General features: G+C 57.0%; 1 protein-coding gene and 1 long non-coding RNA gene across 2 annotated transcripts in view; both read left to right on the forward strand.

Moving 5' to 3' along the window:
- The first annotated feature begins 17424 nt into the window (after positions 1-17424).
- LOC119108103 (microtubule-associated serine/threonine-protein kinase 2-like) lies at positions 17425-50625 on the forward strand. The gene is given in 24 exon segments (XM_037231680.1): positions 17425-17512; positions 27820-27922; positions 28474-28540; positions 31351-31403; positions 31406-31431; positions 31744-31910; positions 37532-37554; positions 37988-38097; positions 40805-40909; positions 41367-41598; positions 41927-42039; positions 42393-42623; positions 43011-43316; positions 43841-44006; positions 44314-44438; positions 44883-44985; positions 45287-45390; positions 45943-46094; positions 46399-46572; positions 46954-47201; positions 47478-47692; positions 48085-48414; positions 49540-50136; positions 50551-50625. Coding segments are annotated over 24 exon segments (3855 nt in total). The 5' UTR covers positions 17425-17482.
- Positions 50626-70425: 19800 nt separating this feature from the next.
- Positions 70426-70900, forward strand: part of LOC119107714 (uncharacterized) — a 1833-nt gene continuing 1358 nt past the window's right edge. The window contains exon 1 of the long non-coding RNA XR_005095262.1: positions 70426-70601. This is a non-coding gene — a long non-coding RNA (uncharacterized LOC119107714). The remainder of the gene's footprint in view (positions 70602-70900) is intronic.

A 70900-nucleotide genomic window follows, 5' to 3' on the forward strand; every position in this document is an offset into this window, starting at 1 on the left:
ATATTTGCTGTCATGCAAGGGCTAGCAGGAAATCAGCATTTTCTTGTTTTGGTCAATGGCACTCATATACTAACCACACTTTGATCAGATGGGCCACCCAGCATCATGTCATGTAGTTTGTCTAGCCCAAGAAACATATCACCTACTCCCACACTAATGCATTTATGAGCAGCTTGCAACAATGAGGTGAGCTACAGATATGACTCCTGAATGCTACACAGTTAGTGGCAAAAATTGTGCAATTATGTTGTCTTTCCCCGTCCATTGCGCCACCAGTACCTGAGGGCAGCAGTCATTCGGGCTTGGCATGGACTGGCAAGTCAGAATGCAGCTATTTGTTGTCTTCACATACCAGGGTTGAAATACTGCTTTGATATCCTTGCAGTCAACAGCATTGGGCTGATATGGACTGATGGCTAGGTGGCAGAAACAGCTGTGCTTGCACAGTCCAGAGATCATTATATGTGAACCAGCCCGAGAGCTGTGTCATGACGAAAGCGATCTTAACTCAAAATTGATAAATCATTCATTATGACAGCAGTTGAATTACCTACCTCATGGCTTGCAAGGACACCCATCACAAAAAGCACTAAGGTAGCGTATCTACTCACCAATACAAAAACAGGCAATGATATGCATCACAGACATGTTCTCCCTGCAGCATGTGCCTTTGTGTTAGGTGTTACGTAATCGATGTACTTCCACATAAACTAAACAAACCTAATTTAGCAGAGTACTGATGACAGCTATTTTCACCCTGTGTTCACATTTGCTTTCTCCATGTTTTGAAACCATCATTGGGCAATTTTGGTCCTATCATTAAAAATAGTTCACTTTCCGACCTGACTGCAGTGATCTATATTTGTTGATCCTTTGTATCATGCAGGAATTATTGAGTTACCCATCTCACTCACATTAAACTGACAAGCAACCCGCAACCTAATTGCATCAAATTCAAATGTTTGAGCCCCTGCTTCCCTGCCAGTTGGTCTACCAGTGTGATGTAACTTTACATTTCCATGAGGAGCTAGTCATCCAATATTGATCACGTCCCTCCAGTCAATGGGTTGTCAACCAAATGTTACAGTCATACGAGGAACGTCTGCAAAAACAATTCAGGGGACTTTAGGTATTCACTTAATGAAAGAAACTTAGTGGTATTCCCTGCAAGCATTTCAAGAGCAATCCAAAAATTAAAGTGAGAACGAGTCAAAGCTATATAAAATGATTATGTTAGCTCCATATGGTTTTTGGAAGCATGGAGCCTGCCCCAGATGCAAATTGATCTAACCTTGAGATCAGAAAGATAACACCAAACACTGCTGACGCCTGCCGTCTGCATAGATCAAGCGCCTGACAAGCTTAAATTACGTGAACATTTCTGTGCTGCCTGCCACTTAAGGCCCCCAATAATTGGTGTTTGAAGTAGCATGGTGTCAACTTCACCTTCTAGCCTTTTTTCTTTTCCATCTTGGACTTGGATCGTCTTGAGCAGTAGCCGAAAGCCAAAAGTGGCAACATTAAACAGACCTGAGATGGCCTTGAATGCTCTTAGCAGCCTTGACCACCGATAACTCAAGCGTGGTCCCTTCTTGAACGGATGATCATGTCATGGGAAGGGATTTCCACCGGCGCATGATTCGAATTAGCGGAACGGCGTGTGAGTTTATACATGGGCCGGATAGTTCGGATCGAGGACGGGTCCCGGCGCAGTTCGAATCGCAGCTGACCATGTAAACAGGGTAAATGTAAAAATTGGACAGTTGAGAAAGTTTTCGCCGATTGAAGAACGGAGAAATAGTAAAAGCATAGGCAAAATCAGCTTTTTCCCTTCAAGCTGGTGTGCATGATTATATATATATATATATATATATATATATATATATATATATGTAACAGCTTTTTTGAATCTTTTTCTATTTTCCCGTAAGGTCAGGTCAAAACGTACCGGGAGCACGGAAAAATTGGGTTTAAGAGGGATACAAAACCTGCTCTGTCAGCGTTAGCTTGTACTTCTTGATTCGGAGTCTGACCCTTGGTTTATTGGGATGGCGAATGCTGGTAAGGAGTCGTTGGTTATTGTAGGAAATCAACGTCTAACGCAAGCACAGTGTCCATCCGTATTCAGCCCACATCGTGTAATGTGGAGGATCCAAACTTCGCTAGCAGAGATTCATTTGGATGCTGCCAACGCTATGCATATGCATGTAGTAGGGCGAGCTCTCACTGAAGCGCCGCGCCATTTCGCCAGGAGGATCCCATTAATGACGTCCCTTTGAGCTCCGGGTGGCGGACGCAAAACCAGCTATCCGCAACACGGAACATTTTGCCTTGCTAATCCGCTGCTTGAGCATTCAGGGAGCGCCAGAGAAATGCGAGTGGGCCGCAGGAAACGGGAAAACCGCCTGCTGACTAGGCGAGGAATCACATAACGTCGTTCCATTGGAGCGAGTGCCACTTCAGACGGTTCAAAAAACAATTAAGTTGTGCCGATTGTGCGGTGAGTCGTCGACTGCTTCAGCTTGGACTGTTGAGAAAAACGTCCGACTGCGACAGATCTCGCAGACCACTCTTTGTGTTGGAGTTGCCTTGTGGGATGAAGGAAAGCTCAAAAGGGCCTTAGAAAAAGATCGTTCAGAGCATAATGCCGCCTTCGGGAGTGCATGGTTAGGGTCCCAACCATCGACATCTGGGGGCGGAGGCCTCCAGGGTTACGTCGTCGTTCCTGCACACTCTCAGCACTTTGAGCACGGTTGACCGCGAGCCTCAGACGGGCACAGAATCCAGACAGCTGGTAAGGAAGAGGAGCGCTGTTCAGGCCGTTGGAGAGCTCGGGCGCGTGTTCGGACGGCCGCGGGCCTGATAACGCTGGCTCCAGCACATCCGCCCGAGTAAAAGGCCGGCTCACTACTGACCTTAGAGCCTACAGTGGAGAGGGCATGTGTTCCACTGGTAGAGCCGCATTATGATAGATGAGGAGAACGTTCGTAGCTTGACATGACAGAAGAAGGGAATCGTTCTCGAGCGGGCGCAGAATTGCTCCAATGTCGACTCTACCCTAAACGCCGCAAGTAAACACCACCGTGAACAGTCCAGTCCTTGTTAGCCTGGGAATGGTTTCCAGTGTTACAGCCAAAACGAGTGTGGCTATTGGCGCGTGGTATGCCCCGGATATGGTCATCATCTGAATTTGCGAGCATGTGTTTATCACCGGGTGACATTCCATGGTGTGCTGCGTCATGCCGTCCTATCTGCCTGATGGCCTGCTGTCATGTCTGCCTGGTGTCCTGTTGTCATGTCGGTCTGATGTCCTGATGTTATGTCTGCCTGGTGGCCTGCTGTCATGTCTGTCTGATGTCCTGCTGTCATGTCCGTCTGATATCTTGAAGTCATATCTGTCTGACATCCTGATGTCATGTCTGTCTGATGTCCTTATGGCATGTCTGTCTGATGTCCTGATGGCATGTCTGTCTGATGTCCTCCTGTCATGTCGGTCTGTTGTCTTGATGTTATGTCTGTCTGATGGCCTGCTTCCATGTCTGTCTGATCTCACGATGTACTGATGGCATGTCTGCCTGATGGTCTGCTGTCATGTCTGTCTGATGTCCTGCTGTCACGTCTGTCTGATATCTTGAAGTCATTTCTGTCTGATGTCCTGATGTCATGTCTGCCCGATGTCTTGATGGCTTGTCTGTCTGATGTCCTCCTGTCATGTCGGTCTGATGTCCTGATGTTATGCTTGTCTGATGGCCTGCTTCCATGTCTGTCTGATCTCATGATGTCCTGATAGCATGTTTCCCTTATAGTCTGCTGTCAAGTCTGTCTAATGGCCTTCTGTCATGTCTGTCTTATCTCATGATGTCCTGATGTCATGTCTGTCTGACTATCCTCATGCCATGCCTGTCCGATGTCCTGATGGCATGTCTGGCTAATGTCCTGATGCCATATTCGGCTGATGGCTTGCTGTCATGTCTGTCTGATGTCCTGCTGTCATGTCTGCCTGATGTCCTGCCGTCACGTGTTTGATGTCCTGCTGTGATGTGTGCTGTGTCGGCCTTGTTCGCTTTAAGGGCCACATTGTAACCGTTATTTGACGGCAAATGTGCGTATCAAGATCGGGTGATATTATGTAAGCTGGTGTCACGCCGTCATCTAGAACGGAAAAGATGTAGAGACAGTGAAGTGACAGTTCTCAGAAACATTGTAGTGCAGTGACGTGGCGTTGTCACTTCAGCGCCGCGTAGCGATGCCATTTACAGCATGAAATCCGATGTCACAACCCACTCGCGAACCGCTCTGCCAAACAGCCGACCTTGAAGCTATAGGTACTTGTTCAAGTTCAACCGTATCCAAATCGTGACGGATGCTACATTCTAGGGCATTGGGACCTACGGAAAGCCGTGAATTTCAGTCTCTTTTTATATGTGTTTACGACCAGGTCTCATTTGTTGGGGTGGATAGAGCAATCGGGTGGACCAGATGACTGCCCCCAGCTTATTGAGCTTCTCAAAACGTTCGGTTTGTCTGTGGTGCCATCGGCCTGTGTCCCGCATGGGACTTTTATGGATACCGCGACACAACGGGCAGAATCGCCGCCTGTATCTGCGGCCAGCTCCGCTGTAGCCGCGGTGGCAATCGCATCAGCGGGGCGGGCGCCCGGGGCCCGGATGGATCCTGCAACCACTTCCTCGGTGCCGGAGTGCCCGGTGCCCGCCGTGGTGCCGACCCCCGCGGCATCATCGGGCGCGCCGGCGGAGAGGGAGGGATGGACGGTCGTTCAGCGCGGCCGGGGCCTGCGGTCTTCGCCGGCCTCACCCCCCGGCGCGTGGCTGCCGACGTCTCCCGTGACCCCCGTTGCAAGCACTTCGGGACGAGCGCTTGAGACCCTAGAGCGCCACGAGGCAGACAGAGGAAGCAGACGCAGAGGAATCTGGCGCTTCATCTGGGGCGGCGCAATTCTTTTGAATCTCGTCTTTTTAGTGTGAGACTCCTTAACCTCTTTTAACACGTCCTTTTAAAGACGTTTTTACAGTGGAACTGTAGGGGAGTAGGGGATAAGGGATGCGCCCAACCTCCAGGCTGAGATTGGACTTAAGTGTCCCGCAGCTGTCGCTCTGCAAGAAATAAAGCTGGCGCCGAACTCCTTCGCGTTAAAAGGCCACGCAATTTTCCGCAAAGACATGTCCGCTGACACTGTTGCGCACGGTGGTGTCCTCTTGGCCGTTCATCACAGCGTGCCAGCCCGAAGGCTGGACTCAAAATAATCGCTTCAGGTTGTAGCAGCACGTGTTCATTGCAACAGTCACATCATCACAGTCTGCTCACTATACCTGCCACCTGGCGCCAGTTTTCCATCATTGGAGCTCAGGCACCAGATGGCTGAGCTTCCTTCGCCGGTCTTGGTGTTAGGAGACCTTAACGCCCATCACGCCGCCTGGGGCTGTGATGAATCAAGCACACGCGAGAGGTTGTGCGAAAGCTTTATTCACGATGTTTCCCTGTGCAATTTAAACACCGGACAGCCGACGCATTCTACTCTTCTTTCCGGACGGACGTCAACCCTTGATCTCAGCCTTTCTAGTCCGTAGCTTATGCCGCACCTGGAGTGGACAGTGGCCGACGATCCCCTGGGAAGTGACCATTTTCCGGTGTGGTTGAGATTCCGTAGTGCTGGGGTTCCAGGTACCAGGACCCAGCGTTGGATTTTAAAAAGGCCGATTGGAAGAACTTTGAAGCTCGATTGGAAGCGTCGGTTTCCACACATCTAGACAGCGTGCCTATCTCTGCAGAGGATTTTAGTGCCTTGCTTTTGAATTGTGCTGACGGGTGCATCCCCCGCACTTCATGTAGTCCACGTCGCACGCCCGTTCCGTGGTGGGCGAATGAGTGTCGTGACGCCATCCGTGCGCGCAAACGCGCTTTTCGAGCCGTCGACCGAAGAAGCAGCGCGGCCAATCTGATTGCGTTTAAGAAAGTAAGGGCGTTTGCGCGTCGAACGATCAGGGATGCGAAGCGCAATTTGTGGCGTAATTACGTCTGCACACTTACTCGTTTCACACCTATTGCCCAGGTCTGCCCACGGATCAAGCGAATTTCTGGCCAGTTCTGCTCTACCCCACTCCCCGTACTACATTAAATGGCCACGTCATACATCCAGTGGATGTTGCAAACGAGATTGGCCGAGCAATGTCGGAGCGCAGTCGTGGCGTCAGTATAGAACGGCAGTTTTTGGCCATATGCGGCACGAAGAGGCACACATAGACTTTTCCTCTACCGAACGCATGTCGTATAATGATCCCTTTACCATGGTCGAATTAAAGCATGCTGTAAGCATGCTGCAGTGCGTGTCAGAGGGTCCTGATGGTGTGTGTAACAACATGCTTAACCATCCTCCTGGTTGTATGTTGGAAGTTGTGCTGACAATCTTTAAGTCACTTTGGGTTAGCGGCGACTTTCCGGTCTTATGGCGACAGGCTATTGTCGTCCCACTTCTAAAACCGGGGAAGAGTGGTTTACATCCCCTACATTATCGACCCATCGAACTTACATCGTCACTCACGTGGAGAAAATGGCCAATGTCCGACTGACATCGTCCTTAGAGCAGCATGAAATTTTCACTAATGCACAGTGCGGTTTGTAGGAAGAATCGTAGTACGGTGGACCACCTTTTGACGCTCGATACTACGATTCGGCAAGGTTTTAAAGGGAAACGTCATGTAGGTGCTGTCTTTTTCGATCTTGAAGCCGCTTACGATACCACGTGGCGACGAGGTGTCCTCTTAAAACTCTTCAAGCATGGTGTACGTGGTCATATGGGCACCTTTCTGGAGTTTTTTTTTGGCTGAACGCTTCTTCCGCGTGCGTGTGGGTAATGAGGTGCCGGCACCTTTGGAACAAGTGAATGGTATGTCTCAGGGAAGCGCTTTAAGTGTGACGCTCTTTGCTATCATGATAAACGGCATTGTTCACGTCATACCGCAGTCAGTCGGCCGCGCTCTCTTCGTAGATGATTTTACCATATGTACCAGCGCATCAAGAACGCAGGTGATGGAGCGCCAGCTGCAGGTGGCTGTAGACCATCTGGAAAGGTGGAGCACCATAAATGGGTTTCGGTTTTCCTCGGCGAAAACGGTCGCCATGCACTTTTGTCGCCGTCGTTAATGTGGTGGCTTGACTCCGTCTTTACGACGAACCCATTCCCACCGAGCCGGTAACCAGATACCATGGGGTATATCTCGACAGTCCTCTCACATGTAACGCGCATTTCAAAACCCCACGAGACAAATGCTTTAAAGCTTTGAGCATTTTAAAATGTGTGGCACGTACATCATATGGTGCGGATAGGAAAACCCTCATGCTTTTATACTGTTCACTTATCCGTTCTAAGCTTGATTACGCATGTTTTGTATATGACAGCGCAAGTAAGTCAAGCAAGCGTCCTTTGGACACTATCCACCACACAGCGCTCCGCATCATTACAGGAGCGTTTCGAACGTCACCTGCCGCAAGCCTTCTTGTTGAGGCCCACGAGCCGCCGCTGTCGGCTAGGCGAGAAATGCTTGGCATGAGATATGCTCTAAAGCTACGGCAATTCCCCTCTCAGCCGACATATGGTGCAGTTTTCTCGCGTCGAACACTGGCTGTGTTTCATGGTGGTCCGGATCAACATTCCGCCCGTTTTTGCGCCAGGATAAGGGCTCTGCTTGATGCCAGTGGCATTCCTCGTTGCAGCGTGATGCGAGTGCGGCATATGCCACACCCTCCATGGCTTCTGATTTCGCCCAGAGTAGACACTTCGCTGGCTGAAACAAGGAAACATACCCTGACACCTGACCTGTTTCGTTCCATGGGGCTAGAACACTTGGCGTCGTACGAGGGGCACACAATAACTTATACGGACAGATCCAAAACTGCAGACGGTGTCGGCTGTGCATTTGTAAGTGGAGCCATCATTCGATCATTCACACTGTCAAGGTGCGCGTCGGTATTCACCTCCGAACTGGTGGCTATAATCAAGTCGCTTTGTTTTATTGAAGTTGGGAATGAGTCATCGCACCTCGTTTTAACAGGTTCTTTGAGCGGCCTCTTGGCCTTGAGAACTTTCAACCCATCGTGTCCCCTTTTACAAGACATTTTGATACGCCTCACTGCATTGGACTGAGTTGGAAAGAAGGTGACGCTGTGTTGGATTCCCAGTCATGTCGGGATCGTTGGAAATTGGCTCGCTGACGCAGCCGCAAAACGCGCATCACATGCACCATGTACGCACAGATTGCCTCTTCCAGCCCGAAATTTTTATCCAGCCATTGTACCTTTCTTGCAACACAAGTGGCAGATCTCTTGGAATAATGACACAAATAGCGAATTGAAACATATAAAACCCGAGTTGGGCTTGTGGTCTTCCATCTTCCGCGATTCGGGGCAAAAAGAAGTTGTGCTTTGCAGGCCGCGTATTGGCCATACGTACAAAACCTACCGCTGTTTGTTGTGTGGTACTGAGAGACCCCGATGCCCTCGCTGCCCTGTTTTTCTGACGGTGCACCACGTAATTAAGCTATGTCCGCATTTCGCCCGGGAGCGTTTGTTTTACTTTGGGCGAAACACTACCTCCCTTACGCTAAGTGGCATTCTTGGTAATCACTCACAACGTCTTGAAGGTGGACGACTGTTTTCATTCCTTTCAAAAATCGGATTTCGCTTTATATATTCACCTCGTAACTAAATGACAACGTTATGGGCGCAATATGACCTATGCTGTTGGCGCACCCAAAAACCCTAATTAACAACAACAACCTTTGTTAGAGGTGGGTGTTATCTTTTTTGAGCTGGACGGAAAATCCCGGGACGTACCGAAGTTCGGGGTGAGAGGAGTGGAAGGGGGCGAAGCGAGGCGGCGCTGTGTCACTTTTGTTTAAGGCACCTGTGTGACGTCCTTTTGAAACTGCGAAGCCAGTTTCGCCAGCTTCGTCTTGACGAGCGCGTAATTTATGTTTAAAATGGGGATCTCTGCTTAAGTTGATACCCAGTGAACAAGGGTCGTAGCTTGTCACTACATACCAATCATTTGGTCAACAAAATGAAATGTAGTTTCATCAATAAGTGGTCAAATTGCTTGTTGGACTTCTTAATTAGATTGTTTCGGTGTCAAAATGAGACCTTGCATTTTGTGTTGATGAAAATCCTTTGTTGAAGTGATAGTCTAGCGTCAGATATTTGACAATTACGATTCAACGAATCAAGCAGACTAAAGCATTGGCGATGATCTTGTCTTTGTGAGGATCCGAAGATCGTCATTACGGTGGCTTAAAGGTTGAGCTTTCGCTCACGTAAAATGTCTGACCTGTCATCGACTGCAGTGGACGCGCGGGCATGAGTTTCGAAGAGGATTTGCTACTGACCAATGCACCACGCGGCGCCATTGCTTTCGTCGATCACTGTTAATATTTTTACCGGCCTCTTAGGCCTGCAAATGACTAAAATGAGACTTTGACCGTCTGGGGCGCTTCGTTTATCCAGGTGTTGGATGAGCGAGGTTCACCTTTCTGGTTTGTGTCTTATTCAGTGAAAACTGACTCCGACCATACGGTACGCAGTGTTCTGCGGCAAACGGCAAGCTTGGCACCCTCCGTTTAATCGCGGCGTCGAGGAGCATGGAGTCCGAAGGGGCCGGTCGCCAGCCGCGCGCCAGACGTTTATTGAGCCCTGGAGAATGCGTCGAGTTTTCATTAAAGCGGCCGAAACTGCGATAAATTATGCGGCGAGCGTAGTCACATTTACGGAAATCTAAAGACATTTGAAACCGGTGCAGTATTGACTGAGCAGTGTCGTAAAATGCGGCCCTAGCGACTCCGCGAGCTATGGCACCGTAGGGGGAGGGGTTAACAAACAACCCCAAACTCGGCTGGCAGCGACACACTGCGAAATATTAAGGGGCACTAATGGCCAGCACTCTGCAATTCCGTGTCGAATGGCTCGCCGCTACCCTAACGAGCTCAGTATGTTATGCTCGGAAACATTCGTTGCAAAGTTATAGCTCACTAATAACCACGTGCTAATATTATACTCAAGCAAAGGACAGTATGTGCCAGGATACTGTTAGTGGTTCTAAATGGATCTCATGTCTTTAACGCGATGCCTCAGCCGGGGGGTGGTGCGAACACCGTTGTCTTCTGGGATGCACGTGATTTATCAGATTCGTTTTGACCAGTTGCAAATTCGTTCCTGTCAAAGTGGTCTGACCCCGACCCACATCCCCCGACTCATATCCCTAGCTCACATCCCTGACTCACTGTCCCGACTCACATCCTCGACTCACATTCCAGGCTCACATCCCCGACTCACTTTCCAGGTTCGCTTTCCCGAATTCCATCCCCCGACTCCCATCTCCCGACACACATCCCTGGACTCACACCTCTCGACTCACATCCCCCGACTCAGTTCCCCGACGAGCGCTGGCACAAACCAGTGACGGCCGGACTGCTGCACCCGTGCGTGTCGCATTAGCCGTGATTATCAGCCGCAAGGCTGTGTCATCAGCGTGTCTGCGTCGATTGGTCACTGGATTTCTTCGCGTCGCGAGGGTCCTCCACCGACTTGCAGCTGGCAGCTGTCATCTGTGGGCGGGGCGCTGCCAGGGGCAGCTGCGCTCGCTGTCTGGCGGGCCGTCTGTCCGGCCGGACACAGCGCCGCTCGGGGGGAGCTGGCCGCGCTATGTAGGGGTAGGGGCCGGGCTGACGGCCGGGAGCTGTGGCTGGAGGCGAGGGCGCCGGAGTTCTAAATATGTGAGTCGGATCAGAATCTGCCCACTGTTGTCAGTCGTTTGTTAGTAAAGTGTGGTCTCGTCCTGTTGAAGTTCACCAGTTAGGTTTAGCAATCGTGCCAAAACGCTCATCGGGATCCAAACGAGCGTAAGGCTGGCACCGCATCCGGTATGAGCGTTCGTGATCGTGTCCTTGGAGGTGTTGCTGCATGCGGTAATGAACTTTTGACGCCGGCGTCACAGATACGCTTCTCCCATAGGTCTCCAGCCCGACGTAAAAAAATCCAGGCACTTATTCGCCGGCGACGATTATGTTCTCGAAATTGCGATGGTATGGCCAACCAAAGTTTAGCTGGGGGAGGCGAAAGAAATGCGCCGAACCAAACTACTGCTCTCGATGCGGGGCGCTATTGCTCTCAGCGCAGGGTGCTTGTTGGAAATGGTGACGCGGCGGGATTCCCGCACAGGTGAATGATTTTGAGGAAAGCTGCGCGGAACGCCGAAGCGAGACGTTCCGATAGTTCATATTTAAAGTGACGATAATTTCGCTGACAGGTGGTATGGGCCCCACACCATACTCTGTCCCCATACCATGCGCTTACTATACCACTGCTGCCTTACTATGTCATACCATACCACTGCTGCCATACCATGTCATACCGTTCTCTCCAGCCGCGACTCTCCGGATGACTCGTGTCCCGCCGTCGCCCGTCCCGGCAGCGTCGAGTCATCTGAGAGTGAACGGGCCGCGGGCGGCAGGCACCGCCGGCCCGAGAGCCGTCCGTCGGTCGCCGGCCAAGCCTCAGACGGTCTCTGGCCGCGCGGGACGCCGTCGAGGCCGATCATCGACCGACCGGCGCGCCGGCGGCGACGGCGGTCGCCTCGCTCTCCGGCCTCCGCCCCCCCCCCCCCCTCCCCCCCCTCTCCCCCCGGCCAGCTGGGGACCTGTGACGTCAGCGGAAGCGCCGGATGCACAGCCATCAGCGCCCGCGGCGGATTTGGATGTGCAGCCCGCCGGTCAGCAGCTTCGAGAGCGGCGGGGAACATATTCGCTGGCCGGTCGGCGGCGTGTTTACGTCCTCGGGCGTGTTTTGCAGCGCTCTCTGGGCGGCGCTCGACGCACGCACGGGGTTATTAGAGCTGCGAGGGCGGAAAGCCTCCGGATGCGAGGAATCCACCCGACGCACGCGCCTCGACTGCTGAGGACTGTCGGTGCCGACCGCCCCCGCTTCTGCCGTGACGTGCCGGGGCTGGCAGGCACGAGTGCCGGGCACCGCCATGTGACCGGGTTCAAGTTATCGCCGCTGACAGCGACCGCCGCTGCTCATCAGCGCTGCTACAAAAAACGGAAAGGAATCCCCATGTGGACGGGCTGTCCGCGTGTAAACATCCTTTCAGCGTCCGCCCCAGGGGACGTTCCCGTGGTTTAAGACATTGTACTAGTTAAGGTTAGCATAATCCAGCCTAGGTACGTTCGGACAGGACAAGGCGAGAGGATTCCCTCGAGATCTGGGCCGCGCGACGTCATGCTCCAGCTGCGGTCAACTATGAGATCAGTTGACGTGAAAGCTAAAACGTGTTCTGTATTATGAGAGAGCGTAAGTGCAGACTGGAAGCGACGATCGCCGGCTTTCTCGTGCTTTTAATGTGCCGCTCATGTGGGCTTTGATCATAGATTAAGGCCACCCGCAGTTAGCCCAGCTTCCTGCGCTGGTACTCTGGTTATCTCCTTTCCGCCTCCCCCCGCCGCGTAAGATTTTACTCAAAGCCTACTCGGCTGGCACTGGTGTTTTGCATGGATGCAAGTGGTTCTCACAAAAAAAGATAAATGGAACACCACGTGCGGACTACTGACGGCGTTTCGCCTTGCGCCGTGCCGCGTCCAGGCCACGCCTCAATATGCCTCTCAACCTTGATCGTGGCCGTGGTTGAAGCCGGGACCGTTTTCGGGAGCGACTTTCGGCGGTGGGCAGCACGCTCCGGCTGCGTCCGGCGGCGGCCGTCCTTGCAGTCTGTGTCAGAGCCGAGAATCGATCGTGCGGAGCGGGCCGGCGCGCGCTGCGTCTGTCCCGTCGTCGGCGGCAGCGGCGGCCGCGCCCGCCGGAGTGGGTCGTCGGCAGGCCGAGGAGTCGGAGGTGAGTCGCGGCCTGTCGGGGGCGGTGCGCCGCCGCCGCCGCTGGGGTCGAGGCCGAGGCCGACGGCCACAGCTGGTCCCGTGTGTGCGGTGCGGCGAGCAGCAGTGCGAGGAGGCGCGGACCTGGTGTGGTGCTGCGGCTAACCGCGCCTACGGCTTATCTCAGACGATGCTGGGGCGGCTGGGGGGGTCGTTGGGGCCGACGGCTGGGGAGGCCCTGGGGGCTGGCGGCTGGGGAAGCCCAGGGGGCTGCCGGCAGCGGCGCTCAGCTGTGGGGGCGCTCGTCTGGACCACCCGAATGCGGCGCCACATGCAGGTGCCTCCGAACCGCCGCCGGACGTCCAGCCGGCTGCCAGCTGACCGGTGGCCGCTGGGCCGGCCGACCTTGACCTGCCGATGGCAGTGAGGTCAGACGGCCCCGACCTGACCGACGTCTGACGGGTCGACGCCGCCCCGTGTCAGGATCGATGTCGTGCTCTGTCGTGACCGACGCGGGCTGGGTGGCACCCTGCCGCCGTCCGGTCCGTGATGGGCGGTCGCGCAGCACGGGGTGGGCCGGCTAACCCCCGGGGGGCAAGCGGACTGAACCGCGGGTCAAGCGCACGTTTGTGCCTCAGCATAGCGCTCCTCACACTGCTGTCTCGTCACGCGCGCTGCCGGGCGTCATTGTTGCAATACTCGTGACATAGTGGACGCAGCGGTGGGCGACGTTGCGCTCATGAACACTGCGGCTTCCAGCTTTGTCATCACGCTGTTCACGGCCGGGGGAGCTCTGTCACTCTGTTCACGGCCGGGGGCTCTGTCACTCTGTTCACGGCCGGGGGCTCTGTCACTTCTGTTCACGGCCGGGGGCTCTGTCACTGTTCACGGCCGGGGATCTGTCAATCTGTTCACGGCCGGGAGCTCTGTCACACTGTTCCCAGCCCGGGGCTCTGTCATACTGTTCTCAGCCCGGGGCTCTATCACACTGTTCTCAGCCCGGGGGCTCTGTCGCACTGGTCTCAGCCCGGGGCTCAGTCTCACCGCTCGCGCCCGGGGTTGCTGAGAAAGGCTGGCATGGAGCGCGGTTGCCGATGGCTGTGTAGCACCACCGGATGTTTCTTGCTTTGTCTTCGCCTCCCACGCTGCTTGATTTTCGGTGGCTCAGACAGTGCTGTGGGATGAGGGGAGGGGTTTATCAGGTCAGGTCGGTCGGCTACGGGAATTGCTCGGGAATTCGGCTGACGATCTCAGACGCTCCAGAGCTGAATTGGCCGATCACGGAGAACAGCAGATGGATGGTTCGCCTGCCAGCATCACGTGACGTGTCTTCGACATTATCGAGCCCTGCAGCCTCGGCTGGTCCATTTGATGACGCTCGACTGTTGGCGGCCCGTCCCCGCTGACGCCGACGCCGTCCAACCCAGACGGCGGCGGGGGTAATGAAGTGTGGCTCGCGGCGGCCATCTGTGGCTGCCGCTTCTCCGCACCAGGGCCGCCTCGTGTTCGCGAGGGCTCTGCCCGAACCCAGCGACACCTGACGCCGGTCGGGTTCACGACGATGCGACCGTGCCGCTTTACGAACAGGGTAGATCCCCGCTGAGCTTGTCCTGGATCACGTCCCGATGGCGCTTGGTGATGCGATGCGTACAACCTGTCAGCACGTTTTTCGACGTCGCTGGGTCTGATCGGCTCGAATTTCGGACAATATGACGATACGGTGTGATCTGCTAGGTCACTGGTGATGTATCTGGTCTGATATGCCCGAACTTCTGATATCTGCTGATCTTCATCTGCGTGATCCCCTGCTCCGTCTGGTCCGATCTGTCCAATAAAACCCGTTGTAGCGATCCGATTTCCAGGCTCTAACATCTGACATCCTGATCTCGTTATGCTCCTGGTATCTGGCTCTCTTGTCAGCGGGTCGGCCGCGGCCATACCGCAGATGACGGGCTCAGATGGTGGCCGCCCTACCGCCGGTCTGGGATGGCAGGACGAGGTGAGGTCTTGCCAACGCCGACTCAGTCCGGTTCCATGGAGCGAGGCCGGCGTAAAGCGTGCGGCGCTATCTGGCGGCCCAGCTGGCGGCGGCCGCATTGGGGGCTATCTCGCCGTTATATCGTCTGGCCGTCTCCCCGGCCGGCGCGCAGTCGGCGTCACCTGCCGCAGCTGCGATTAATAGGGCGGCCTGCCTGGCACGATTGTTTGTCGTACGACTGCGCTGATGCGTTGACGAAACCTACAGGCCCTCCGTGCTTTCACGAACTTGGCGACAGATCCAGCGTGCGCTGGCGGGCTCGCGGATGGGCCGGACCGGCCGCGAGCCGTCGTGCAGCGGTCGCTAGCACGACGCGGTTGTGGTGTCCGTGTCGATGCGAGAGGCCGGTGCAGGCCGCATCAGCATGCTGACCACCGGCCTGGGACGGCGGCAATATCAGCCAATCGGCCGCGTGTTGGCCGCCGGCTGTCGCCCACAGACGGCCGAGTGTCGACTGGGACTCGCGGCCGGCCGCCACCGCCGCCGGCAGAGCTGTCCCCTGTCGAACGCCGCCGGCAGAGCCGTCCCCGCAGACCGATCGCTTTGACGTCATGAGCCTGCGTGACACGCGGCTGATCTCTGCGCCCGCGGCTGACCGGTCGGCCGTTCGGCGGCGGGTCAGCGCCGACCAAGGCCCCGGCCCTGGCTGGGCGCGTGTGCCGCATGGCGCAGCGCCGGCCGTCCGTGACACATATCTGGACACTCACGCCGGCAAACAGGCCACACGACGGCCCGGCCGGCCGCCTGGACAGCGGCGAGCGGCGGGGTGCTCGTGGCGCCCGGGACCGGTCTGTCACCGCGTCTCACGGGTCTTAGGAGGGATATGTACCGCAGGAGGCCGTCGCTGACCTGTCGGCACTTGCTTGACGGCTGGCGGTGAGACTCGGGGAGCCGCGCCTGTCGCCAGCGGATTGTGCAAGCGGTGGTCAACGTCTACTCCCGGCGGTGTGTTTCGTCTTAGCGTCGTTGCGGCCCCGATACGGGTCGTGCCGCCGCCGCCGCCGCCGCCGCCGCCATCGCCGTCGTTTCTGGGTCGGCCGTGGGGCGTCTGTGCCTCCGGCCGGTGCGGCGGCCAGGGGCGGCCTCGCTGGCGGCCGCGGGCGGGACGCTGCTGGTGCGGCGACCAGGGGCGGCCTCGCTGGCGGCCGCGGATGTCCCGGCCGGAGGTGGGCAGACGGCCGGGCGCGGCTCGCTGCAGCGGTCGCTTGGCTCGCGTCCGAGCGGTCCGCGGCGGCCAGCAGTCGTCAGGATGGCCGTCTGGACGGCGACGACTTGGCCGGCGGCCGGCGGCTGTCAGTGACCGGGTCAGTCAGTGTCCGCCGCCCCGCTCCGAGCCAGTGCGAACGGCGGCAGACAGACGACGCCGGTCAAGGCTGTTGAACAGTCCCGTCCACTCCTGTTGGCATTCTCGCCCGGGGTGGATGGAAGCGTCACATGTCTATATAGACCTCAGTGACTTGCTGACTACTGTCTTTCATCACTGCGCGGGATGGTGGCACGCTTGCGGATCTAACGCATCCGGGCCTCACTCCGCCGTTGTTCTATGTTCGCTGCCCCTCGATCTTGCTCACGGATCTGTAGCGGTCGGAAGGGCCCGCCGGTGGGCGTACGAAGGTGATGCGGCCACCAGACGGGCACGGCGCCGGATATGGCTCGGGACCGCACCTCTCGCCCAGTGAGACTGCCGCCTTACCCAATCAGGCTCGCGTTCAGAGGAGCAGGAGGCGCGCGGCCGGCACGTACCGCCGGCCATCGCGCCGGCATGCCAACGTTGGTTCAAGGAACCGGCCACGCCATGGAGTTCGCAGAGCATGTCACTTGCCGTCGCCAAGTCCCGTCACGTATCGCCGTCCGTAATGGCTGCACTTACTACCGTCTCTGAGGTCTGTCACTACCCGTCGCCCTCAGGGCCGGTGGAGTGCGGCTATCCCTGGAGTCTTTCACACTATGTCACTTGCAGAGCCTGTCATGAGGATCGTTCCGATGATCCGTCCCGGTTCTTGGGGCCCGCCGCGCTCCGCCGGTCCCAGGGCCTGTGACGCACTACTGACACCGAGGCCCCTGGCGCGTCCCGGAGCCTGGCACAAGCGCCCGCCACTAGAGCCCCAGCGTCACCGCCACCACGCCGTGGCGACGCCGCCGAGCCGCCTCTGAAATCCCACGCCGTTCTGGCCGTGCTGCGGAGCGATAGCGGTCGGCGGACGGCGGCGCGCCGGTCGTGACCGGAAGCTGATTCACGGGCGCGGGGCAGCGGCCGCCGCGGCAGGGGTGTGCCGGTGGCGGCGGGCCGCTTGGCCGGCGGATCAGCGGCGGCCGGCGCGGTGCCGCCATTTCCCACGCCCGGTGACGCGTCAGACCGTTGTACGGCGCGGCCGGGTCAGCTGACCGGCGGCGGCTGGGGCCGGCCGGCCGGCCGACCGCGGCCGCGGACCGGGACGCCAAGGCCGGGCGCCGCGCCACGCCGCGCCGCGCCGCCGCAGTCGATCGGGTTGAATGAAAGCGTGCCCGCGGTGGAGTGCGCGAGAGCGGCGCCGTTTGATGGGTCGCGGCGGACCAGCGCGCCGGACACGCCATGTTGGAGTCGCTTAAAGCCAAGCTCAAGGTGGGTGGCGGGCGGGCGGCGCGGCAGTGGTGGCCCCTGGTCGGTGCGGAGGTCGGCTGGAGGACGTGTGTCGCGGCCCCGCGCCCCGCGGCCGACCTCGGCTCACCGGCCTGGTCTTTGCTGCTATCTGTGGCCTGGCACGCGCTAAGGCTCGCGGTGACGGCATATGTGGCGCTCTTGACGACGCTCTGGTTGTGCAGCGGTGCAGCTGTTGTGTGTTGCGGTTATCCTCCGGTATCGTGAAACGATGTTGCGTAGGACGGCTGGGAGAAGATTTACGAAAGATCATTGCTATGCACGATTTGGTTGGGAAGTTACGAAATAAGAGTGCGTTGTGCGACAGATGGGAGAGCACGAAGCGGCGGCGAACTGGGCGGTGCAGGTCGGGGTTTACGATGCTGGGAACGCTCCCACCCCTTTCTCTTTACATCAGCTGCGATCAGTCAGCAAACAAAAACTTTGATTACGTGATGTTCATGCGCTGGACACGGTCGACATGTGCGTCAAATACACCTCGGGTTAACTCGCGCTGAATTTTGATAAGTTTTTACTTGAAAACAATGGTTTGGGCTTCATTGGGGCTTTTTCCAGAAGTTCCCATCGGAACACTCTAATTCGTTGAAGCGTTGGCTCTCCATGCGCTGCCATCAGTGGCAGTCTGGGGTCGGACTCCGGACGCTCGAGTGCACGGCATGCACGCGATGAGATTTAAAGCGTCATCCCACCGGAACGCTGGACGCTTTCGGCGTAACATTTGTATTTCGTTGCATTTTGGGTCTGTGGCAGCAATGACTCACGGCTCCCCTCCTGCGGCAGCATTATTTGACCCCATTGGAGCACGCTGTGCATCCGTGCTCTCTCCCCGCCTTGTGTGATTCGCTGATCGGTGCTGGTCTTCCGGCGACCTGGCTGGCTCCAGGCACAGTGGCCTGGAGGCTGGAGCCGCCCTCACCCGGCCACAGAGGGTAGCCCCGGACCATCGTCGGCCCGTCTGCCCTGGCGCCCGACCATCGACAGCGCCTCGCCCCGGCGCCTCTCACCGGCGCCGGGCGCGGTGATTAGGCATGGTCGCAATCTCTTTGTCAAGCAAGCGGCATGCACGGCGCTGCCGCGATTTCGAGGTCAAGGGTTGCGTCACCGCGTGATCCGTTTCTGCGATCATATCGGCGGAACGGTAAAGGCGTGCGCGGTAGCCCTTTTTGGAACCGCAAAGGTGCACGCTGGCCGCTGGGAATTCAGGCTGCATGCGTTGGCCGGCTGCACTGAAGTTCCCCATGCGCCATAGCGGGCCTGTCTCAAGGTGGGGGCCGCTGCGGTGGTCTGCCGCCGCGGTGGTCTGCCGCTCGCCGGCCATATGAGGCCGTGCAGCGTGCAGCGGTGCTGGTCTGACTCAGCGCGCCGGCTGCTGGGGTCCGGACTCCGGACGGTGACGGCCCGTCGGAACGAGGCGGCGGGCGTGACCAGACGCGGCCGGGCGTCATCGTCTCACCAGGCGGACGTTCACGGCTCGTGCTGCCCTTCACGGCACGTCCAAGGAGGTTGTGCATGATGTGCCGTGACAGCAGCGGGAGAGGCTGTTGGGCCCAGCGCGCTTAAGAACAGGTGATGTACGCGCCAGACAACGCCGGCGACCAGGCAGCGTCTGGTCAGTGACCGCCTACCACCAACCAGCATTTCACAATCATATGATGGCCCGCGGTCGCCGACCATTGACAACGGCAGGCAATCGTCAGCTAGCGTCGAAAGTCGGCTGACAATCACCTGCCGCCCATCAACAACCACCAGCCGCCCACCAACAACCACCTGCCGCCTGCCAACAACCAGCGACGTCCCACCATTGATTACCGTCCCCCACCCAACGGCACGGCTGTCAGTGCTCGGCGCACGGACCACGGACCATGGACCACGCCCCGGCGGCGGCCGACGACAGGTCGGCCTCGCGCGCTCCGTCACGCCCCCCACGGCGGCGGCGGCCCCCGCCAGCCGCTGATGAGCGCACGGCACGACACGGCACGACACGGCACGGCAGCCGTCTGACCCTCGTTGGCCGTCAGAGGCTGCGCCGCGCCCCGCACGTGCCGGTATGCCCCCGGATCGTGCAACTATGCCCCGATTGGCAGCAGCAGGGCTGCCGGTGTGCAGCGCTGGAGGTCACCGCTAGGCGGCGCCCCGGTCGGCTGGCGTTGAAAGGGCGGAGCGAGGGAACTTGTGGCTCGCGTCGTGTTCCGGAGCAGGCAGGCCCGCACGTGCCGGCCGCGATGGTTGTTTTTGAGGACGTCAAAAGTCGAGCAGTGTCCTGCGACCTGAATGCAGAAGTCTAGAGCCGCGGGTTTTCATACAAAATCGCTGCTACACCGTGTGAAAGTGTTCACGATAAGTTTTAACTAGCTAGCTTTATGTAATTAGGAAAGCAGTTGCATTTATACGCGCCTCCAGCGCAGGAACCTTCATCACAAATGTGACTGGGCGTTCCGAATTACGTGTACATGTGGTCAGGCCTCTACTCAAAACATTTTGATATAAAGGCGAGTCAGCACGTATCGTTACGATGTTCTCAGATAATCTCTTATTTTAACACGATTGGGCACATCAACTTCTGAATGAAATGACCCGTCATCATGTCTGCCATATGACGTGCAAATGACCCGTCATCATGTCTGCCATATGACGTGCAAGTAACTTCCCCATGTGTCCACGCCATCTTCCTGAGATCCGTGGCTGGCAAAGCTCACGCGAGCGACGTCAGAGCTGGGAAAGGCCTAGCTGAAAAGGTTTGTTACTCGCCCCCTCCGTTTCAGCCTACCCATACATCTGTTCGCCGATGTTTCTACAACTGCTATGTAAATAGCCCGAATGACAGATGGAGACTAAGCGATAACATTCAGTAAACATACCGCGACAAATAATGACGCAATTTACGTCATCTTACCCGCATCCACGCGACCGTCTGAGCCGGCCGGGCCAGGTCAGCGAACCGCAGAACATGCGGCGGCAACAACACCGCGCTACGTGCCTGCAGTCGGGCCCAGCTGCGCTGAGACAGGCGGCGGCCGGCCGTTTAGAGCTGGGGCCGACGGTCGGAGCACTCCGGAACCGGCGCGGCTTCGAAGCTGGCCAAACTTGTTTGCGGCTTCGGGGCCCGCCGTTCGGGCATACGGAAGGCTCAAGTTGTGACAGATCACAACGGATTTGTGAATCGTAATTGATGTTTATATCACAAGCTCCGTCGCGAACACGCGGATGAATGTCTGATGCGACTTTGTTTTCGGATTATTTCCTTGTGGAAGCATGTCATGGGTTTTGATAAGCGCGCGTAAGCATGGAGTTGTCAACAGGCAAAGTCATCAGCTTGTAGTCACTCAGCAGGGCGGAGATGTGAACGCACTTTCGATCCTCTGCATGGCGCTGCTTTCGTGGCAAAATGGCATATTTTTCATATCATTGCAGATATTGATAGCAGAAGCGAGGCAACATATAACGTTTTTATGTAAAATGGTCGCTCCGTCTGAGATCATTGCGACCGCGGTGTGTGGCGAGGCTTAGCTAGTTGTGGGTCTTTCTTCTGTCGTAATCGAATTTCAGTATGCTGGGAAAACGCCCCACGACGGGTCTGGAATTCGAGGCGTTCGAAATGACAAGTATGTGGGCTGGTGTAACGGGGCTTCTTCCGCCGAAAGGCAGGAGCTAAATGCCTCTGTTGCTCACACGAAGTATGTAGGCTTGTGTAACGGGGCTTTGGTGTGGTGGTGCCAAGTGGCAGCGGACCTGGTGTGTTCACGTCAGAGGCGCAGCACGACCCGACGGCGGTGCCTCATTCCGACGGTGTGACTACGCACTCCAGGTCTACAAGTGTGTGCCATGCCAGAGGCGCAGCATGACCCGACGGCGGCGCCTCATTCCGACGGTGTGACATTCCGACGGTGTGACATTGACATTGACATCCATTGGGACGGAGTTAGCGGAGCTCGGCTCTGCATATAGCCTTTCTGTCGTATCATTTACATCTTATTAGGTTTGTTTAGGCGCTTGTTGCCCGTCATCTGCAATTCATATTCTGGAGGGAAGCCGCAGCGTTTTCTGTTGTCTAAGGACCACGTGACTAAGTTTACATCGCATTCACGTATGTTGACTTCGCAGTTGTTAGCGACGGCCCGCTGTGCAGCGATAAACTGATGTCATGTCTGGACTGGAGGAGCTGCTTCTGACCGGCTTTGCGGTGGCATGGCCCAGTGTGTGGTGCTGTGCGTAGCCGGTCGGCCGGCGGGGCCGTGTTTGGTGGGCCGGCGGCGGCGGCGCGGCGGCTGTGGTTGCGGCGGGCGCCAGTGACGTTCGGTGTGTCGGCGCCGCTGCCCAGCCGCCTCGCAGCTCTCGCGGCCAGCATGGTACGCCTGACGCTCTCCAAACGCCAGCTGCTGCCGGTACGGCCGCGTCCGCGGCATGCCAGCGCGCCGCTCGGCCGGTCGGAGAGCGCTTCCCCGTGTCGGCTCTGCACGTGTGCTGTGCCGTGTGTGAAGGAGCCACCGCAGGTGACCCGGGGCGCTCGTCTCCCCGCCTGTTGGCTCTGCACGTGTGCTGTGCCGTGTGTGAAGGAGCCACTGCAGGTGACCCGGGGCGCTCGTCTCCCCGCCTGTTGGCTGCCCGTCATTCTGCGCTCCGTTGGGCGTTCGATCACCCCACGTCGTTGCGTGGGTCCGCCCCGATCTGACGTGATCTGGGCCACCGTGCCCTGGTCCAGCCCGCCCAGTCTGCATCCCAGTCTGTATTACGAGCCTGGCGGCCTGACCGTCTGCACGGCGCCTCCGCCATGCTCTCAGGGCACTCCTGATCTCCCGCCGACTGGCTGTCTCGGCGCTAATTGACGGATGACGCCTGGTTGTGGCGCGGCGGCTCGGCCGCGTCCGCCGGGACCTCGCCCTCTTGCGTCAGCGAGGCCGCCTCTGGCCAGAGCGGCCCGCTAGGCTCGAGAGCTCATCCGCTCGGCCAATTGGCCGCGATTGGAGCTGGGCTGATCACGTGATACCAATAGAGCCGGAGGGCGGCCGGCCGCGCGCCGCTGGTGGTATCGCATCGATGGAGGAAGGGCTCGGGTTGTCCGCGGCGCTGTGTGGCTGGGGTAAATAGTCGTTCCGAGAGAAGGGATCAGCGTTCGGAGGTGTCCAATGTTTTGTAAGCTGCGTGTCCGGCCGACTGGATTTGGTGTTCGGTCCGTCTCGTTGAAGTGTCGCGGCGTTTTTGCCGGTCGTCAAGATCCGGGGTGTTCGGGATCCGGGTAATTTTAGAGCATGTCTCCTGTGTGCTTGCGCGCATCGCCATTGCGTTTTATCTGTGACCGGAAGTGGTATCATTTGAACTTCATTGGGACGAACCACGTTCAGTAGTTTATACGGCTAAAAGTGAACACGGAGCGCTGGGTGAAGTGCGGAATAATGGCGACATTGCGATTGTAGTGACGTGCATCTGAAGCATGTGCCACGCTGCAGGGCCGCCGCAGCGTCCCGACGAGATGCCGTGGGGCCGTGTTGTCGCCGTCCCCAGTGCGGCCTCGCCCATGTACGCCGCCCCTGTGGTGGTCGGCCGGGCGGTGTGCTTCCTCAGCACGGCCGTCCCGCGGCCCGGCGGAGGCTAGCTGACGCCGACCGTGGGCCCGCCCGAGAGAGAGAGAGAGATAGGGGGAGAGAGGCCGACTGGTTCGTGGGATACGGTACACGGCGACCGATCGGATTTCCCCCTGCCTTAAGCCAAACTGTTGAGGAAGTGGAGAGCTTACGTCCTCGCGCTTCCCCGATTACACGTCTCGATGATCCGCTGGACCGCCTGTGGGCAACCGCTGATGCAACTGAAACAAAACAGCACTGGTGACGCAACGAGACTGCGAACAACTACGGACGCGTCGATCGGACGTGATGGTTCAAGGAAAGCCGTCAATCGCACATAACAGTGTGCTTGGGTCCTGTCCCGAGCGAGGCCGACCTGACCTGAGCTGGCCTGCGCCGAGTGGATCTGGGCGAGACGGGATGGGACAGGGCAACAGAGCGGGACAGGGCAGGGCAGGGCAGGGCAGAGCGGGACAGGGCAGGGCATGGAAGGGCAGGGCAGGACAGGGCAGGGCGGGGCAGGGCAGGGCCACGGCCAGGGCGGGGTGGTGGACCGGACCGGTTGCCGGAGGAGGACTGGCTGGTGACGGGGCGGTCGGGCCTGTGCGTGTGTCGTGCCAGGTGATGCCGGGAGCGGCGGAGGCGGCGCTGCCGGCCGCCGAGCTGGCCGTGGTGCGGCGCGCCATGTCGCGCTCGGTCAGCGGACTCGGGTGGCCGCCGCCAGCGACCCCCTCTCGCTGCCGCTGGCCTCCATGCAGCTGCAGGTAGGTGGGCCGCCGCCGCAGCCGCCGCAGCCGCCGCTGCCGCCGCCGCGGGCCCCGGCCACAGGCGCGGCGCGTCCCCAGCGTGCCCCGCCCGCTTCAGCACGGATACCGACTCCGCTAGCTGCCGACAGACCGCGGCGATAGTGGTGATGTGTTGTGGCGCCTGTACCCTTAGGGGACTAGGGTAGGCTAGGTGGCGTCAGGAGTTGGTGTTAGATGCGTGTGTTAGATGTGTTAAGTGGGTTGTGTGCCGTGGAGTCAGGGTGACGGTTTGCTCCTGGGGTCTTCGATCCGTTGACTTGTTTAGCGACTCGGTAGCCAATTGTAGACGGTTGCGTGGGTGGCATGTGGAATGAAAGCCTCCAAATCCACTGCGACTTAGTACAGATGCCGTACTTTTAATCAGTTGTGTGAAAAGCAGGCTTGTTGGAGATTTTCCAACATCTGAATCATGTGAGCTTCCCCGGTGTGGGTGTCTGTAAATGGAGCGATGAGTCATGCGGACGGTGCATCGAATAATGCGATGACTTGCGTTCTTGTGGCCCGTCTGCAGGGAATGTTGGGGGCCACAGAGCCATGGTCAAGAGAGATAGCAAGACAACGCCGGTCATTGTTTGAGAGGCTTGCAGAGATCTGAGCGTTCAGGTGTTGGAGTGGAGCAGACATGAACGTTCTGGCCGTTTTGCTAGGAGTAAAATGGGTGCATTACATGTGATGTCTTTCCAAGGAAGGGCGGAGGGCGATAGGCTCTAAGCGAACTGACAGAGATTGTGGATCTGCCCCGGGAAAGACTGCCGTGTCTGCCACATGGGCCGTCCTCTGTTGAAGAGGGGTCGACGCTGGCGATCAGCTCCGCAGAGCCGGGGGATCGTCCGCCGCGTCTCAGGCCGCCGGCTGGACGGTTCGCGGCCGGCAGAGGTCGTGTTAGGTCGGCTTGTTGGTGTGCGTGTCCGGCGAAGTCGGGGCCAGCCTGCTCCGGCGGCACGCATGGCGTGTCAGGTCTGGGCCGGCTCCGGCGGACTGTAAAGGCACCTCGGTCAGGCCTGGCGGCTGTCACGGACGCCAAGGGTGGTGCTTAACGGCTGCTCGGGCGCTGTGGGTCGGGTCTGGCTGCTGTCCGGACATTTTGGGTCGGGCCTTATGACTGACTGTCACGGACCTCATGGGTCGAGTATGGTGAGCCGTCACGAGCACCATGGTCGTGTATGGTGGGCCGTCACGGACCTCATAGGTCGTGTGTGGTGGGCCGTCACGGACCTCATAGGTCGTGTATGGTGGGCCGTCACGGACCTCATAGGTCGTGTATGGTGGGCCGTCACGGACCTCATAGGTCGTGTATGGTGGGCCGTCACGGACCTCATAGGTCGTGTATGGTGGGCCGTCACGGATCCATGGGTCGTGTATGGTGGGCCGTCACGGACCTCATGGGTCGTGTGTGGTGGGCCGTCACGGACCTCATGGGTCGTGTTGGTGGGCCGTCACGGATCTCATGGGTCGTGTATGGTGGGCCGTCACGGACCTCATGAGTCGTGTGTGGTGGGCCGTCACGGACCTCATGGTCGTGTATGGTGGGCCGCCACGGATCTCATGGGTCGTGTGTGGTGGGCTGGTCACGGACCTCATAGGGTCGTGTATGGTGGCCGGTCACGAGCCTCATAGGTCGTGTAGGGTGGGCCGTCACGGACTCATGGGGTCGTGTGTGGTAGGCCGTCACGGACCTCATGGGTCGTATATGGTGGGCCGCCACGGACCCATGGATCGGGTATGGTAGGCCGCCACGAGCACTCTAGGTCGGTTATGACGGGTCGTCAATTTGCTCTGACATTTCGGGGAATAACGTGAGGTCCATGGCGTTTCATGGAAAAATGGACTCTCAAAGCCCATTGCGTCCCGGACTTTTTGGTTGAAGCTCCGTTTATGACAACATAAGCCGTCCCTACCGCCAGATACAAATGATCCAATCGTGAATTATTTACAAATGCGACCGCTGACATTTGCCATGGCCTGGCATGTCATGCTAGGGGTGCCATAGAGACAGATGATTATGGTGGCTGGTAATGGTACAGCTCTTGAGGCCAGCGTCTCGAGGATTCACTGACGCGTACGACAGGTGCATTCGGTCCTGCCGACAAGGTGTATTCGGACTTCTCCCTCCCTTGGTGTTTGCATTGGTTGCGGGCGAAACATGAGCCTGGCTGCTTGCCGCCCCTTTCGGCCGTGCCCGCCCCTGCCGTGCCTGCTGCCCCTGCCGTGTAGTGGGTGTGGTACCCCGCACGCAGCTCCGGCCGTGCCCGCCCTGCCGTGCCTGCTGCCCCCTGCCGTGTAGTGGTGTGGTACCCCCGCACGCCGCTCCGGCCGTGCCCGCCCTGCCGTGCCTGCTGCCCCTGCCGTGTAGTGGTGTGGTACCCGGCACGAAGCTCCGGACGTGCCCGCCCTGCCGTGCCTGCTGCCCCCTGCCGTGTAGTGGTGTGGTGCCGGGCACGCAGCCCCGGCCGTGCTCGCCCTGCCGTGCCTGCTGCCCCTGCCGTGTAGTGGTGTGGTGCCGGACACGCAGCCCCCTCCGGCCGTGCCCGCCTGCCGTGCCTGCTGCCCCCTGCCGTGTAGTGGTATGGTGCCGGGCACGCAGCCCCCTCCGGCCGTGCCAGCCCTGCTGTGTAGTGGTGTGGTGCCGGGCACGCAGCCCCCTCCGGCCGTGCCCGCCCTGCCGTGTAGTGGTGTGGTACCCGGCACGCAGCCCCCCTCCGGTCGTGCCCCGCCCTGCCGGTGTAGTGGTGTGGTAGCCGGCACGCAGCCCCCTCTGTTCTCATGCCCACGTGAAGGCGGACGGATTATTTTGCCTCTTTTCCAGTTAGCTTTGTTCTAGTTCAACTAAGAATGTTAGAGACCCTCTGCACGAGTGAAGCAAGGTGTGGACAAATGCCAGGTGTGGTGGCACCGGTGAGCGACCTGGTCGCGTCAGGTCGTGACAGGTCACGTCCGCGTGACTGACTTCAGGTCAACATTCTGGCCGGTCCAGATGCCTGGTGCCCTGCCCTAATTCATCCGCAAGGACGCACGTTAACGCTATGTCATTGCGAGCTAATGGATATGTATTGATGGTTTGCCTTACGACGGTCACAAACTGGTCATATTTGCCTTGGGTTGGTGACCATGTGTATTTTGTCATTGAAAGTGAACTGCTACTGCGTGTATAATATTGTTTTTACTAACAACATTTTCTGACGCAGCTGTATGTCACTCACGCTTCGTTTTCATGCGTTACGCGGGGGTACAGAGTGTTCTGACCTTTCAGCGCGAGCTCGTCGGCCGCAGCGGTGTTCAAGCTGTGTGCACGACTCGTTACCCAGTCCAGCCCTGTTAAAAAGTGTACCGACTAGATGCTCCCTTCGCGTTTTGGAGCAGCGTCCGCAGCCTAACGCGTCCTGCCCGACACCCTACCCGCCCGCGCAAGACACCCAGTCCCGGTAGGCCGTTGGGTCAAACGTGTGTGTTCCCCTAGCGGCGTCGCGACGGAAGCGACATGCCATCCGCCGCCGGTGTTCGCGCTTCGGCCCGTGGGCGTTGTCAACCGACCTGCGTGCCCGGCGCCTCGGTGACCTGGGCGGCGTCCGACCCGACGCCGTGCGTGTGACGCGCTGCTCGCCGCCGCCTTCCGTTTGTTTATGATATCTACCGTACGGCCCGGTGACGTCACGCGGCGGGCGCCAATTGGAGGAGCGCGGCGCGGCGTGCGTCTGCCGGGTGACAGACGGCCTTGTTTTGGTGGCGGCGCGGGGGGCGGAGGGACGGACCGGCAGGTCGGCGGGACCGGGACGTCACCGCCCGGTCAACGGTCCGACTCCGCCGCGGTCGGCCGTCGAAGTCGACGCCGCTGTGTGCTGCTCCGGTCCGCGTCGGTTCGGTGTGGCGCGGCCGCCGCCTGATGGCGCCCTCCGACCGTGTGTTGCAGAAGGAGCTGAACATCAGCAAGCGGTCGTCGCGGTCGGGCCAGCGTCGCTCCGTCATCGTCACATCGTCACCGACGCTGCCGCGGTGCCACTCGCCCATGCCAGGTGCGTGTCCCTCTCCGCCTGGCTTCCTGCCTCCCTCGCGCCGTCGTGCTGTCTCCCATCAGCCTCTCTCTTTTTCCGTCTCTGTCTCCGTCTGACGTCTGTCCTCTCCGTATCCGCCTTTCCTGCTTCCACTCGGCCCTCTCTGTTTTCTTATCTCCCATCTGTCCTCTTATTCTCGCTTGTCCCTCCCATTTGTTCTCTTTACCTCCCTCGTTTGAGTCTTTTACCACTTCGCTCGTCTTTGTTTTCGTGTGCTCCACTGTTGCGACTAGCGTGGGCTGTTGTAACCCGTTTAAAGTGTCGTGCGTCGTCCATTTCCAGTTAATGGACAGCGCGCTTGTTTTTAGTGCGGCGCACGCCCGCTGTTACCCACCGCCCGCCTGCAGCCTGGCCACGTCTGCGCGCGTCGCCCCGCCGCGCCGCTGGCAGCGCCGCCGCGGCCGGGTGCGTTGCCAGCGGCGCACAGCCGCCCGTCCCGCCCACCGACGTCTGGGCCGCCGGCCGGTGACGTCAGCCGCCGCCCGCCGTGACGTCACGCCTCTGTCCCGCAGGCAGCCCCGTGGACAGCCCCAAGAACATGTCGCCCAATCAGCATTTCGCGTTTGCCGCCGTCAAGAGGTGAGGTCGTCCTGGAGCGGCCTCGGTGAACGGCAGCCGTGCGCGCGGACGGGGGGGAGGGGGAGAGGGGCAGGATTCATTGGGCCCGGCCGCTGGAGTCCAGCTCCAGAGTTAACAGTGTGGGGGGGGGGGGGTTGCCCGGCCAAATGACTGTGACTTCAAACATCACGAGTAACTTTCATGTGAATTGAGCGTCTTGCATATAGAAGTTGAGATTCGTTGGTGCGCGAGCCCGGAGCCGAGGAGCTGTTGGGCCGCAGATGCCGCCAGCCGGTGTGGTGAACTTTCGAGATGGCTCCAATGTCAGACGAACTTGTACCCTCGGTTATAATTTAGTGCCTCTTGCGGCGGTGCATCGCCATCCCAAGCACATTTGGAGGGCAGTTAGCTCTTGCATTTATCATCGTCATTATTGGGTGGGAGTAGTCGTGTGCTGGCATCATCTCAAGAATATTTGAAATAGTCCATTCTTGCACGAAGCTCTTTTGTCCCGCGCTGGCATGGGCTCAAGTATGCTATGTTCTGGCGTCGTTCCAGGTATATTTGGAGTAGCCACCTTCAGTGTTGTCATTACATCTTTTTTTGTCGCGTTCTGACCATGCCCCAATGGCATTTGCTGATAGCCCAAGCCGTCCGTGTAATCGGTGCTGGTGCTGGGCTCGTTCCGCGTTGATGCCGAGTATTTGGCGCGGTCGGTGCTGCGTGCGTCACGTGCGCCCCAGCGGAGAGGGCTTCCAGCGCCGCCGGTGGTGTTGCGAGCCGCCGCCGGTACCCTGCGTGTGGTGTACACGTTAGCGCGCCGCCGGTGGTGTTGCGAGCCGCCGCCGGTACCCTGCGTGTGGTGTACACGTTAGCGCGCCGCCGGTGGTGTTGCGAGCCACCGCCGGTACCCCCGCGTGTGGTGTACACATTATCGCGCTGCCGGTGGTGTTGCGAGCCGCCGCCGGTACCCTGCGCGTGGTGTACACGTTAGCGCGCCCTCGGTAAATGTTTCATGGCTCGTTTTGAGCCGCTGCCGCCGGCTACAGCCGTGCACCGTAGCGCTGTGAGGAGGCGCGGTGCGGTGCGGCAGGGGAGCGTTCCGGCAGCTGGAGCCCGGCCAGGCGGCGCGATACGGCCCGATCGGACCTGCGCCCGTGGCGGATCGATCGTCCGTTTCCGGCCCGGCCTCGCCATATGGGTTGTGACGCCGCTGCGGGGCGGGCCGCCGTCGTCCCGCGGCTCTGGCGGACCGGCTGACCCGACCCCGGCAGGCTGGCGCCGCCGGGCGCCGCCTTACGGCTGGCCGGCTCCGCACGCGCCGCCGACGCCGACGCCGACTCAGCGGCCGGCGGATGATGTATAGCTCGGCCCGCGCCCATCTCCTGATGGAGATGGCGGATGTCCGCCGACCCGCAATCTCCATCCAGCTTCTGATCGTTCGGGATCGCAGTATTGGTCGGGTTTGGAAGTGTTTGCGGCCCTGCTTGGTCAGACAAGCGCCGCGCCTCGCCGGATGTGCGGCGTAGGCCAAATCAATAGGCCGACGTGAGCGCGAAAAAATTACATCCGCGGCAGATGTTGGCCGCCCAGTTTGTGGTGCGTTCTTCAACTTTTCGTGCATGTGTCGGATGATAAGACGGATCAAAATTGTAAAAGATCTTGGCGAAGCAGTAATTAAGTCGGTATTTTGGAGGAGGAGAATGGATCATGAACGTGATACGTGTTGTACTTCCCAGGCAGGAGAAATAGCCACTAGTGTCGGAGCAAAAGCGTTGTATAGACACATGCGATAGAACTGTCTTTATGTACGTCTATTATTTCTGTTATTTCGCATTGCAGCATGAATGGAGGGCATTATGCTACAGTTTGAAACGTATTGTACCCTCTATAGTATTTGGCACATACTTCTAGTCGGATCTGGCTCGTACAACATCCTGAACTCTGCAGTGGTGACGGGTCTGGTCGTCTTTCTGGCACCACACACCGCGTGTGCACGCCCACTCACCACCCAGCAGATGGGCAAAGCTCTGGCGTTTCGGGGTCGCCGCTGCCGCCCGCGGCGTGGCTGGCCCGCTTCCCCGAGCTTCGGTGGGGTCGGTCTGGTGCGCTCTTCATTTCCTGGCCGGCGAGCGGGCCAAGGCCGGGCGCGCGGGCGGTGCTGTACGCCGAGGAGGCCGCTGAGTACGCGCCGAGGACCGATGCGGGTCTGGGAGGCGCGGCAGCCGACGCTCGTCGCTGAGCAGCCGCCGACGAGACGCTGAACCGATACAGTGGCTTCCGGATGTACCTTCCCGAGGCGTTCGGAGGGCGCTTAATGTACGCAAAGCTCGTTGATATGTGTCAAGGTTCCGTTTGGGAAGTGTCATTTCGGTGCGTCTTAATAAAACTTTGGTGAGTTCATCATTTTCAACACTATAGATTCCTGCACCCTGTTTGTGGGGTGAAGGTGAACGGCTCGTTCCCGTGGTATGCATGCTTGGTGAACGAAACTCTACGGTGCTATTTTGCTATTCAGCGATGGATCTCATGACATGAGATACTTGGAGCTAGTGATTGATTGGATCAGATTTTTGTATCCTAATGAAAGCGGGTTCTTATTTCTAAATGAGACCCTTTGCGTATTGAAAATTCAGACCTGGCAGGCTCTCACTACGGAATGTGAATCGTTCGGAGACTATCTCAGTCCGTGCTTGGGTGGCTTTGCCCATCCACGTAATAGGACGCAGCGCTCGTCACTATTGGTCGCCGCTACCCTACGCACCATCTAGCTGGCCGTCTGATGTCGCCCCGTTTGACCTAGCTTGACCCGCCGCGGCGTGTGCCGGCAGGACGGTGGACGGTCGAAGGTGGTCGGTGGCGTCGCTACCCTCCTCCGGCTACGGCACACTCCGGGCAGTTCCAACGTCTCGGTGAGTGGTTCTGCGCTGGCTTGAGTGGCGCCATGCCCCAGACCACACAATGGTGACCGCCTCTGATGCTCTGTGTTTGTATGGTCACGTCCTGCTTGCCGGGGCTGGACAAGCCGTTTGCTTCCGTTACATGCCTGGAAGTTTGCCATGTTCCTGTGTTTCCTGCGCAACGGAACAAGTCTGCGACTTAGTATAGCCATGACGTGCTGCCCCGTCGGTTGAGCACGCCCCATGTCTGGCGGTCTGTGATTTGACCTGACCTGACCTGACCTGACCTGACCTGACCTGACCTGACCGCCGTCGCGCCGCCAGTCGCAGTGCTCGTCCCAGGAGCGGCTGCACCAGCTGCAGTGCTGCGGTCCGCCGGCCGCCGCCGCCGCCGAGCTGCCGCGCCACTTCTCCTCCAACGAGTCCAACCCCAGCCTGGACGAGGAGGGGCGCTGCTCGCCGCTGGTGCGGCCGCGCTCGCGCTCGCTCAGGTGAGCACCGCCTGCCGTCCGCCCGGCGCCCACCACCCACGCTCTGTAGACACGCCCCTGTAGGCGCCCGTGCGGTCGGTGGACGTGGAACGACTGCGTGCTTAGCGCGTCTTGTTTTCGAGCGGGCAAGGCGCAGGACGCGGGGCAGGATAGGAGATTAGCTCTGTGTGTTTTGTTTGATTGTAGTGAGGATGTATGGGTCAAACACTCAGCCTCCGCTGCCCGGCGGACCGTGTGTGAGCAGCTGCCGGTCACGTGTGTCAGCAGACCTTCACGTATATACGGAGCGGTGGCATTACCCTCGCGCCGCGGTGTGATGTCCCGCTGCCAGTATCAGCTTGCGGGCAGCCGTTCGAGCTTGTGATCGCTTTGAATTATTAACCTGATGATGATATCATTAAAAATCATTATTTTTGGAAACTCTGAATAGATTTTGAGCACCTAACAGAGGCATCGGCGATGAAGGAGAGAGCAAAGTTGACTGCATAGCACTGGCAGGCAAGGCACCGTTGTCGCTTGGCGTCCAGGGCAATCGTTACTTTGCGCTCAAAGGAGCGGCGCGCGGCGCAGACACTGCCGGCGGAAGCGTGTGTGCGTGTGCGTGTGCGTGTGCGTGTGCGTGTGTGTGTGCGTGTTTCATAGGTCTTGATTGTTTGGAAACGGAAAGCCGGCTCGTTTGCGCTGAGGTCATTTCGCGCGGTGATTGGTTATATTTTGTTTGTGCAACCATGCAAACAACTGTCAGAGGACGATGGTTGGTGTCCCCCGTCCATGACCCCTGTCGACATCATTGCGCTATTTTGGGACCTCTGACCCTTGTTGACACCGCTGCGCCCGTCTCGGAGATTCGCCGCGCTTGTAACGTCACTTAGTTGGTCCTGGCCTCGTCCGTCGTGTGAACCTGTCGGCCGTGTGATCGGGCCCCGGCCGGTTTGGTTCGGTTGCGTCATCGCGTGCGGCTGGGGCCGGGGCCGGCGCTGGGCTCCGCTGGCGCGCGTCCCCTGACCTTGCCCTCTGGCGATTGAGGCCGCCGGCGGCCGTGCGCTGACCGGGTGGGAAGCCAGAGAGCTGCGCCCTCGTGACCGGCTTGTTCTTCTGTATTGATCGGGGATGGTGGGAGCCAGGCGGGGCGGTGTGCGCCTGCTTTTCGTCCGAAACTTCTCGCAAAACAAAGGTTGCGTTAAGCATTTTGGCCATTCGTTTTTGGAACTTCCGTACAAACAAGATTGGACGCGGCTGTTGGGATTTCGCCCGGAAAGGCCTGCGTACTCAGGCTAAGTGATTCCAGCGGAAGTGTCTGCTCTGCCACCGATATATTGCCGTTCGGCTGACTCACTGCGAAGGCCTTGGTTGGGAACGACAACGAAGGGCTGCCGATATGCATCTCATGGTTTATGTATCGCGAGATTTTATCATAGGGAAGAAACTGGCACCGTTCTCCAGCCACCGCCTTTGCACATCTTCCGTGTGCTCAAACGCATTACTCTCATCACCAACTGCGGGCGGCTAGAATACTGGTTTTGTCCGCCAGCTACAGACACGTTTTGCGTTGAAGATTAAACTGCATGTAGCGCCGTTGGCCTTGGTAGCGCTTAAGTTAGGACACCGTCCCGTGCATAGGTAGTGGATGTGCAGAGGGCATGCTGCCTCGCAGAATGAATATATTAACGATTGCGTTTATTTTGGTACCGGCATCGCACCCTTTAACGATATACAAGGCTTAGCGAGACAAGGTCTGGATCACTGAAGATAGTATATCTTACGTTTTATCCAAAAGAAGTGAAAATGTAGGCAAATTATGAAAGGTGTGGTATTGCGCAAGTGGGAGGCTAATTTTCCAATTACATTTTCGTGCTTGCGTGGTTTCATTCACCATTCCGATTTTCCAAGTGCCTGCTGGCGCAGCTACCAAAGCGTAGCTGCATACGTACACGCGTTTCGCACGGACTGCTGGGATTAGGTCGGCAGATCATAGGGGCGGCGCACAATACGAACCATCATTGTCTGGTGACGTGCCTCGTATATTCTAGTTGTGACGTATTCCCCGCACGGCCGGTGGTCGCTGCGCTTATCGAGCCTGACTCGAAGCGCAAGGATGTTTTTGTTAACCGCCTTGGAAACGACCACGTATGATACGGGGATGTTGTAGGCGGTGTGCCAGGACTGTGACGGGACGTGTCTAACTTTTGGGGGTTATCTGCTGAACGGGCTGGATATCGGCGCCCGCTGACAGCGCTCCGTGGCAACTTTGTCGTCGCTGCCGCTAGTGACGTCACATATGCCGACGTGCCGAATCTGGCGGCTTGAAAGCAATTTCGGCCTGTGTACTTCGGAAACTGTTGGGCGTTGGAGAAGGACGCGGTTCCGCTTTCTGCCCAAGCGACCGCCGGCCGTGGTCGCGCTGTGCCGGTTAAAATCACATTTTAGGTCAAGCGTGCCCGTGTAGGTCTGGCAACGTGCCAGGGCCAGGCGATAACCAGGCGCATAATGACTCGGAAATGGGGCCGACTTGATCAGGGCGGACGGCCGATGGAATTGACGGATATCGGAACTGATTGGTGGCCAAATTGGCGGCTGACGGGAATGGTTACGGCTGGTGGTGGGACTGGCGGACGTCAGAATGTGACGGAAGTGAGGGGTGTCCGGATGTGCTGTCTGCTGGGATGGTGGGTCTGCCGGGCGTCAGGGACTGCTGGGATGGTGGGTCTGCCGGGGGTCAGGACTGCTGGATGGCGGGTCTGTCGGGGCGTCAGGACTGCTGGGATGGCGGGTCTGTCGGGCGTCAGGGACTGCTGGGATGGTGGGTCTGTCGGGCGTCAGGATTGCTGGGATGGTGGGTCTGCCGGGGGTCAGGATTGCTGGGATGGTGGGTCGCCGGGCCGTCAGGACTGCTGGGTGCCGGGAGTGACCGGGCTGTGTGTTCGCCTCGGCGGCCGACTAACGAGCGCGCCTGTCTGCCTGCTGCCGGCTCCCTCGTCCACAGTCTGGCCTGGCTGTGCATTGCCACCTTGGAGTAAGCCACTGTCAGCCTTCTCGCGGTTCCACATCGCTCGCTCGCTCGCTCTCTGCCGCTCTCCGTCTCTCTCAGTCTCGCTCCTGTGTCTGTGTGGGTGCACGTGGCCTGGCGAGGATTGTCGGGCGGCTGGCTAGCGCTGGCGCCTTATGCTACTCCGGCGTTCTGCTGCGCCGACGGGAGACGGGGCTGGCCTGGGGCTAAATCAAATCGCGGCGCTGCGAAATATCTCAGCCTTCTGCCACTGTCGTCTCTCCTGCCCACTGCTGTCTCTCTTGCCCACGGCTGTCTCTCCTGCCCACGGCTGTCCTTCTGCCACCGTTGTCTCTCCCGCCGACGCCTGTCCTCTGCCCACTGTTGTCTCCTGCCCGTTGTTGTCTCTCCTGCCCACGGCTGTCTCCTGCTTACTGTTGTCTCTCCTGCCCACGGCTATCTCCTGTCCACCATAGTCTCTCCTGCCCATGGTTATCTCTTGCCCACTGTTGTCTCTCCTGCCCGCGGCTGTCACCTGCCCTCCGTTGTGTCTACTGCCCACTGTTGTCCCTCCTGGCCACGACCGTCTCCACCTACCGTGTCCCTCCTTCCTCTTCAGCTTGCCGCAGTCGTCATCGCTTTTGAAAGCGTTTTAATCGTGGCGCCCAGCTGGTGGGTCTCTCAGCACGGTATCTTTCGTGTTTAAAACGTCGATCCTTTTTCTGTCATCCTTTCATCCCAGCCCGTGTGTTTTCGTTGCCAGACCCATTCTTTGGAAGACTGCCGCGTCGCTTTGCTCTCACCACTGGCGAGATAGATGCATTCTGAACACAGCGCAGCGCAGTGTTGCCGTTGCGGGATAGCCTGCCAGCTCAGTCGGGGTTTGGCTCAGACTGCCGTCGGTACCTGCCGGGCGAGCGCGTCAGGACGCTCTGACCGAGCGCGGCCAGCCGGACCGACAAGACCCTCTGACTGAGCGCAGCCAGCCGGCTCGACAATATCCTTTGATGGAGCACAGCCAGCCAGCCCGGCAAGACGCTCTGACCGAGCGAGGCCAGCTGACTCGACAAGACCCTCTGACCGAGCACGGCCAGCCGGCTTATCGCCATGCACGCCGCGTCTATGTGGGCCCCGTCTGCGAATCCCTCGCGACGCGCCAGACGTTCTGTCTGCAACCGACTTCGATCGGCTCGCGGGGCGGCTGCCGGACGTCCCGCGAGCCTTAGTCTCGAGCGGCCGACACCGGCGACTGGCGCGTCGCAGCGACCACCGCTGTTCACCCCTCCCCTCACCTCGCTGGCGAGACGCCATCGGCCCGTAATTGCGACCAGCTGGTGGGATTAAATGTGCTGTAATGAAATGCCTCTAAGCTGCTGAGCCTGCGAACAAAGGACTTCACAAGCGGTGTGAGAGGAAGGCGAGCTCGAGACAAAGGAGCCGTGACATGTGGGAGCGGCGGTGCGGCGCTGCCGGGTCGGGTGGCAGTTGCCGGAAGGCTGTGTCGTGCTCGGCACCAGTGCCGTGACGTCGGCGTCGCGCTGCTAATGAGCAGCCCGTGCCGCGCATTACTGCTCACACTCTGCCGACGGCTGGGGATGCACATGCGGGCTCTGCACGATCCCATCCCCTCCCGCGCCGTCGATCACATCCCCTCCCACCCTTTGTCGCTGTCTTTCGCTCTGTCCTGGGGTGTTGGCAGTGTAGTGGTTAACGCGTCTGCGATAGCCACTGCACGTCTGGGAAACCAGAGGTACGGGGCTCGATTGCCCGCGGTGCCCGCCCTTCCTGCCAGGGTGAGAGGCAGGCGACGCCATATAGCCTCAGCAGTTGAGTGCGTCACAAAGCCCCAATGACATGACATTTCGTTCTGTCCTTTTTGTCACTGTCTTTCGCTCTGTCCTTTTTGCCGCTGTCTTTCGCTCTGTCCTCGCCTCTTTGCCGTGTTTGCCTTCCTTCATTTGGTATCTGTTTTCCTCGACTTGTCACTTTGTCCCCCATTTGTCATATCACTACCTGTCTGTTTATGCTGTATAGGTATAAGGTATAGGTATATATGCCCTAGCTCCCAGGTCCCTCGCCCATATTGTAAATCTCCCACCACTCGGTCGAGGTTTGTAGTAGGCCGCATGGGTCGCAGTTCGCCATTCGGGATTGTCTCCCGAACTATTCACGTGTAGCTAGTCAGCTAGATTAGGGTCGGCCTCTCGGCGGCGACGTACGCAATCGCTGTCTGCGTTTATTAGAACTGCTCTGTCGTCATATCAACTTTGATATTGGTTTGTATGTTTTAGAACTGATTCGTTCCGTGTTGCCATGCTTACTAAACGCTACGATTGGAGCATATGGTCGCCTCACAGGTCCCGCCAGAATCTCAATCAAATCGGTCTGGGGATTTCTCTAGTCGATCGTGCTTATAACTATGTCGATACTTCATCCCATTTGCTCCCATAGCGTCCGGGATGTCCGGTTGTGAACGATGCTTTCCTCTTCGTCGTTGAGCCGAGTTGCTCTCGGCGTAAATGTGGTATGCCGTTGCCTCGTCTCACACAGGTGTATATCGGTGCCGGGTTTTACCGCAGCTGTGAGGTCGGCGAGCCACGCCCCGTTACTGATGTCCGACACCGCTCTGTTTCAGTTCTCCCATGAGAACGCCGCCTGGTGGACAATGACGTCGTCATCATGAATACTCTTTACAAGGAGCGGTTTCCAAGGTAGGCCAGTGCCTTCCCTGGCTGCTTTTGAGTTAAGCAATGGCCCGAGGCTATTATTATTATTGTACGATCCGGGACCACTGCCCGCGACAAACTTTCCGAATCTGGAGCAGGTTCCGTGGCGTCATCGGCCGCCTCCATCACGACCTCACCGCTGTGTCGTGCCCCGCGTCATGACCCCACCGCTGCGCCGAGCACTGCGCCGTGACCTCACCGCCGCGCCGTGCCCTGCGCCATGACCCCACCGCCGTGCTGTGCCCTGCGCCGTGACCTCACCGCTATGCTGTGCGCTACGCCGCGACCGTACCCTGAGACCATCGCCGCGCTCTGTGCCGTATCACCGTCGTGACCCCGGGCGCGGCCGCAGGCGACCGCAGCAGATGGAGGACCGGCTACAGAAGCTGCTGGAGGAGGCAGGAGACCCTCGGACGCCGTGCCGGACGATACGTCGCCGTCAGCCGTGGCTATCGTGCGCTTCGTGCGTCACCAGGTCAGTCACGTACAGCCACACCGCGCTGCGGCGCGCGCTTCAGGCGCGTTCCCACGGACGGACACGGCTGCGGTGCCAGGTGTGTGTGTGTGTGTCCCGCTCCCGCCATCGGCTCCGAAATAAGGTCCGGCGGAGGGCACGGCCCCGACATCCGGTTCGTGTCCCGCCTGTCCAGCTTGCCTGCCGACACCATCCGGCATGTGGACACGGTCACGGCACGGGACTTGTGTCCCCCTGCCCTGCTTTGTTGCGGCCGCGGTGCCGCACGCGGACACGGCTGCACCATCTCGTGCGTGCGCCGGCGGCGCGATGTCGTCAGGCGCGGCCGGCCACTGACCACGACGCAGACCGGGGGCCGTCGCCCAACTCTCACGGGACGGTGGACGGGACACCGGCGGTCGAGCCGGAGCGGGACCGTGGCTCACGTCGGGGCCGCCGGAAATCGACCCTGTCGGATTACTGGATAGTGCTGCCAGCCAGATCATCCTTCAGCCGTGGAAGGGGGGAGCGAGGGAGTTAGCATCGGAGCTGCGATAAATCACCAGATAGCTGTGGTTCGAGGAAGTTCACGGCATAAAACTTGCAAACGAGCTGAGATCCGTGGCTGTATTAAAAGTTGTCTGGTGCCTCGCTCATCTCATAAAAAGATGATGGGTGCGTGGCTGTTTGCCCTATACAGTTGAATTTTACCCCGACCCAAATTCAGACTTTCATTTCGTGTGCTATCTCAGAGTGGGTTAGTCGGATTTTCTTAGGCACGTAAACAGCCTGTTGTGATATGAAGATGTACTGCACGCCGGAAGAACAGGAACGGATGGCCTGTATGCAGTCCCAAAATAAGAGGAAAGACATCGCAAAACATGCCCAACACCTGCTATTTTCGCGCTGTGTCCCACGATTTTTCACTTATCTCAACTATCCGGATTCACGGCGTGACGATGGTCGCCAGTTCTGAGTCAGCAATAATTCATTTCACATTGGAGTTCAACGATTGTTTGTAAAGGCAGCCAGTAAATAAGAATATCACGTAAGTAGAGGCAGAGGTGAATTTTGTGTGGAGCAAAACGCAGTGCTCTTATCCGGCAAAAGATCGTAATTAAATATTCACTATGCGTTCAAGATCTCAAAATATTTTAGCACGCATGCTTCTGCGGACCGGAGAGGAAAACGTACGGGGCTGGAGACCGGAGCCGTTTGTTTGTGCTTCGATTAGCGCTAACTTGAGCTGGGAAGTTAAGCGTCGGCACGACGGCGGCCGCGCGATGTCTAACTGCGCAGCGCCTGCAGCCGGCCGGGCGGACGTGGTTAATCACCTCAGGCCGGCGCCTGTCGGCTGGACGTGAGGGGCTGGGGAGGGGAGGGTGACCTTAACTGACCTGACCTGACCTGACCTGACGGCCGGCCGGGCGGACGCGATTAATCACCTTAGGCCGGTGCCTGTCGGCCGGACGTGAGGGGCTGGGGAGGGGAGGGTGACCTGATCTGACCTGACCTGATCTGATATTACCTGACCTGACCTGACCTGACGGCCGGGCGGATGTGATAAATCATTTCATGCCGGCGCTGTCGGCCGGACGTGAGGGGTTGGGGAGGGTGACCTGATCTGACCTGACCTGATTTGATATTACCTGACCTGACCTGACCTGACGGCCGGGCGGATGTGATAAATCACCTCAGGCCGGTGCCGGTCGGCCGGACGTGAGGGGTTGGGGAGAGGAGAGACTATCTGGTCTGATCTGGTCTGACCTGGCTTAACCCGACCTGACCTGACGGACGGACGGACTGGCTGGCTGGCGGATCTGCGCAACAGCGCAGGTTTGTGAGAGCGCCGGGCGCCACCGAGCCGACGTCGCATGCCGCCCGTGTGGTTGAGTAAACATCGTGGCGCGGGACAGAGCGCCGTCGCCGCGTCCCGTCTGTCGAGACGCGTCGGCGCCGGGCGTGCGGTGCGAACCCGCCGGCTGTCGGCGCAGCGGTCGGACCGTGACGCACCCGCTCCAGTGGCGGCCGGCGCACCTCCCACGGCCGTCCTACGGAGGCGGACAGCGTCGGCCCGCACTGGCCGCACGAGCCTCTTGTTTCTTGGGCGGTGGGTCTGGCTGCGCGACCGGCAGGCCAAGATATATGGCACGGCTCGGGTGGTCAGCGTTGTCGGTACCGAGGTGCAGCCCCACCTGGTCGCTACTCTCGCTTCTACTCATGGGACGCTATGGACGGACACACACATTATCTAGGTTTTTAGTGTGGGCGTTTATCATAGGTCTGTTTGCGCACACGTTCTCCACGCTACGCGTTACTGCCTTATCGATCAGTGCGGGCGGCTGGGAGGCTGCCCTCCGGGAAGCAGCCGGTCGTCCGTCCTCGTGCTGTCGGCTGGGAGGCTTTATGCCGTACATTGAGATGCTGTAGACGTACGCTGAGCGTCCTTTCTCGGAACAGACTAATGGGCGTTATCTTACAGACCGCCTCGCATTGTATTTGGCTTTACGTCTGAATCAGCGCTCGGTCTTGCTTGATCGCCACGCTTTGTTCGACGTCGCGACTTAGCTCGTTGAAAGTGGAGGATCCGAGTAGTAGATACATGATTTATCGACGTAAAGCAAGGAGTCGGACAAAGCACCAGCAGCGCAGCTAAAGGATTTCCAGCGGCTGTCCTGATATCATCTTGTATGGTGAGCCGGAGACTTAGAGTATTTGGTGTCGGCAGGTGATGGAGATGGTTCGTGATTGTCTCAGCAAGTCCCGGGAACGCTGCATCACTAGCCGATATTTCTACGAGCTGTCAGAAAACCTGGAGAAGCTTCTCAACGAGGTCGGTTCGTTAACGATGAAGCCGCGACCATTGTGCCGTGCTTGTAGTCAGATCTGGTTGTTTTTGTAGCACCAGTGTTTGGTTGGTTGGATACGATGCATGCGTCGTTGACACCCTGTGTTAGACAGATAAATCGTCTGAGCCTGTTGATCGCAACACAAAACGGACCGGTGAAGGTTGTGGTTAGGCTGGGCTTTCAGGCTGAAAGGCCTAACGGTTTTTTCCGCGGTGGAGCGTTGGCTTCCTGGTCGCTTCACTGGCTTATTGCTGCAACGCCTGTGTTCGGCTCATATTAAATGTCCGGCTGTGTCACGGTGTGAACACCTGACAAGAAGGGCCGCCTGGGACGGTTAGTCCAAAGGTCGGGTACCTGTGCGCCGCCGGGCGACAGGTGATCTGTGGTCGCCGGCCGCGAGTGCCCCGCTCCTGACGCGACGTCGCGGCGATGTGTCCGCAGACGCGCGAGAAGTCGGCGGAGGCGGCGCATCAGATGATGTTTCTGGTGCGACGCCTGCTGCTGATCATCTCGCGGCCGGCGCGGCTGCTGGAGTGTCTCGAGTTCGACCCGGAGGAGTTCTATCACCTGCTGGAGCGGGCTGAGGGCCAGGCGCGCTCGTGCCAGGGCATCACCACCGACATCCCCCAGTACATCGTCAGCAAGCTCGGCCTCAAGCGCGACCCGCTGGCAGGTGAGAGCGCCCCGCCCGTGTCCTCCTCGCCGCTCGTGGCGGTCCCGGCGCTCTCCGGCCGGCGCCGTGGTCCGCCGTGACGCTGGCGGCGACGCCGGGCGTCTGTCGGTCGGGGTGAAGCGATCTCCGACCCTCGCTGGAGCGGTGACGCCGACAGCGAGCCCAGCTCCGCCGCGGCCGTGCTCGGCGCGGCTCAGTCCCGCGTGGTGTGTGCGTCTGGCCGCTGTCCTTCTGTGCGTGGGTGTGTGGTCGGGCTGTGGCGCGGCGGCGGGCGGTGTGAGCCGGGATCTGCGCGTGAAGTCACCGCGACCCGTCCGTCTGTCCGCAGAGCTCACCCAGGACCTAGTACAAATGGAGGCGGCCGCCACGCCGCCGCCGCAAATGTCCACGCCCAAGAAGTCGGAGGCGGACCCCAAGTGTGGCCCGGGCCGGGGTCAGAAGGTGCGTTACGCCGACCAGCGGCGGCTGGCCGCACTCGTCCGCCAGTGCCGGCTCGCCGACCGGCCGCAGCTGGTCGCACTCGTCCGCCAGTGCCGGCTCGCCCGATCACTGCCGGCCCGGTCGCCAGTCGCCGCTCCGTACTCAGTGACCACTCTGTGTCCAGTGATCGCTCCGTGACCAGCATTTCCTCGTCTGTCCCAGCTGATCGGGCCACGCCTCCGCACAACAGCAGTCGGAGCGGCTCTCGCTCGGTGGCGTGCGGTCCGTGTCGCTGCCTGGCCATCGCCCGACAGCTGCGTATGGCGTGCACGTGCAGCGCCGCTTGACCCGTGCGGTGTCCTGTCGGTCCCCAGGTGCCCTGCGAGGATGACTACGACCGCGTCAAGCTGATCTCGAACGGTGCGTACGGCGCTGTCTACCTGGTGCGGCAGAAGGACACGCGGCAGTGCTTCGCGCTCAAGCGCATCAGCAAGCAGAATGTGGTGTTGCGCAACCAGATGGAGCAGGTGTTCGCAGAGCGCGACATCATGAGCTTCACCGACAACCCCTTCGTGGTCAGCATGTACTGCAGCTTCGAGACCAAGGTTAGTGACGGGCGGGCGCGGCGCGAGAGGTCGAGAGGTGACGGCTCCGGTCTGTTTCTGCCCGGAGCTGTCCCGCTGGCGGCTGTGTTCTAGCTCCCCTTGCGTTGATTCTCAGTCCAGCCCGGCTCTGTGTCCCGGCTCAGGGTTTCGTATGCCGGGGAGCTGCACGGTGGCTGGCCGGAAGTTTTGACAAGGACTGTCCAGCGTGCGTCGTGACCTGCTTCCTTTGCGGTCAGGCAGCCAGTCAGGAGCTGCCACACGTGCTGAAGTGGCAGACATCACGCACCAGGACAGACTTGAGAGCCACTTCCTGACGAACACCGCAGTGTCCCGCCCCGCTCCCCGGCCCCTGCGTCGTTTGACCGTGCGGTGGTCTCGTTCCGCCAGAAACACATGTGTATGGTGATGGAGTACGTGGAGGGCGGCGACTGCGCGAGCCTGCTGAAAAACATCGGTATCCTGCCGGCGGACATGGCGCGGCTCTATTTCGCCGAGACGGTGCTGGCCGTGGAGTACCTGCACAGCTTCGGCATTGTGCACCGCGACCTCAAGCCCGACAACCTACTCATCACCTCCATGGGTCACATCAAGCTGACCGACTTTGGCCTCAGCAAGATGGGCCTGATGTCGCTCGCCACCAACCTCTACGAGGGCTACATTGACAAGGAGACCAGGCAGTTCTCCGATAAGCAGGTCAGCGACAGATAGTGGTGTGGTAGCTTTCGCGGGCGTGGTCGTCAGGTCCGACCGGACGCCAGTCGTGACGAAGAAGAACGAGATTGAACGAAGCGGCTTAGACTTTTGCGCCATCTCGATGGATTCGCCATACCAGCAGCGCAGCGGAATAGTCGTGCTCAGTTCAGTGTTTGGAGTGCGGAGGTGGGCTGGGGCTTCGGGTCCGGGGATGGTGTGTCGGGGTGTCAGGTGGTGGGACCGCCCGGTGCCGTGTCAGGCGACCGGGCCGCGCGGTGCCGTGTCAGGCGGCAGGACCGCACGGTGCCGTGTCAGGCGGCAGGACCGCGCGATGCTGTGTTAGGTGGCAGGACCGCACGGTGTCGTGTCAGGCGGCAGGACCGCACGGTGTCGTGTCAGGCGGCAGGACCGCGCGGCTGCTGTGTCAGGCGGCAGGACCGCGCGATGCTGTGTCAGGTGGCGGGACTGCGCGGCGCCGTGTCAGGCGGCGGGTCGAGGCTCAGCGAGCCGGCTCTGCTCCGCAGGTGTTCGGCACGCCCGAGTACATCGCGCCCGAGGTGATCCTGCGCCAGGGCTACGGCAAGCCCGTCGACTGGTGGAGCATGGGCATCATCCTGTACGAGTTCCTGGTCGGCTGCGTCCCCTTTTTCGGCGACACGCCCGAGGAGCTGTTCGCGCACACTGTCAACGGTAAGGAGACGAATACGCCGCGGCAGGCCGGCGGCCACGTCACGTGGGGTAGGCGCCCCAAACGGCGCCCGGGAGCGTGCTTCCACTTTCAGCCGCGTTTGGGCGGGGTTACCGCATGGCTTAGCACTAGTGTGTGATTCGTACTTACGGTCGGGCGCGACATTAGCTATCTCCTTAGGTCTTCATGCCGGCTTACGTTGGGAGAGCTAGAACAAGCTGTCGGCTCTGGGCGCTAGCTGCGTCGGCGGTCGTTCATTAAGATGAGCATGCCCCTGTCACGCCATGCGCACCAACCGTATGGTTTCAGATGATATCGAGTGGCCTAGTGATGAAGATTTCCAAGTTTTACCAGAAGCCAAGGACTTGATCACGCTGCTTCTGCACCAGAATCCGCTGGAGCGGCTCGGTACTGGTGGTGCTCAGGAGGTCAAGGTGTGTTCCAAGCCGGTCCCTGACGCGGTAATTGGTGTAATTGGCACGATGAACCCATAATCTGATCACACATTTGTGGAGTATTTATATTTTGGCGCGATACGTAGAGGTCGAACAGGTGTGCCGATGGCGTAGTGGTTAAGCTGCACGTCTAGGAGACCAGAGGCACGGAGTTTGATTCCCCGCGGTGCTCGCCCTTACCGTCAGGGTGAGAGGCGGGCGACGCCTCATGGCCCCAGTAGTTGAGTGCGTCGTTAAGCCCAAATGACACATTTCAGGTCGAACAAACTAGTAACTGTCTGAAGGTAACTATCTTTCTGGGCTGTACGCTAAGAGCTTGCATCACTCCTTCAGTTTTCTCTTCTACAAGTATTGCAACGATGGATCTTGCTGATCGAAAAAGCGTTGTGTAATGTTTGTATCTGACCGGTTTTGTTGTTCCAGGATCATACATTTTTCCTAAATCTTGACTGGACAAACCTGTTGAGACAGAAGGTGGAGTTTGTTCCTCAGTTGGAGAATGACGAGGACACGAGCTATTTCGACAGTGAGTTGTGCTAATTCTTTCTGTAGTGCGCATCATTCTTTGCTTTAAAAAAAACATCAAAGTGAATGGAAATGTTTTGAAGATATTCGCGTACTTTCGTCACTCCATGATGCGGTGCCAAATGTCACACAAACGCATTGGTATAGCTGAGAATCCACGGCATCGCTGCTGAATGGGGACAAGAGCGGCAGGGCTGCGTTACATGTGATCACGGGGCGGTGAGCGTTTGCGGCGCCGCGCCCCTCCGACGTCGCGGCCGACCCTGGAGTGTGTGGTAACAGCCGGTCTCCGTCCGCCGCAGCTCGTGCCGACCGGTACAACCACGACCTGGAGGACGACACCGACGACACCGAGGAGTCGCTCACCTTCTCCGCCTTCTCCTCCTGCTCGCCCCGCTTCAAGAAGGTGGGCGCGGCGGCGGCCGCAGGGAGGAGGTTGCCACTGCGGACGATAGGGGGGGGGGGGGGAGGGGCGGGGGCACTGCTGAGCCTGGTCAGTCGCTGGGGCAGCATAGGGTGGCGCCATTACCACGGCTGGGTTCGCCCACGGTTCCCAGGTCGTTCGTTTGGCGTTTATTTTTTATTTATTTCGATGGCTCTATGGTTATCCCCCCACCTTCAAGAAGACAACGCGCTACGAGTTGCATAAATTCGTCGCCACAGTGTTGGCAAGTTACATGTCACAAGACCTTCCTGTTCCTATTTTGGAAGCATCTTTTTGCCGTGCATTTTGTACGGTCTGAATGCATGAGCTATGCTAGGTTATGCTATAATATTGGCATACCAGATAAAGGCATAAGCTTCCTAATAAAACAGCACTGCAGACCGTTCTGAGGCTTAGAAACGTATGTGGCCATGTTATCCGCATTGTCTGCTGTTGGTGAACAGCCAGTCCGCGTGTGTTTCTGCACGCGTGTACGCGTGTTCTGTGGGTCACGCGTCGCGTCTGGGCCGGCAGTCGCAGGGCAGGCTGGACCTCCGCAAGTCGATGTCGCAGGGCGACTCGGGCCAGTCCGACCAGAGCGAGTCTTCGGCGGCCGGCAGCGTCGAGGCGGCTGACTCGAGCCGACATCTGACGCGTATCCAGCACGTCAGCAGCCTGCCCGACGTGTGAGTGCCACCGCCGCCCCGCTGGCCGGCCCCGCACGCTTGTCCGCCGGCGCCGCTGACGCCGCTGACGCCAGCCGGCCGAACCCTGACGCTGTCCCGGCCGGCCGGCCGCGCGAACCGGTCACCCGCTTCACTGGTCGCCTCTAGTCGGCTGTGGTCGTTTTCTTTTTGCTCGTCGCTGTAGCCGTTTTGCTGTCGTTTCGCTGTCGTTGTTTTGCTGTTGTTTTGCGTGCTTTTGTGCGTGTGCCTGTGAGTTTGTGCGTGTCGGCGCCGCTCTGAGCATGCCGGTGTGCACGGGCGGCAGGCCGCTGCGGCTGTCCGGCTCCGGCTCGGGCTCCTGCGCTACGCGCGGCTCGCTCTCGACGCCCGACAGCTCGCAGACGGAGAGCGAGGACGTGTCGCCGCAGGTGCAGCGGCGCCGCCGCCACCGCGAGCCGCGCCCGCTCCGGCCGTCGGTCTCAGTCGACGCCGAGCTCGGGTAGGTGGCGCTGCCGGTGTGGCGCTGGTGCTGCCCTCCCCGAGGACCAGGTGTTGTGCCTCTGTTGATGTATCTGCACGTGTGTTGCTGTCGTAGAGCAATTGGTGTATTGGAGTGTTCAGTGCGATGTCCGTCCTAATCGCTTTGCATCACTGTTTGCTAACTACATTTCAGTTTATCCTGCTGTTCTACTCAAAGTGACGGGCTGATCAAATGTCACACTGCGTGTTACTTAAATAATCTGGAGTCACCTAGATGTTTCATTTCATTTTCACCCTCCACCTGTCATGACCCAGAATTTCGTTTCAGTCAGCAGTGTGTGCCACGTGCGTTTGTCTCGTCCGTACCCGCCGCGTTGATCGCTCGCCTCCCTGTGACCAGGTCGGGTGGCGCCGATCACATCCGCGAGCTGTCCCCGGTCGAGGAGTCGGAGAAGTCGCCGCCGCGCAACTCGCCGACGGTGGAGGTGGCCGGACCGCGCTCGCCGGCGGCGGCGCCACCGCCGATCATCCGCACGCCGGGCGGCGCGCCGCCGCTGCCGGCGGGAGCGCGACCCAAGGCGTCCTCGCCCATGAACCGCGTCATCAAGTCGGCCTCGGCGTCCGGCCTCAATCTGATGATCCCGCCCGGTGAGTGTGGGCGGCGCGCGGCCTTGCCTAGCTCACGCCTGTGTCGAGTCTGTGGTCTGGACGGCTTTGCGTGCAGGCGCGTTTACATGGGGTTGCGAGCCGGCCCTGTAGCACTCCGCACCGTCTCCCCTCCGACCTGTGCACCTCTCTGTCCTCTGTCGATCCGTCCTCTGTCTCTCTGCCTGTCCTCTGCCGTCTGTCCACCACACCGACTCGTGCGCACGTGCCGTCGCTGTCTGTGAGTGAGCGTGACGCCCTCTGACCGCGCGCCGGCAGACGACGCGTCGCCCCAGCCGATCCAGTCGCCGGGCGGTTCGTCGACGGCCTCCTCGCGCGACGCGTCGCCCTGCCGCGAGCTCTCGCCGCTGCTCAACAACCTGAAGCCGCCGGTGATCCTGCGGCGCGGCGCGCGCGGCTTCGGCTTCACCATCCGCGCCATCCGCGTCTACCTGGGCGACTCGGACTACTACACCGTCCACCACCTGGTCATGGTGCGTCGGTCGCGGCTCTCCCTCCGCGGGGGCGGGCGTGGCGCCGGCCATGAGCAGTGGAGAGGCATCACTGGCTTTACTCTGTGCTGTGATATGGACGAGTTTGCACACCATTGCCGGCGGTTGCTGCTGGAAATGGTCACATTTTGACGACAGTAATGTAGCCCCCTGCTTCGCGGCGGCAGCTGGCTGCAGAGGTGCTGTCTTTTGTACAACGCAGCCCGCACCGGGCGGCTGGGAGGCTCGTAGCTTGTGAACGGCCGCTGTGTTGGCTGGCGCCTGGCGTCTGCCCACTCTGCGTGTGTGCCAGCGCCCGTGCTGTTTGCCCTGCGACCAGTGCGGAAGCGTGTAACCGCCGGAGTGTCTGACCAGCGCCCGATCGTCCGTTGCAGACGGTGGACGCCGGCAGCCCGGCGTTCGACGCCGGCCTGCGTCCGGGAGATCTGATCACGCACATCAACGACGAGCCGGTGCAGGGCCTGTTCCACACGCAGGTGCTACAGCTACTGCTGTCGGGCGGCGACCGGGTGACGCTGCGCGCCACGCCGCTCGATCAGACGTCCATCTCGAGCGGCGGCCGGCGGCGCGCGCCCGGCGTCGGCAAGCTGGCGCGCCGCGCCGCCGGCCGCCGCAAGCGCAAGGAGTCGACCGTCGACAAGCGCCGCAAGGCGTCGCTGCTGCGCAAGCTGAGCAGCAAGCGGGCCAGTGCCGAGATCCAACAGGTGAGTGGCGGCTGGCGGCCGGCGCCAGCGGCCCCTGCCATGTCCGGCATGGCGGCTCAGGCGGTCGCGGCCTCGTCAGTGGCGAATGGTTATATGCATAGTGAATTTTACTCGATATAAGAAAGAAAGGCCCACAACTTTTGGTTTGTCGGTTTGATGAGATTAAAGTTCTTACGCTGAGGTAACAACTTTTAATTTACCAGGAGGCACTAGTTAAACGACTCAATAGTGCTAAGCAACGATTACTTTGGACATAATAAATATTTCGAGCTGCGCTCATCTTCAAGAGTGACAAGGGAACCCTCATGATGGAGGAGTGCTTGTCAAAGGGGGTACACTTCAAACTCAAACTTCAAACTCAAACTCAAAACTTCAAAAGAACTTCAAACTCAAAGTGGGGTGAAATGTTCACTTCAAGAATGCTAGCGATGCTAGCGCCTTTGGCTATTGTGGATTGGCAGCGGACATGTTGTGGGGTGGTCGTTGCCGTTGGTATCTAATTGAAGGCGTGAGTTGATCTTTGACATTTTGTAGAGGCCCATTATATAGTGTTATCGGAAGTTGTCCTTATGTTCCGTGCATGTGGTTTCACCCGTGATACAGAGCTACATCTTTGTCCACTATGTGTGTTGTGAGTCTACTAATCTGATCGTTAGAACCTCAGTACTTGTTTGTACCCGCGTTTGTACCGTATATATATATATATATATATATATATATATATATATATATATATATATATGTGGGTGTGGGTGTGGATGTGGGTGGGTGTGTGCGTGTGTGGGTGTGTGTGCGTGTGTGGGTGTGTAAATTCAGGTAATAGGTGTTGCTGTTTGCACGTTTTTTAAAAAATCATAGCAAACTAAGCATTGGCTATTTTTCCCGATAAATTTCGACACGCTGCTTCTGTATTCATACAAACGTGGGTGCAGACGAAGCACCGAGCGTCTAATGATCAGACCAGTAAATTCGCAGCACGCATAATGGTCAAACGTGCGGTTGTTGTCCTCATTTATGGCTATTTCGGACCAGGTTGCTGTGGCTCGTCCCTATTTTGGGCCCAGCTCGGCCTGCTGTGTGTGGCTGGCGGGCGAGACGCTGACCGCCGGCCGTCTCCTCCGGCAGATGACGGCCAACTCGCCAATGCTGACGCCCAGCCGCAGCTTCTCGTCACTGAACCGGTCCGTGTCGTGCGAGCCCGGCTCGGCGCGCGCCGCCGCCCACAAACTCAGCCAGTCAGACTCGTCCAATTCGTCGTCGCCGTCGTCCTCGGTGCCCAACTCGCCGGCGGCGGCGGCCGTGGCGGCAGCCCAGTTCCAGCCGCGCCCCTCCTCCCTTCACGGGCTCAAGCACAAGCTGCACGCGGCCACCAAGTCGGCGCACGCGGCCAGCCGCCGCAAGTCGGTCGGCCACATACCGTTGAGCCCGCTGGCGCGCACGCCGTCGCCCAGCCCGCTGCCCGTGTCGCCGACGCGCTCACCCAGCCCGCTGGCCTTCCCCACCGCGCACGCGCCGGCCCCGCCCACCAGCGCCGTGCAGTCGTACAGCCCGGGCGCGGCCAGCCTGGCGCCGACGGCCGCCGCCAAGGCGTACATGCGGCCCAAGTCGGCCGAGCCGGGCAGCCCGCTGTTGCGGCGCGCGCTCTCGCCGGACCGGCTGCACCGCTCGGACGGGCGGCCGTCCATCTCGCCGCTCGTCTCGTCGCCGCCGCCGCGCGTCACCGTTACGGCTCAGTCGCCGCCGCCGACGGCCGACGGCGCGCTCACCTCGTCGGACGGCGGCGCCAGCCCCGAGCTGGCCGGGCGCCGGGTGCGCGTGCAGCCGCACTGCCGCCACCACCGGCGGCCGGGCACGCCGCGCCGGCCGGCCACACCGCCGGCGCCAGCCGCCGCGCCCGACGCCGCCGCGCGCCCGCCGCCGGCGCGCGCCGCCGAGCCGCTTGTATACGTGTCGACGGTGACGGTGCGGCCCGCTGCCGACGGCGGCGGCGGCGGCGGCGCCGCTGCCGGCGAGCGACGGCCCAGCAAGGAGCGCGGCCGGCGTCGGGAGGGCAGCGTTCGCCGCCGGACGGGCGCCGCCGCCCGGCCCGATCCGGAAGAGCCGCCGCCGCCACCGCCGCCGGCCGACGCCGGCAAGCGCTCGGCGCACGAGAAGCGCAGCGCGTTCCGCAACACGGTCTCGGGCAAGGACGAGGATGCGGCCGAGCCGTAGGCGCCGCGCCGCGCTGCCTGCTCCTCCAGTGATTCTGTCATGTGATATCTTAGCGGTGACTCTGTTCTGTCCACTCGCCCTCGCGCGCAGGTGTATTTATTTGTGGCTCGCTGGCCGACCGGTCCGCCGGCAGCGGTCGTCTCGCCATAACGCCACGTGCAGTCGTGTCGCCGAGACGCGTCATAATTCGCTGCTCTTATCGTCCCAATGTCTCCCGGCAACATGAGGCAGCGGCCCAACATCTCGTTGTCGGGACTACTCAGCTAGTTGTGGTGTCGGTAGTGTCCAGGTCTGGCGCAAGTGGCAGCGCGGCCGTGCGGCGTCCCGTGCGACTGCGCCCGATCATGTGGTTAATTCCCATTTGCGGCCAGCCTGGCGCAAAGCGGCGTCGCTCATTCACTAATGTGACTGTGGCAGCGGCTGCGCGTCACCTGCTAGCGTCGGCCGCTGAGAGCGTCGCTCTGGCGCGCGGACGCCGGGGATCACGGGCGCTCGCCCGCGGTCCCGCCGACAGCGGGCGCCACGCCTCCAGGCGGCACCGCGGACGGCTGGCCGTCGTTGGGCCCGCGCCGGCCGGACTGTTCGGTTTCTTGGTTTGACTTTGGCCGGTGCGGTGTGACGTCGCGGAGTTGCCGTTCATTCTTGCTTTCATCGATTTCATCTGGATTCGTGTCGACTCATCGTGGCCTGGCCCCTCCGCGAGCTGGCGATTGATTGTAAATATACCGCACTGTCTATGGATGCCGGTTGTTATTGTCAAGCCATCGGATATCATCTTGGCGTTGATTGACGTGCGTTAGGCCCGCCCTCCGTCACGCCCGAGTTGGTCAGTGAGCTGGGTCAGTAATGTCTTGGGATCACTCATTTGAAGTGTGGTAAGCATCAAAGTGGTGAAAGTGTAACGTGTGCGGCGCCTGGGTGTCGCGAAGACGACGCACTGGCACAGTAGGTGACAAAACCCCGCGAAGGCTTCCAGCTGAGGAAACGCGCGCTATCGCCGACACACGCCGAACCCATCGGTGACCGAATGCGTGTCACTCGAGGTCCACGTCTCTGAGTTGGAGGGGTGGGGGGGGGGGGAACTCAGTGTTGTGGGGGTCAAAACTAGATATGCCGGAGGGCTGACATAAAGATGACGTGAGGCGGAAACGCAGAAAACGCACTTTTACAGGCGAAACCAGGGGGAGACGAATGCAAAACGTCGTAAACATGGGAGAGGAAGTGAAGTGAAACAACTACGGGGGACGTAATCTCGTAGGTGGTGCTACCAGAACAATGTCAGATGTGGGACCTGGGTAATTTAGCCCGAAGGCGGAAGTGTAGTTTCCTGCTCAGTAGGGGGGAGGACTCCCTCAACTTTGAGAAGAAATTGTTCGAATTCTGGTGAGAAACCTGTTTGTTGGCGTACTTTGGAGGTATGTTTCGATATTTTCCACTGCCCAGATCCCTTGCTCACACCCACATGCGCACACACACACACACACACACACACACACACACACACACACACACACACACACACACACACACACACACACACACACACACACACACACACACACACACACACACGCACACGCGCACGCACATCTGCAAATGTGTATGTTGCGAGGGAAGCGTTTATATCTACAGATGAGTGCTGCTGCTACTCAGAAGTGCTACTCAGAGCCGCACCTCTGCCTAAATCCACTATGTGGTGGGCATACACAGAATGTGCTCTTGTGTAAATCGACTGAGATCTGAGTGGATTTTGATTGAGAAGCGTCACTCATGACGCAATACACACGGAAGAACCGACCCGCCTGCATCGTGATGTGATGCACACGTATGTTAACTGCATCGTGACGTGATGCACACATATGTTAACTGCATCGTGACGTGATGCACACATATGTTAACTGCATCGTGACGTGATCTACACATGACACAGAGTGTATGCCACAGGGCTGTTAAGGCACCCATATGAAATCGGACCCGGTCTCAGCTATAGGCTGCTGCATGCACGTCAGCATCGTTTCAGCGCGACATTATCTAGGTTGGTCCTGTGTAGGGTATGGATGTCAGGCGTTCGATCCTGCGCACGACTGCAGAACGCACCGGCTTGGACACAGCGCCCGACAACGACATGCGTGTTGCAGCCGGGGCATTTCGCACCAGCTCTATCGTCAGCCTTCTTAGCGAGGAGTGCGAGTCACCGACAGGTCTGCGCCGCGAGATACTCAGCTCGCGCTCTGCCCTACAGATTGTACAGTTCGAGACATATTCAGCCCTTCGAAGCATCTGCTCAGACCACTTAATTCAGCCTTTCACGACAGGCAGAACGCTTGCCGCCAATCTCATCGGTGTACCAGTCAGAAGAAGCCTGCAGGATGCGGACATCAGTATAAGGGACGCCGCCTCAGTGCCACTCATCGCGCGTGGAATTTCGACTCGGTCCCGTGAAGGTAGATGTGTCTGCTTCAGTGCCGATGAACTCTGACCTTTGGGCTCCCTAGCTCCAGGCGAAGAACCTAACAGAGGGCGGAGTTACTGCTCCGACAACCAATCACATGCCAGCTTACCGGATCGCCCGATCCGAGCGCCGCTAGCGTTGCCCCCTCACTGTGTTCAGCGCCGGATGTGTGGTTATTGCAGCGCATGTGCGGTTTGCTCCCGCCGTAAGTGGACCGAAGCAATGAATGCTTCTCGGGGACGGCAGGTGGTGTCGGCGGACACCTCGCGACGATCTTGAGCTTACCGGAGCTTCACCATCGATTGCATCCTGAATGAACCTGGGACGTCTCCCGCCAGTACCAACGGCAGGCAGGCAGACTTCTCCAGTCTGCAGCCGGCGTCGGAGCGGCGGCAGCCCACCGGCAGTGCTGACCTAGAAGAGTTCACCACGGCTGGAGATCAGGGTGACGCCGAGTCAACTACTGCACGTGAGCCAGCCGCCATCCCCAACACCTGTACCAACACCGGTATGGACAGTCCAGTGTCTGTCAATTATTGACTGCCGTGATCTCGTAATGGCCTTAAAGAGATTGTAGTCAGGTTGTGTACTTGAGCAGGAGGCATGCCCACGAAATACACTGTGTGTGAATTGTTTTGTGACTTATCGCCATCTAACAGGCCCACTGAGGCCAAACACGGCACTCGTCTGCAATTTATTCGCCATGCAGAACACTATAGCCAGGCAAAACATGGCTGAATTCATTCCCTCATCCCATTTAAAAGGCTGCTTGAACAGGGTCATAGAACGTCGACAGTAGTGAAGGTCGTGAATAGCAACTAGTGACTCTGGTAGTAAAAAGCTAAGCCTGATTTTTGGGTCGATTTTTGGGTATTCTTCAAGTACTTCACCTTTTTTAGAAGAAGAAAAATCTCCACCGCGAGCGTTTTACGCGCAGTGCGGCACGGGCTCAACCAGCTCGCGTTAGCAGGATTGCCCGACTTTGAAATCACACAATCCAAACGACATCTTTAGCACCAAAAATAATGAGCAGGCATTTAACATTATTCACTACGTCGTTTCGACCACTGCTACTCACAATGCTCGCATGATTGCCTATCATCTTCAAGAAATAACCATCTGATAATATAATAATTTCGGCCACAAACAGGTCATATGATTTTTAACACGCGGGCAGCCGACGATTTATAGCATGTACTAAAAGGGCAACATAAGCACCAAATTACGTACATTCGCGCAATCAAGAAAAGTATCCCAGTTCTTCACATTCGTGTCTCGAATTGATATTTCCAAACAGACGGCCCAGAGAAAAACCCAACAATGTCGGCGGAACTGAAGCATTTCCAGCAGTCTTAAAAAACGGACCAAGCCACGGGAACCAAACACCGAAGCCAAGCCAACGTTTTCGGTACGGTACATTGACGTCTATTAGCGCAGTGCATCTCATACACGAGTCCGGATAATGTGATTCACACTTATTAGGACCAAACACATCGTGACGACATTGTCGCTTAAACTACAACACTTGGGTTCAATTAATATGACTACTCCGTTGCCGTGACATGCTGCCATCATGTGCAGAGGGACTGTCGTAGTACCCTCTTAAAGAAGTGCACCTCCTGTACAATTCCAACGAGCAAGGCTTGAAATCGCTCTGACATCCAGAGACATTCTCTGCCGAGATAATATGCCAACAGCCACCCTAAGGAAACGGATCAAGCCTCGGGAAACGAAGACTGAAGCAAGGCCAGCGTTTTCGGCACGGTACATATACGTCTGTTAGCGTAGTGCACCTCACACACAAGTCCGGATAATGCGATTCACACCCTTAGAACTGAACACGTCGTGCTGACAATGTCGATGGAACTGTAAGACTTCGGTCCGATGAATAAGACTCATGCATTGCCGTGAGATGCTGCAATCATGCCGTGCAGAGGGACTGTCGTAGCACCCTCTTAAAGTAGTGCACCTCTTGCACAATTCCAACGAGCAAGGCTCGAAATCGCTCTGACATCAAGAGACATACTCTGCCGAGATATTATGCCAACAGCCACCCTAAGGAAACGGATCAAGCCCCGGGAAACGAAGACTGAAGCAAGGCCAGCGTTTTCGTTACGGCACATATACGTCTATTAGCGTAGTGCACCTTACACACGAGTCCGGATCATGCGATTCACACTTATTAGGACCAAACATATCTTGCTGACGATGTCGGTGGATATGCCAGACCACGGTCCGATGAATAAGACTCATGCATTGCCGTCAGATGTTGCCATCGTTGGCGGACGGACTGCAGTAGCACCGTCTTCAAGTAGTACACCTCTGGTATAATTCCAATTGGCGGGACCTAAAAACCGCTCTGACATCCAAAGACATACCCTACCGAAATAATATGCCAATAAAAATCCTAAGAATACGGACCAAGCCTTGGAACCGAAGACTGAAGCTAGGCCAGCGTTTTCGGTACGGCACATATGCGTCTATTAGCGCAGTGCACCTCATGCACGAGTCCGGATCAGGCGATTCACACTTATGGAAAATAAACACATCGTGCTGACAATGACGGTGGAACTACGAGACTTCGGTCCGATGAATAAGACTGATGCATTGCCGAGAAGATGCTGCCATCATGTGCGGACAGGCTGTAGTAGCACCCTCTTAAAGTAGTACACCTCTTGTACAATTCCGATTGGCGGGACCTAAAAACCACTCTGAAAGGCAAAGACACACCCCGCCGAGATAACATCCCGACACGAGCCGTGAGGAACGAAGCCAAGCCCCGGGAACCGAGGACCGAAACAAAGGCAACGGTTTAGGTACGGTACATACACGTTAAGTCGTGCGGGGCACCTGAAACAAGAGCCCTTACAACGCGATTCACACTAAGTAGAAATAAACACACTGTGCCGACAATGTCGGTTGAGCTGCAATACTTTGATTCAATGAATAAGACTCATGTACTGTCGTGGGATGTCACCGTCATGTGCGGATAGACTGTAGTAGCACCTTCTTAAAGTAGTGCGCCTCTTGCATAATTCGTTGGCGAGACCTAAAAACCGCTTTGTCATCCAAAGACACACTGTACCGAAAGAATGTGTCAACAGCAATTCTAAGGGAACGGACCAAGCCCCGGAAACCGAAGACCGAAGCGAGGCCAACGTTTTCGGTACGGTACATATATATATTTATAAGCGCAGCGTACCTTATACACGAAAGTACTTCCTCGGTAGAAAATGTTATTGGATGCCGCAGCCGTTTTGAGGTCTCGACAGCTGGAATAATGCAAGAGGTACACAACTTTAGGAGGCTGCTTCTACGGCCAGTCCGCGCAACGTGATGGTGATATCTCACGGCAATGCATGGGTGTTGTTCATTGAACCGAAGTGTTGTAACTCAACCGACATTGTCCGCACGACGGCTGGCTGGCTGGCTGGTGGCTGTTGGCATATGATCTCGGCAGAGTACGTCTTTGGATGTCTGAGCGGTTTCTAGGTCTCGCCAACTGGAATTATACCAGAGGTGTACTACTTGAAGAGAGTGCTACTGCAGTCCGTCCGCCAATGATGGCAACATCTGACGGCAATGCATGAGTCTTATTCATCGGACCGAAGTCTTGCATATCCATTGCACATCATTAGGTAGGGGTTGGGACAGTCCTCCCAATCTCAACAGCCTCCTTACTGGGAAAGTATGTTGTTTGCGTGTGTTGCGTTTAGGGACCGAGGTTTTCTCCTGAATAAGGGCCCATCACATCCACTAGCACTGAATTGCGAACTAGACGACGTTTAGGGGGGGGGGGGGCTATCCGAATGACCACCGAGCGGCGTTCCCGAGATTGCTCGGATGTGTTCAACGTCTTCAGTCCAGTGCCTAGGGTTGAAGGCGGATGAGAGGTGACTGGATCATCGCGTGCCTGGAAAAACGTGTATATTAGATAGTTCTAGAAAAAGTGAGACCCGATGATGTGCAGTTTTGCATACTTTTCATTTTGTCTCCGAGTGCGAGTTGTGTTTGTAATGCTGTTTATATACTGTAACGTTGTTTGTACAAGTTGTGTTTGTATACTCTGGTTCAATGTCAGTCGAGTGTTGAACATCCCTTCCTCTCTCGTGCTTGGCCTTACACGATAGCCTTGGACCGCAAATAGATGGTTTTTGGAATATAGGTACCTTGAACGATATCGCCATCATAAAATATGTTTTTTCCATGTCCGCCGAATGCGAAAAATTTAAAGGACAATTAGTTTTTATTGAGCTTGCAGTTCCATCACACTGAAGTTATACCTATCCTGAGAGGGGGTATTTTCGTATTAACATTATCGCTTTGAACATTTCGTCACATGGACAATATCAACAGATTTCAGTGATGAAGGTCCTATCTAAAAGAAAGACAGAGCCCAGGCCTGGATTGGCCAGGGGGATGGGGCGGGGAGGATCTGTCCCCAAGAAGGCTTCTTGAGCTAAGCAAAAAATAAAAATATAAATGGTGGAATGCAGCGCGCAAGAGCTTTCGGCACCTTCGATTTTATATGTTTCACACCCGTGTGCATGTTCTAAGCTCCCAGCAAGTTAGATCATTGGCTGAGGTCTTGACCGAAATGGAACTACAAACATGTTGTAACCATCATCATTTATTAACATATGGACAGATTTTGACGACATCTATGGGTGTCCTGTCATGTGTTGTATGCATTCGACATGTTTGTTGTAAGATTACCTTAGTGTTATCCAAAACAAATCGTCCATCTTTCTATACTAATTTGACCCTGGTCTCGACTTACTGATTTTGACCTATAATGACCTCAGTATTGATGTATACTCTTTTGACACATTGTTTACCTGTATTTGACAGAAGGTGACACCGCATTTTGTTAGAGCCGTCTCCTAAACAGTTTTCCTCCATTGTCTTCGAGCGCGGTGTTTGTAGCGTTTGGGTCTGCGAAAATACCTTCCCCCGGGCGCTAGGCTGGAACCACGGGCTCGCTCGGGTTGAGGCATTTGCATTTCATACGGATGAACATGGAGACTGGTTTCAGACTAAACTTGCGAAAATGTCTGGATTTTCAGGTTGGGTTATCACGGACAAAGATACCTTTGGAACGCAGATAAATAAGCGTTGTTTGGAATAGGTACCTTGAATTAATTCGTCATTATCATTATGAATATTACAATAAAAGATAGAATATGTGCTATACATGCGTGCTGGGGCTTTTTTCTTCGAACGGGAACAAGAAGATGAGGTATTTTATATGCAGCTTTTGCTGCATATTTCGTTGTCTTGTGCTATGAGCGAATGTTTTTCGTCATACCGTCATAATGATCAAGCTGGGCCTACCTAGAAATGAAGTGCAATAACCTATGCTTGACTAATGACTGTCCGCCATGCACAGCCCAGTCGCGGATGATGAGCCAGCCCCCCCCCCCCCGCGTCGTCTAACTTACGAACGGTTGACAGCAGGGTGAAAGCAAGGAAATCGTTGAAAATGCTGTCCTGAGTAGAGCTCGAAACATACCGTATTGAATGTATTGTTTGATATTTCACCATTACAGGGCCTTACAGTTCATAGCGGAATTCCTCCCAGAGAACGTACTCTACCAGCGCTGGTTGAATTGCAAAGAACCTACTGCAGCTTCTTGGCGCCCTCGTCAGCTGTGGTGTCTACTCGCCAAGCATTTCGGGTCGGAGCACTTCCTTCCAAATGTTCGGCAGTATATATTGTACCAGGTGTCCATGCGGCATGTTGTACTAGTGATGCAGTGTACCGACAATATGTCATTGACTGGCCTACTGTTCATAAGTGACCAGCATAATGTCCATAGCATGTTGTCATCCAGAAAAAAGTCGACATTTACATTGCCTACGTAAACCTATCATTTCTACCTGAGCAAGCGAACTCGAAGTGGCAGCAGTTACTTGGCTAGGTCAGTTACGGTGAATCACGAAAGCAGTTACTTGGCTAGGTCAGTTACGGTGAATCACGAAAAGCACAGACGAGTGCATTTTGTCTACATGCCATAATATATTTAGCTTGCTTGCGAGGTAACTTACTCGACGACGAAAAAACGCACAGCTCCACAATGTGATGCAATTTCCCCCAGGGTGAGGCAAATTGTCCCACGTAAAGGGAGGACATTAAGAATTAATATACCAAAAACCGAAGACATGCTCTCCAAAACCTTACGGCCACGTATGAAGCTGGGGTTATAGCTGTCTGCAAATATGATAGTCCTCGCCAGTTATAGCAGGAGGTAACTCAGGGTAAAAACACGTATGACCCTCCCTAGCCCCCGAAATAAATGTCTCTCTCCCATTCAGGTAAAGCTAGGAATCCGTGCCTACCTACATAGCGGCAACTTAACGTGCGTTTCGATTTAATTCCTTTACGTGGCAACATTTCGCTCAGCTCATCTGAAGAGACTTCCATTCATCCATTTCTTCACTGTCAAGCCCCTAGGATGTTTGTTCCTGTTCGCGCAGAAGCTGCGGGTACCCACCCTAGGGGGGCACCCAGGGGTGGCGCCACCAGGGGCAAGGGGTCAGCCGCCTTCTTGTACGCCAAGAGGAAACAAACAAACAAAAATATATAGGTTCTCCTTGAAATTTAAGGAGGCTCTAACTGACCGACAGAAGGCAGCAAACGAACGGGACATGTATTGCGTGCTTGAACAGTCTAGAGAGTTGTGTAGGAACTAGCTCGTTCGGCGCGGCGCTAACGCAGCGGGCCCGGGCGGCCCGTGGCAGCCAGTGCGGCAGTCGCGCAGTCTGCGCGGTCGGCGGAATGCGCTGTCCACATGGTGCGAATGGAAGCCCCGGAGCACTTTCCAGAATCCGACGAAGCCACCGTTGTTTGGGTCCGGGACCTGTTTGCGTATGCCCCAAACAACCCATGACTGGCTAGCACACCGAACGCAAAAGCCAAGCAACCCACATTTGGAGTTAAATGTTCGGTTGATTACGCATTACGAGACAGCTCCTTCCATACTCATATCTCAGTTTACCAGCTCGTTTTGGTCGGACCGTATGCAATGTATGCAATACAGAATGCAATGCGTGCATGCTGTGGCACTGTGGCACCGTGTGACACATGACACATGGCACTATTGTGATTCGGCACTTCGCGCCACGATAGCGCTGTGGTTCGTGGTAATTAGTCGTTGGTGATACGCCACTGGATGTTGTGGACACGATCACGAAAGCAATAAACTTATTTAGCGAAACCTTTCAGCACCGGCATGCTCCATTGTCACATTCGACGAGCTTACCATCACAGCGCCACGTGCCGACATGCGTGGAACCGCGCTGGCCGGGCGAGCGCGCCGTGGTGCGACGGATGCGGAGGCCCCGTGGCCGACCGGTCTCCGGAGCATGTCGGAGCACTCCGATCCTGAGGATCACCGACTGCTACTTCGGCAGCCGGCCCTGCTGCAAGATAGTGCATCAGCTTTGTGCGGGACTCGGAGCACCTTTCTGCGGCCGTCGTGTCTGCGTCCGGGCGCAGAATGCACTCTCAGAGCACCTGTCTGTGGCCGTCGTGTCTGCTTCCGGGCGCAGGATGCACTCTCAGAGCACCTGTCTGGCCGTCGTGTCTGCGTCCGGGTGCGGGAGGCGCTCTCAACTTGCCACCCACTTATTCAACCCTGGTCGGGCGCCAATATTCAGAACAGTTTGGAAACGTGACAACGTAGCTGGCTGGGCCGGTCTCCAGGCACGGTGTCATCCCGCAACAAGCCTTCTCGTCGGTGCTCGGCGTCTCGATCGAGCTGAATGGATACGCAAGGAGCATAATTGTTGCGAGGTATTGCACTAACCAATGGAGCAAGCACTAAAATACGCTAAAATATAAACACATTCAAAATGTAAATGCCGGCGTATCGAGACCCCTGATGTGACTGATGATTTGAGCCGGGTATAAAACGCTTGGCGGGTGTTTCATGAGGCATGAAGGCTCTCGTGACGTTTGTTTGACTTGAAGTGGGAAAAAAACACCGCATATTGCATAAATAGAGGGGAAATGTGGCAATGCTGCCTACAAATACAACTTATAAATCGGACACCATGACATGTTACTCTAAGCTAGTTCCTCCCTGGCGCTGGTCAGCCCTGCAAACCCTTTGGCGCATGTCCCACAGGGCAGATGGCGGAGGTCCTAATGAGCCTGGCGCCGCGGATTGCGGATGGGGGGGGGGGGGGGAGGGAGGGTGGCCAACCAGATGTAGAGGGCGCCTCAAGCTGAAGAGAGGAGGCGGTCACCCAGATGTAGGGAGCGCCGCGGGCTGAGAAGAACGTGGTGGTCACCCAGGTGCGGAGGGCACCGCAGGCTGGGGAGGGACGGCGGTCACCCAGATGTAGAGGGCGCCGCGGACTGAGGAGGGGTGGTGGTCACCCAAATGTAGATGGCGCCACTGGGAGGGTCAGTGTTGTTCCCCGCAGCGGTTGGTGGACGTGATATTCCAGGAATTCCCGCTTCATTGGCAGCTGTTTTTATACTATCCGAAGAAACATGTCCCGCGGAGTGTCGACACGGTGGCCTGGTACGATGATGTTGATGACTGGGGTCTGAGGACGTGCCGACTACCAGACCATTCTGTGGCACACAGAAACAGCGATGAAACATTATGAGGTCTTGGGCTGGTTTCACTTGCGTAAGCCGGCCTGGATGGGGCTTATGGGGCATTTAACGCGATAACCTGGCAGTCGGGCTACGGTTGTCTGTTGATGCGGCTCGCGCTGTCGTTCCTCAGACAGGAAAAATAATGATCATATTGTTTTACCTTCAACACAATATTGTCATTGAGGAGAGATAATTCGTGTGACGTTTCTATGATGTCATACATATATGGATTAATTCCAGTTAAGCGACGCAAAATAACCTGCACAAGATCGCGCACGCCTAGCTGAGAAACACGAGGAGCTAAAGTATTAGAGAATGGCAGAGGTGTGAACTGCAGCGGATGAACCTTTAAATGACTATTTCGGTTCAAAAACCCTAAAGGTGGGATACGCCTTTAATGAGCACCCCGGAGACGCACATCTGCGGAGGGCGTATACAACACTAGGTGTAAACATGGCACCCTCGAGCGTGACAAGTGATCCTAGTGCAAGCCATATTAACCTTACTATGTTATTTCAGCAACAGCAAAACACAACACAGTTCACAAGATATTATTATTGCTCCACGTCGGTAGCTTTTGTCTGAAGCCAAGCACACAAACGTCGTATTGTGACTTGATTTGAGCAACGTCGTTTTTGTCATGCACGAATAGGAGCAGCGCTCTGCTCGTTGAGGTGGATACGGATGCCCGCTTACAAATTTCGTTCTGTCTGTGCTCCGCACGTGTCACTGAAACCTTTTGGCTTCATCACATGTGTTTCGGACAGCCCTTAGCACCGTGCCGTGCGTTGGGACGTGAAACCTAGACGACTGAAATGCTCGTGATATTCGGACAATTTATTAAAAGTATGATGCTCGTGGTAAGCCTCCATCTGAATTTATGCTCGGTACCTTACACACAACTTCAAGTGGCAAACCATATACGCTTCAAACCAGGAAGTATCCGCTTAAAAAGAAATACCAATATATTGCAGGTCACGTTTTTGCTTACGTAAGCCCGTTGCTACGTTATTGAAAAGCTGTCACCTTTTCTACGGAATCTCAGCTATAGTGAAAACTTGTATCCTAGTATCCCACTAGGCAATTCTATTCCTAGGCATTCTAGCATCTAAGACTCACCTGTTTTGTTTGAAATACAAAGATGTTACCTTGCATTACTCTGCGGACTTGGGTAACCTGTCACGTTTTTCAGAGTCGCAGCCTGTCAAAGTGTTTGTCGCGAAAAACGAATTGAAGCTACGTAGCATGGTGGGGCAGACCGTTCCAGTGGTGGAACAGATGCGGAGATAGGAATTATGCTGAACGACGAGCATGTTGCAATTTATCACAGAGTCAGATGTCTTCAGATACTTATGACATTATCTGTACATCAAGGAAAATTACCATGTCAACGTTAAGCATTGTAGCATGACTTCTAAGAGATGAGATATTGTTGTAATATACCACGAATGATTAAAATAGCAGCAATCCAACATCATGTTTCAGCGACAAGCTAAATGTATGCATATTACTATGAAGCATGGAGGATAGCATTTATACACTATACACTGGCGCATGTAAATATACTGTTGCCGATTTTTACATTCCGTTTAAGTAGAGAAAGTTGCATACAAGTTGTATTTTTATGTAGCGGGCCAGTGAGACTAAGATGAAGCACATCGATTCGGATATTATTATTCCAATGGCTCGACGAAGCAACCCATCAGATCGAAGCGAGAGTCTTAACATTTCAAACAATCGAATACCAAATGTCCTGCTGTAGTGCCTCTGTGGTAGCGGGGAGCGTGCTGATAGTGTCCTGCTGTGGTTCCTCTCTGTGGCAGCGGGGAGCGGGCTGATAGTGTCCTGCTGTGGTGCCCCTCTATGGCAGCGGGGAGCGTGCTGATAGTGTCCTGCTGTAGTGCCTCTCTGTGGCAGCGGGGAGCGTGCTGATAGTGTCCTGCTGTAGTGCCCCTCTATGCCAGCGTGGAGCGTGCTGATAGTGTCCTGCTGTGGTGCCTCTCTGTGGCAGCGGGGAGCGGGCTGATAGTGTCCTGCTGTAGTGCCTCTCTATGGCAGCGGGGAGCGGACTGATAGTGTCCTGCTGTGGTGTCCCTCTATGGCAGCGGGGAGCGGGCTGATAGTGTCCTGCTGTAGTGCCTCTCTATGGCAGTGGGGAGCGTGCTGATAGTGTCCTGCTGTGGTGCATTTCTATGGCAGCGAGAAGCGTGCTGATAGTGTCCTGCTGTGGTGCATTTATATGGCAGCGAGAAGCGTGCTGAGAGTGTCCTGCTGTGGTGCCCCTCTCTGGCAGCGGGGAGTATGCTGACAGTGTCCTGCTGTAGTGCCTCTCTATGGCAGCGGGGAGGGTGCTGATAGTGTCCTGCTGTAGTGCCTCTCTATGGCAGTGGGGAGCGGGCTGATAGTGTCCTGCTGTGGTGCCCCTCTCTATGGCAGCGGGGAGCGGACTGATAGTGTCCTGCTGTGGTGCCCCTCTATGGCAGCGGGGAGCGGACTGATAGTGTCCTGCTGTGGTGCCCCTCTCTGGCAGCGGGGAGTGTGCCGACAGTGTCCTGCTGTAGTGCCTCTATGGCAGTGGGGAGCGGGCTGATAGTGTCCTGCTGTGGTGCCCCTCTCTGGCAGCGGGGAGTGTGCTGACAGTGTCCTGCTGTAGTGCCTCTCTATGGCAGCGGGGTCGCTTTCTTGGTCTGAGCAACTACTTTAAAACATTTAGTTGACTACTTGACATCGATATCTTCATGTTTTTTTCATATTTTATTTCGCCACAATGCTGCCACTTGTCACTCGCCACTGTATGTCAAAATTGCTCAACTGCGGTTATCAACGGACAAATAGAAGAAGTAGCACAGCGTTGTATTTACTGGCACGGAAAGCCTTCAGATTACGTCAGGTAGGAACATCAACACCAGATGCATCAAATTATTTTAATTTTAACAGTATAGCCCGGCGTTTTGGCACATGAGACTCAATACAACGGCCCGGCGCGTTTCTCGACGGAACCAAGTGACCGAGCAGTCACCGGTGGCATCGACGGCAGGAGTCACGTGTTTCTCGCACAGAAAATGCGAGCATATGGCACAGGTAGACCGGTTCCAGCAACTCTGATGCACAAAGCCCAAGACAGTAAGCGCCGCCACATGATGTGCGTCATGAGCAGGGAAGTTCTAAAGGGTAGGATGTCCGGAGGGTTCACACACGGGGGCAAAGCGGCAGGTACAGGCGCCAGCTGCGCCCCTTGAACACAGACCACGGCGACAGCGGCATACTAATGGAGATTACGGACTAATACTTTGATTGGCTTATAGGCTGACTGTAACGTGCTGATGCAATTTATTTTCCATTTCGCAAATTTGTAGCCAAATAGCTTGCAAAGTGGCCATTGTTTGCCAATCACGTCAAGCAACATCAGAAAGCCTTCACGCCTGGATCGCAAGCCGAAACGACGCGTATTTGTCTAGCGTGGGCGATAACCATGGTGCTATCTTCTTGTGCACAGCTGTTTAATCATGGGGTACCTAACGCCCCGTTTAGTGCCCCATGTTAATCTTACGTTTACGCGACTCCATGCGTATAACTTTGCACCCAAAGTTGCGTTACGACAAAAGGTGGCGTCAGCTCCATGCCAATTAAGATGCATCGATCAAATATCCTGCTCACAAATGATGCGAATGTGCTCATTGGGGGTTAACGCTGACCTGCCGACCAATCACAGGCGGACAACATTTGCCGCCACGCAGGATGAGAGCGGGTCCGCCAAAGTCCCGCATTATCCGCTTTGAAAGGTATTGCTTTTTCAACAGGTCGCACCTGGGCGGTAGCCAGGGGCGGAAAAACGCCCTTGATGCAAATTCACCATCACACCAACGTTACCCACGTGACCGCACAGCTGACGGCGCCGGCACATATTCTGCGACGCGATTCGGCGTCTCAGATGCTAAAGTAACGGCATACTTCTCCCAGAACGGTATACGATTCCGATCCGGGTTACCATGGTATCAACAAATGCCCGTCTGTCCTGCCCTTTGCTTCACGTGGATACGTCAAGCGCTATCAGCGCTGTACCTTGATGTACAGATATGTACCTACCTGTACCTCTAGATGTACCTTGCCACCACCATGAAAGCAGATGTTTATATTTCTTTGGCTTTTCCCAAAGTGTGTATTATGCGAGATCTTCAGTACACCAATTCGCTACAATCCTTTGCGATTAAAGGTATGAGAGTTTGAAACCCCCTAGGTAGAGAAAACGATGCACCCATACCAGGCCCATACCAGGCCCATACCAGGCCATTCACCCATACCAGGCCCATACCATGTCCATACCAGGCCATTCACCCATATCAGGCCCATACCATGTCCATACCAGGCCATTCACCCATACCAGGCCATTCACACGTGAAGTTGCACTATAGCTTTTAATTATCTCTCATGGCGTAAAAGAAGGTATGCCACGTTCGTCGTGCTCCTCACTTATTGTTAGATCTGACGCTTACGATTTGATCAGTAATGCCAATTTTTCGAAGTCATTCCAAATATCTCAGAATTTCTAATCGAAATAGCCGTTCCTGCGGGAGAAACCCCATTTTGCTCCACGCTCACCACTATGAACGCAAGCATTTAATTTTTCTTCCTTTTCCTTCGTGTGTTCTGTAATATTTTTGGCGCAATAACTTGTGAAAATGTTTTTTATGATAAATGCTACGAAAGCTTGAAATATTTTGGTTAGTCAAAAAAATATGCGAGAATGAAGCTATTGTTCCGCGAAGTCGACAAAACTTTATAGGATGGCCATGACTTCTTGCTATTGCGTTTACCCCGGTGGCTTTTTTATGCATACTTTGACTGTGGAAAGGGAAGTATCACAATGTCCATGGTGACGCACTGGTTCAAACTTCAACCGCTGCACTTGATAGCAGGCCCTTGCCGCCCACTGGGCCGATCACGTGTGTCGAGACGACGACCTGGCTAGGCCAATGCCTGTCGAGACGACTATCTTGCTAGGCCAATGCCTGTCGAGGCGATTCCTGCCCACGCTGCGGCCGCATTAGACATGCCGACGGGGTACGCTGCTTGATATATTGGAATGCGCTGCCATGCGAATATATACATGCATACATACAGCTTCATGTGCTCGGATGGCGACGTCTGGGGGAGTGGGGAGGGGATGTAGTTGTGTTCCAATTCAGACAGTGAATTGGGTGCTGGCTCTAGAGACGACGCCTCCGAGGCCTCTGGGTGGCGTGCTACGCCGCGTCACGCGGCTCCCGAGCAGCACCCAGCCTCCCCGGGGTCACCCGATCCGCGCCCTGCGCGCTGCGGGAACCAGCCGGTAGGTGGCGGTGGCTATCTGAGCTGCAGGGCACAGCCAACAGGCAGCGCTGGTTGTAGGTCGACAAGTGGTGTTAGTGGGCGCCCGGTTGCCCCTGTAAGCGGATCTAGCTGTTGCTTACTCGGTCCGCGCGTACCCGGTCTGCATAGGACTGGCACAGCACGATGCTGGCAGGGGTCTGGGCCGGACAGTCGGCGGGCAGAATCCTTCACCGCACGGCGCCACACCAGCTCAGCAGGAGCCTAGTGATCTGTTGTACCACGTGGACAGTCGCGACAGTCTCACAGTCACCCAGTGAGCGTGGCGCTGAACTCACCGACACAGGTTAGGGTCGCGCGTTCAACGGACGGGAGTCTAGTCTCGTCAATCACAGGGCTCATACAGCTCGCCGTGATTCCCGCAGATGCAGCCATCTCAGCACCAAATCACCGTACCCTCCGCTCCGGTATCTGGCGTGCGAAACACGACCGTAGAGGCTGCTGGATGGGTGACATCACCTGCAACCGCGGCGCGGGCCAGGCGGTCAAGCAGTCCCCGTGGACATCGGCAATGATTCGACATATCCCCTACGTCTCTTGGCTGCACTCGCTGACGCCGCACCACTCACCAAGCCTCGCCTGTGGCGTAACCTCGACTCATTCCAGCCGGTCGCCGGTGGCGTGGTCACGTGACCTGGCGCTCTGCCAGCGACGCCCGCCGGCTCGGACGCCGCGAGCGGTCGTCTGAGCGTCACACGCCGCCGCCAAGTGACCGGCGGCGCCGCACGCATGGCACGATTAAACAGATGAAATACACGCTTGGCTTTTACTGTGCTATGCCATGTCTGAAAACATTTCCTGGTAAAAAATACGCTCATTCATGCAACAAAAGGCCCACACATCTTGCATTCATTAAAAGCGAGTGGTCATGTCCCCGTGACATGTAGAAACTCTCGCTCAACTGTGGTCTCAATGCATGAGTGGTTAAGAGCCCTCATGGAGTGTGGCAGGAGGCTGTAGTCGACCGGAGCCTGATAAACAAACTGCCGTTTGTCACTGCTCTGCCGCGCCGTAGGCAGTCCGATGCCGTGTGACTGGCGGGTGCGTCGTCCTTTCGCGTCGATGTTTGTGCTGAGAATATTTGCCAATGCTGATGGTTGTTCCTTTGTGACAATATTCCGAAGAAAGGGTACGTTGTGGTGCAGTATGCCAGCCTCACATTCACGGCTGGGTTTTGGTTCCTCAGGTCGGAAATATGGTCGAACTTCCGGCGGCCTGACATTACTCTCGCGCAAAACTTTATGATTGACTGGACCTGCTTCAAGCTTGACTGGTTTGCGCTGCCGTACACAGATATGCAGCCACGAACTATAGAAATGACCACACTCTGTGCTATTGTGCCTATATGTTCACTGAGGAGACTATGCTGATGGCGATAAGAAAGGTTTTGCTAGCATTCATTTTCATAGCATGTTGCCCAAGCCGTTGGTACAGTGTGGAGACTGCTCGTTGCACTTTCGTTATCAGTTCAGTCAGTTCTAACTTTTTACGAGCTTCGATGATCCGCGTATCGTCCACGTATTGGACAACATGGACGCCGTCTTTGACATGAAGGCTGTCATTTGCAAAACAAACAAAAAAATTGTATACAACGGACTGAGGTCGCTGCCCTGATACACCCTTATTGGATTTTCAAGTGGTCCTGATTTTAAAGGTCCGATGTGTTTACAGGCGTATGCTACTTTCCGCCTGTGGTTTGGAAGATAGTGTCTAAACCAGTGAGGGCCAACGCCGTGGAGAAATAGCTTTTCAAGGAGCTTATCATGATTCGGCACTTCAGAACATTTGGTAAATTCAATAACACGAACAGCGAGATGTTGCCTCCATCCACAGCACGTAGTGCTATATCACGTACTGTCGTCAGTGCTGTTCCGGTTGCGTGTTGTTAACGAAAAATACTAAAAAATGTTGTGACTGGGCGAAGAGTTGGTGAGTATCGAAAAAGTTATACAGTTGCTCATGAACAGAACAGTTATACAGTTCAGCCATTTTAGTAGCATCAGGCACAGTCAAGATCGGTCTAAATTTGGAAGGTTCAGATAGAGATTCTGTCGACATGAAAATGGGTTAAATAAAGACATCTTCCAAGAAGAAGGAACTATACCGTTGTTCATGCTGATGTTCACGATGGCGATAATGATGTGACAGAGTACGGAAAAACAATTTATGACGTAGAGAGACGGCCCGTTATCGCCGCAAGAATTGGAGTTGCTCATGCTAAGAATGACAGAATGCATGTTTTCGAGTGGTACTGGTGAAAGTTTGAATTGTTCAGGAAATATTCTAGATAGAAGTGGTGGCAGGACCGGTATACTTGTTTCAGCTCCGACAGTGATCAGAGCGGTCGCTGTCTGACTTACCATTTGCGTGAAGCAGCTGTTCATGACGCTTGGCTCGATCTCTAGAGTTGTGCTCGGACCGGCTTTCTTGCCAGCAACGATCGGTGGTACGCATTTATGCAAACTGCTTGGACCTGCCTTTCAGATTTTCTTGCGGATGTCCTCACGGCTGTCATGACGAATGACTGATTTTGTCAGTCCATTCAGTTCCTTGAAGCGGAGATGGTCGCCGGAGGCCAGCGCAGCACGGCGCTCGGACACGACCTGCTTCGCTGCATGGGTGACTGGAGGTGCCGATGGATTGTAAAGTTTGATGGATTTTACCGGGCGATGTCGTCTAACACGGCGAGAACGTGACGCACGAGGTAATTAGCATGCTGACCAGGGTGTCTGAAGGTGAAAACCGGGGTCCAGTCGATCTTGGTCAGTCCCAGCTTGGTGGCTGTGAAGTCGACCTTGCACCGATATCGGCTCCGAGCGGTGTTGGTCGGACGTCTGCATCGGGGAAGGCTGTAAAGAGCACAAATAAAGTTGTGAAGACTGAAGTGGCAACGCCACACTCCCGAGCGGCTCCAGGCTGGTTGGTGAGGATAAGGTCAAGGGTGGAGCCAGGTGGCCGGTTGGTGGCGCCGCTGTCGGCGATGATCGATGGATGGAATGAACATCCCTGCAGAAGCGCCATTTGAAGGCATGCCGGATATTACACACGCTGGGCTTGTGATGTTATACTTCAGTCGGTGCCCACCTGTTCGCGCTACTTGGATGTCTACCTTCGTTGGTTCAGGCATAGTTTGGTTACATCGCAATTCCGTTTTGAAACGCTTGCTTCAGTGTCCCGGTGGGGAATCCCCAGTTACTCCCGAGAGGACCCTCCTGCTCAGCAGCTGGGAAAACCTCATCTAACACACGTCATTGATAGCTGTGGCCAACGATTTCTTTGAATCTTAACTCATGGTCTGCAAGGGAATGGCTGGCACTAATCCAAAGGCAGCAAGCTGCAATGTTGCAAAACCGGCTCCAGGAACGAGTTCGCCTTACTTGATGAGGCGTCATGTTAACGCGAAAAGGCGCAGATGGAGTATATCGTATACGAAGAGCGGCGAGCGTCAGTTGCAAGCCTGCCCTGTCGCAGAGAGCACCATGGCGTCCGTGGCGGTGGTGCTGGCCGTCCTGCTGATGGTGGGGATCGGCGCTCCTGACGCCGCTGGTGAGAGCCATACACCAACAGGCCAAACACACCCGCAGATCACTCGGCGCCCATTCAGTGACTGAGGCGATATGAGATGAGGCTGATGCAGCTCGGTGCAGTCATCTGAATAGATCTTTCTGTGCGCTGTTTGGCTCCAAGGAATCCACCCGGCTTTGTAAGGTATATAGCGGTCTAAACTTAGTTTGTCATGCTGTGCTCAGGCGTATTCACGAATGAAGTCAAACTTTTTTTTGTCTTTGTCTTTTTGGGTGCGAGAACTGGATAAGGGGGGCATGGCTGTATGAATAGGCAGATGA

This window comes from Pollicipes pollicipes, unplaced genomic scaffold, assembly GCF_011947565.3.
Source record: "Pollicipes pollicipes isolate AB1234 unplaced genomic scaffold, Ppol_2.1 Scaffold_6686;HRSCAF=7923_pilon_pilon_pilon, whole genome shotgun sequence".
NCBI classification, from domain to species: Eukaryota; Metazoa; Arthropoda; class Thecostraca; order Pollicipedomorpha; family Pollicipedidae; genus Pollicipes; species Pollicipes pollicipes.